The following is a 59836-nucleotide window of genomic DNA, read 5'->3' on the forward strand; positions in this document are numbered from 1 at the left end:
GTTGGGGTAGCTTAATCTACACACTGAATCATATTAGATAGATAGATAGATAGATAGATATTATTGCTAACTGCTAGTGGAGGAAAAGTACAATATTTCCTTCCATAATGTAGAACTATAGTATATCAGTATAAAATGGAAACACTAAGTATACATCAACACTGTAGTGTGGTAGCCATATGATTAAATATACCTGATTATGTTCCACCTCTGTCCATTTCATACACTTTATAATAATTTGAATAATCTTAAATGATTTCATTTAGGGTCTAGGTCATTGTCCTTATTCCAGTTTTTTAAATAGAAAATGAATTGATTTTTTTCAGATTAAGATATAGTGACAAGTCTCAGTACAATGGTGTTTGTGAAATCGAACCTTTTTTTTCTGGTTTCACTGTTCCTGCGTGGAGTCTATTTATTTGTATGTGATTTTCTTATTAACACAGCAAAATTAAAGGTTTATATTCTTACGGTTTCTGCCCACTCACTTGGACTGATACTACCTGCAGCCACCGTGTGGGAATTTTATTTTGAAAGGTCTTACCGGAAATGTTATAAAAAGTTATCCAGCTCGACCACAGTTTGTTAAGGCGCTGCCAACCGGTGTTTGGGGAGAAAGGGGTTAACGAGTAAGTATAAATCCTCCCTTACACAAACAGAGCGGCGGCCTGTGCTCGGACTGCACCGGCCTGATCCACTTCCTCTACACCAGCCCTCAGGGCCGGCACTGTACCGGAGACACGAGTCTGCAGCCCGGCTGCTCTCATTCCGTCCTTTCCCCTCCTCCCTGCGGAGACTTTCCAGGCTGGACATGCAAGGATGTACAGAAAAATAAGCAGCAGCAAAGGTCAGCGAGCCGGATCGATGCTCTTATCGGTGATAAAGTAAAACACCGACGCCAGAACAAAAAACCGCCTCTTCTTTGCATGAGCCCTGGCAGGAGTCGGTTCGGCTCCTTGGTCGTTCCCAGAGTCTCAGGATGAGGAAACCCAAAGTCATTCGGATGGTTTTCGCCTTGTTTCTGGGCTGTTTCATTATGGTCATCTTCTACTTTAACAGCAGTCTGAAGCCAGGTAAGCACAATTTATTTGTTGTTATTATTTATTTCATTTTTAACCTGCCTCCACCCCTTTTGCCTGGGTGGACAAATATTGTTACATTTAATTGCATTTATAGTTTTAAAAAATCAAATGTTCTCCTTTTTATATAGTATAACTAACTAAAAATAGAAATATTATATTATTATAAATGAATAAGAGCAAGTCTTCATTAAACTACATTAAATTAAGTCAAATATTACAATTCATTCCATTAATTATACCCCCCCCCTGCCAAAAAGTAGGCTATAAGCTTTAAGTCTTTCCCATTTATTAACAACAAAATACATTTTTAGCTCCAGCAGAGCTTGTAAATTGTGAAAACACAATTAAAGTTTCATAGAATTTAAATATTAAAGAGCCATAAGGAATAATTCTTCTTTAACAGTTCATATGTTTTTGTACACAGAATCCGTTCATTTAAAACATATTTTAGGCTATTACAAACAATTGTATATATGGTACCAAAAGGATTTCTACCGTGTTGTGTGGCTTGTTGGCTTGAGCTCAGGAGTTTACACTGCAGCAGATCAGCTGGTCTCATGTTTAAGTTTGCTTATGTTATGTCCACTTGTCTGAATAATCAAACCCACTCATGTCGTTTACTGTCACTATTGTTAGGGCATAGTGATGAGCCAGCACAGTTATCACTTGAATTGAAAAAAAAAAAAAGATGTATAAGTGATTAAGGGATTGGTGTCTGTCTTATTGAATATTTTCAGTCAGTCATCACAGTATGTCCTCCCTCTGTACCATCATGTCCGGTCCTCTCTCTCTCCACTCCCACCCTGTGTCTGTATTTCCCAGAGAGCCGCAGATCTTGTTCGAGGAACAGTTTCATTACCAAACTGATTAGCCGAGTGTTTCCTCTGCTACGTGGAGGAAGGCTGGGAGAAGTTGCAGCTGGCTGGTAGCGGGGTTGGCCCTCACTGAGATCTGTTTCCACCTCTTCCAGGGCCCTCTCTGCCACACACAATGGCCTCATTCAGACATGCCCAGTCGTATCATGGGCCAAAAAAGCATATATAGCCCATGCTGTGAGGAGGATTTTTAAGAGAGAGGTCAGTCAGTGCTGGATGTGTGTGATGCTGTCCACAGTTATTGGGACCAGCTGGAGGATTCCATATTATCATAACTCCGAGAAGTACTTGCTTGAAACGTGCTGCTACACTACTAAAGTACAATTTTTGGGGTCTATTGGAAGCATTCAGGGTTAAAGAGAAAACCTTGAGTCCCTTGAATGGTGGTACACTGTTCAGTCTGCCATGTTTGATGCATTCCAGGAGTGTTTGGTGGTGATGTTTCATTTACAGTAGCTGGCTGTGTGTGTGTGTGTGTGTGTGTGTGTGTGTGTGTGTGTGTGTGTGTGTGTGTGTGTGTGTGTGTCCCTTCCCTGTTCTAAAGAGTCCTTTCACACATCACTTTCGCTGGGATTTTGTTGGAGAAACTCTGACTTTATTTAGAAAAGCTGACTTTAAATGTGATATAATTTAAAGTCTGTTGTATCTGCACTGGAAATATCGCAACTTGTTAAACATTTGGCCATTGACAGTAGCTCATAAGGAGAGGGCTTCTTCACAGCAGACATTTAGACATAAGGAAAAACTGGAGTACGACATTAACAATGGCTGCATTGCATCCAGGCATGTCAGTGTCGATGTGATGTTGTACATGCTGGCTCACTGGGATTGCGGCTTAAATGGAAACTTGAATAGACACTTCAACAGAGCCATCATTGATGTTATTAGTTAAACCTGTGCTTTTACTGCTATGAAACTGTTTGTTGTGGAAACAGAGCAGTTCTGACAGAAAGTAGTGCAGCACTCGGCTAGAGGAACTTCATGACTCAGAACCCGGAGCTTCCCTTAATCCAAATGTTTTGAGAACTTGTAGACCAGAGGTGAGCAGGGATGCCCTGCTTTTCCACTCTATTTTACAAACTTGGAAGGATCGGATGTACATCATTGAGAAGGCGACGGCGGGATAGACATTGTCATTTTTTTATGTGCACTCTCTTGTTGGTCTTCATTCTAAAAAGTTGAAAAACTCCTTGTCCATATACACACAGAAGTCAAATGGTGGTTACTGCCATGTTGCTGTGTGTGTTGTCGTTGAAATATAATACCACATCTGTTTGACCAATCATAAGTGACGGCTGCTTGACCAGTCAGAGTCTTCCAAGCACCCCCACCCCCACCCCCAACCCCACCCCCACCCCCCAGAAAATACCTTGATCTTGATTTAGTACCACTTCTTGAAAGCTTCAGGATCTTGGCTCCACAGTGGGTGGAGGACAGTGGAAACAAAAGCAGAACCCAGGACAGCAGGTACAAGTTTAGTTGCAGGTGTGTATGTTCCTGTAGTGGAAAAGATCTAATAGTCACTACTTGTGGTTTGTGCTATGGCTACCATAGGTTGCTAACTATCAGTTAGCAAGATGGCACGTTCACTCACTTACCAGACATACAGTCAATGTTTTCCAACAGATTCTCATGTTAAAGCTCACTTAGGTTGAATTCTGTGTAAAAGCATCAGGTGGATTTATTTTGTCTCTGCAAGAAAATCTACTGATAAAGATGATTCCAAAGAAAATGACTGATATGTTTTCATGTTGATTTTAGTATTTTACTCGCTGTTTACATCAAGGCTGCAGTCGAAAAGTCTTTTTTTGCTTAGGAAGGTTCCTAACTGAGTGAAACGACCCAATGCTCAATGCTTCCATATATATCTCCTTTTGCATTGGAAACACTGGACATTGCTTTACAAAAGGAAAGGAGATAATGCCTTCCCATAATTCCTTGCTCCAACATTGGATTCTGTCAGCCCTTAGTGCCTATGAATTCTCCTTCACATCTTTCCTTGGCCTGATGACGTTGAAGAAAAGTGGCCAGGAAAGGAGATTATTTAGACTTTTCGGCCGCAGCCCAAGATAAGTGGCTGTGCTGTGAGTAGCATTGTTCATAGACTTAACTGTTTACTACACTTTATGTGTTCCTGGAGGATTCAAATGGAAAATTAGGACCAAATCATCCCTGGCCAACAACGGGTGGTTAACTTGAGAACCTCTGATTACCCACAAAGCAAACATAACAAACATGGCAACACGGGAGGAGGTTGTTATTAACCCTAAGATCAACAAAAATGGCAGTGGCAGCAACCTCTGTTGGTCTTTAAAACTCACAGCAGTCAGTGTTGCGGTTTATTTTTCTCCTGACTTCAAATCGTCATAGTCACTATGGTCACCTAGGCACTGTTGATGTGCTTGATTGTATCTTGTAGACTGGGTTAATTCATGATAATCAAGGGTTAATTTATGAGGAGGTCCTCCACAAAGATGCCCAGGATACGTAGGGTGAGATCATGCGTAAATAAAAGCAGGTATATATATATTTTTTCTTTACGTCTGAGAGGTAACCACTGTGTTTTGATGTCGCGTAGCTTGAATGCTCATTGAAGGCATCTCACGTTTCAGGCATTAAACCAGCCTGTCAGCTTTAAAGGATTTTTAAATTGCTTTCGGATAAACCTACACCGTCTCTCTCCTGCTCCATCTGGGGTAAAGGTCATATTGTTGGTTCAAATACTACATAAAGCTGCAAGAGAGCAGCCACATAACAAAGGAATGCACTGCCAAGTCAGAGCTACACAATGTAAAGCTGTCTTGTTTTTCAATTGTAGTCCTCTGCACGCAGGATACAGAGCGCTATTTTAAATTTAGGATAATTACATAGAGACAGTGGGTTCCCAGTACATGTCGTGTATGCTGCACTGTCATAGACTCAGAAGATGGAAATAGTGGTTTTACAGAAAATGAGACGCCTCCATCTACATTATTACAAGAAGCTTGGGTTTCAAAAAGCTGTTTCCAAAAAAAGATTTTTGTCACTTTTTTTGAAAATGACAGGAATCTTTAACTCTGTCTCAGAAGAAGTGACTTAGTAAGATAAGTGTTTCTTGCACTGTGTGGTGTCTTTACTACAAAAGCAGCTGCGGTTTCTCCATAAAGTTTACAAAGACGAGGAGGAGGAAGGCTGTGTGTTGCAGCACGGTCTGGAATGTGGTGTGTTAAAGCATTGTCAGGATCTTCTCCCATACGTCCCCCCTGGAAATAAGAGTATAGATTATGTTGTCAGGAACATTTACAGATACAGATGTGAGTTGATGGTTATCAGGTAGCAAGTTCTTGCTATTGAATTACAAGCAGAACCTGCGACCGCCTGGGCCTTGGGGTGGATGTGATTATCCCTGTACAGCAGAGGTATCCCCACCTCATACCTGCTGTGTCTGGGCTTGACTGGAGGCCATGAGAGCCATAAAAATGTAACTATTCAGCCCTCCATCTTCACTGGAACACCTGCGGTGCACTATACAAATTTGCTCCGAGGCGTCTTTGGATATAACTTGGACATCATGGCAGTGGAAGGCTTTAGGACGGAAAGAGTCATCTCATCTGATTAGTGCTTGTACCTTCATGAAGACTTGTGAATGTGACATTATCCAATTAAAAAAAACAGAATAAAACTCCCACAAAGGAACAGTGTGCGACCTTATCATATGATACCCGGCACAGTTGCCAGTTGAAATCAGTTCTGCCTCACAACGTCTGTCAGATCCTCGGCCGTCTGAGGGTATCTGGTGTCAGGCCGGGGGGGGGGGGGGGGGGGGGGGCTGCTGTTCCAGCCAGCTGCATATTCATGACACAGAGCTGCATGAGCTGATTATTCAGCAAATACTCTGGAACATGCTTTTTTTTTCTTTTTCTTTCATTTCATTAAGACCATCTGCCCTCAGAACTGATATCCTCAAGTGATTCAACTTGCTGGATTGCTCTTTTACTGGTGATATTGCTCAATAAGACCTCCCCTCTACAGAAATCTTTAGTTTTACTTGGTGTCTATGTGCTGCCACGTGGTAGCAAAAATAGTTTTTAGCCACACTAATCGCACTTGAATTGCCATTGGATGTGGTACAAAATATCTTTCATCTAGAGTCAAAAGTATCTATGCCCTGGCACAAAATGTGATACAGATATTCATGGTGCCCAGTTTTATCCCAGTGACTTAAGTGATCCTCTAACTTAAATTCCAGTGTCATTCCAGTGTTTTTTTCCAACTTCATTTCATGATTCATGAAAAATATCTGCAAGATTAGTGACATCCCCATTAGCCTCAGCTGTATTCTAAGTTTTGTGTCAGTTTGTATATGTTAGCATGGTACAGTGCCTAAGATGGTGAACATGGCAAACATTACATGCTAAACATCAGCCGGTTTAGCTTTGCCTTTGTCTGACATTGTCTTACATTAGCATTTATGACCAAATACCCACAAAAATAATATCAGCCTCTGCTGCACATTGTCTTTAGCAGTTGCTATCATATCGTATGATACAATATCTCGCATTTGGTGAAAAGAACTGTAGAAGTGTCAACTGACTGCTGGTAAAATGGCTGCAGAACCCCTACAGTTACATCATAATGAAATTCAGTATCAACAATAATAAAATCAGTTTAGCTAATTTCAAAGGAGCTATACACGGTTTGTTTCTGTCTGGTTTCACACTACCAATGCATAACACAACAAATATCGGTAAATCGAGCAATGGTGACCATGGTAACCATCTGGGAATAATCTGTGGAATTATGGGCCTGTCCTGTTCCTCCCCACTTGACAGAATAGGTCATCATGACAAACTTCATGTTAACCTTGTCATTATGAGCATGTTTGCTGACGTTAGCATTTACTTAAAGCACAACTGTGCTTACAGCCTCACAGAGCTGCCAGCCAGGCTGCAGACTCTGTCTCAGTCAGTGTTTTCTTATTCAGATTATGCAAAATCCTGGTTTTACATGAACGAAAATAGAGCATTCCAAAAACTGACCAGTATGCCCTGGTTGAAACGCATGAAAAGGCACGTGACAGAGCGCAGATTTAAAGCACTTGCAGTGGAGGGTGGCAGGCAATCAGCTCTCCAGTTAATGATTTTAACATTGGAGAGGATCCAGAGAAGCAGAGGACACAACTTTGGACATCTGCTCACCCAACAGCTGCATATTATGTCAGTGCACAACCTTTGATTTCCTGAAGTATTTTTATTTGTCACCCTTTGCAGAGAAATATTTGCAGTTACAAATATTTAAATGCAGGTGTGCTGGAAGATGCAACTGGATACCAAAGTGATCCAACTGCCGAGTGAGCCAACTAATGTGTCATCCCACAAATGCACATCAGACCCTCATAGCCCTATGTCTTTGAACAGGATCAGAAAGGCTCATCTCACATCTGCATACATTCTTCTTAAGACTCAATAAACAGACGCTACACCACACACATTCATCTGCTTTTGCACTAACACCCTTTAGACACACATTTGTGGCCTAAAAGGATTAGGCTTTCCCTTGTACAGTGTGTCTCTCAGTAAAGCTGCTCTTTGGCAGGAGAGGCCAAGGAGGCGGGGGCCCCAGTTTCCCCAGTGGGACCTAAACACAGAGCTCCGTTTATGGCCTGGACGGGAGGAACACACATCAGCCTTTCTATATTTTGCATTTCCTTAAGCCTCGGTTCTGTAAGAGCATGGAGGAATGCTGCAGAGTTTTGGGTCTAGACAGTGTTAAATCAACAGGACTACTCCTTCCTTTGAACAGTCCTTAGGTGGGGTTGGTGAATCTCCTCAGTGGAGGAATTTGAGCTAACAGCTGAGACAGTGTTTGCTTAGAATAGCACATGGTTTGAGTCCGTAGCTTTAGAGGCTGTGTGTATCTTTGTTGCAGTTTCTTTAACTTTTGGGGACGCTGCATTTCTTCTCCAAGTGGCAAAAATATAGGCCTACCTTTTTTGTCTTCACAGTGTACACTATCCCATTTTCTGCTTCCATTGATATCCAGCTGTTCAGCTTTAACGATTTAAAAGTATATTTTAATAATGTATTAAATATTTTCATCTGGTTTTTCTCATGAAAAATGTAGATTGTAAATTTCCTCACCTGCTGAGTGATACCATATTAGCAGAGGAGTGATGACACACAATGCACCCTTTCAGTGTGTGATCTCAGCTTGTTGCTGAAACCCTCACAGTCTGCCAGGTATTTGTCAGTTCCTAAATTATTTCAGACGTTACCTCTCCTGACTGGCGTTCCATTTTAAGAGGGGGGAAAAAAGATGGCTTTGGGAGTGGTCCGGTTGGAAATGTGTTCCTGACTCGCTGGTAGTTTCCATAAGGAAGTGGTAATGTGTTTAGAAAACAGGTCAAATAAATCAGTGTACTGTTGCTCTCCTCACCTTGGTAACTCAAGGCAAAGGAGAAAACCTCTCTTTGGCAGCCGCATCCAGCAGCATCTCCGACTCTGCTCATTGCAATAATGAGGCATAATTTAGCCTCTTGAGAAACAAGAGGATTATTCACGTGCAATGAAAATTAGCTAAAATTACAGTTTCCTCTATTATCATAATAAACATGACATCTTGCCAGCTTCCACATATTTTATGAATTATGTTCTCCAAAATTCATTATAACCAAAATCCACTTGTCTGTGACATAAGACCTTTGATTGAGCAGTAATACCAAGTTTTAGCTCATTAGCCGCACACTGTGAATGATTAACATTAAGACCCAGTCCACCAGCATTTAAAACAACAACTTAATCATAGCTGCAATTAGTGGATTTGCTTGCAAGGGCAAAGTAAATCCATGCAAAGTTTCCCTGCTGAATTCAACTTGTTCACCTTTTGGGGGGATGGAGAGCCCGAGTCCATAATGGAGGAAGCTATTGTAGCTTATTATATTGTAGCTGTGTTTCACCATTCACTTTATTTAACCTCCTCTGTTAAAGTAAAAACTTCCACAAGAGAGGAATGGTTTGAAGACCCCTATAACACAGGAGTCGTCGGTAGAAATATCTTTTCAATAAATTGTGATTATTGCGACCTTTTCAAATCAAATATTCTGATAAGATGTGTGGATGAATTTCACCATTTTCTGGTTTGACCAGTCCTTCATCCTTTTATATCACATACTCTAGAAAGTCATTCCTTGCTTTCTAGAATTAGTTCACGTACACTTAGTCCTCTTGCTTCTCGTTGGTTCAGTCTTCAAAAAGCCAAGTGTAAATGCATCCAAGAAACCTCTGCGACAGACTGAAATCACATTCTAGCCAGATATTGAGAAGGTGTTTCCAAGAGGGAGCAGCCAGAATCAGCCTGTAAAGACGATAAAACTTTGCTGGTTTCAGGAAACTGTCAAAATTTGAGAGATGACTGAATTCGGCAGTGGTGTCAAAACTAAAACTTGAATAAAAGCAGTTGGCAGATATGAATAGAATGTGATTTGTGTTGTGTCATACATAAAGCCAATGTCCTTTCAGGAACCAACTCTTGAACCTGTTATCCGTTTCCTTTAACATCAGTTACCCGCAGTATACAGTACGTGATCTGTGGTTGGTGGGTAATTTCAGCAAATCACAGCTACAGTCTTTGATAACTCAGACATTTCACTTGTAAGATCTACATTGTATCTTTCATATACTCAACTATATTTAGTGGTCATAACTACACATTCACTACTGTGCATGTCTCGTTGGCTGTCCCCATCGTGAGTGTGTCACTGGGTTTACAGCTCGTAAGCTGCTTGGCACCCATGACTGGGCTGATCACACCACAGTGAGGAAAAAGGCACACACACACAGAAACATGGTCACTTATGTGAGTCTTCCTCTCTTCTGAAGATTGCAGCTAATATGCTGCCAGTCTGTTGGTCCTCCATAACTTCTGCTTGTGTGTCACTGCATCATTTTTATGACATAATTTGGCTCTTGATTTAATGCTGAATTAATCCCATGCTTGAATTAAGGATTTAATGCCAAAGTCAATTAGCAGTGAATCCTTTGTATTTGTAATTGCAGTTGTAGACAGATGTTATTACTGCAATTGTGGATGTTAAAGACTGCATCAAAGCAGATTGGGATTTGGATTTAACAAATATGTTGAAGTTAATAGGATTTTTACATTAGTTTGAATGAACATGCATTGCTGAGACACACCTTGACCTTACTCCAGCAGTAACTAGCCTTTTCTCTCAGAGAGGAAACAGGTGTTCATTTTTATTGTTTATGTATTGACAAAGCTTGTCTCAGGAAAGTGTGTGTTCTAAGCGTTTTATAAATCTTGCCTCAAGCTAATGATTTTATTGTAAATCAAATAATGAAGTGGATATTATGACAGCCATTTCTACCTGTCTGTCAAGAGTCACATGTTGATCTATGAGCTATGCACACACCTGCTGAGACTGGCAGGATACTGTGAAGTGTTATTGACTCGAGGTGCACTGCCACTGTCCAGTAATACAGAGAGACAAGAAAAAGAGATGTTCAGATTTCAGGAATATGAGTCACATTTGATTAGTGTGGCAGAAATAGACCTGGAGGAGAGTCAGGCAATTTCCTGAAGTGTCTTGTTTTCATGGGGTTATCTCTTCATTACTTCATCATTTTGAAAAGAATTACTGTAATGAAGAGAAATAAAGATTATAAAACAGACAATCTTTATGACTGCAGACAAGCTCAAAGTGTGTTCAGAATGATTAATAACTACAGTGGTTAGTTTCTTATATCTTTGTCACATCAACAGTTTGTCAGTGTCATCGGTCTCAGTTACAATAAGCAAGCCACTGAGAGAAGGAGCATCTTTTCACTAGTAATGTAATTAGCCTGTCTCTGTCTGTTCATTATGAAGGTAGGGTACATGCAGCAGCTGACTGGAAACTGAAACATTAATGGTATTCATACGAATTAAACAAACAAGATATAACATGTTAGTGAGCTTCAGAGATGCTGGTGGGCAGATTTCTTCTCAAGCGTGCTGTTTTCCCCCGTTTCCAGTCCTTAGGCTACATCCACAAACTTAGCTAAAAGCTGTCGGCTCGTAGAATTTTTATTGTCTTCCTATATTTTTATATAGGACCATGTACCATGTTAAAAACAGTTATAACCATGCGGTGTACTTCCAGACAGCATAATAAATCTGGCCCATACTTAGGCCACGTGCATGTTGTTGTCTGGCGCGGTATACGCCAGATCCACGGCATGATTGTAAGATGCTACCTCCACATCTGGACCAACTCTGGCGCACGCACAGAAATCGTCTGGCTGTCAGTGAATACTTGAGGATAACAGCCAGACTCTGCCCAGATGTGGATGTATATGGGCCAGACTTGGGTTGAAGACCCAGCCATGTGTTCCTTTTTGCTATGGGGTTACCTAAAGCCTGTTTTCATCTCGAGGGGGGGGGGGCACAATATTGGGGCATAAAATAGAAAAAAACAAATAGACACTGGAATGTACATATTTTGCATATGTAGTACTGTAAAGATTTGAGTGTTATCCAAATGGAAGTCACTGCTCCTTGCCAAGACATTGTCTGTCACATTAACTCCCTCTAAATCACAAATTGTTGTTCTTACACTTTGGTCGTTGTACAGATTATACAAGTAAGGTATAAAACTTGCTGAGTGATAATTAGTGAGCTTTAGAGGTGCTGGCAGGTGGATTTAGTTTCAGGTCTTTATGTTAATCTAAGCTAAGCGTCTCCTGGCTTTAGCTCCGTATGTAGGATATGAGGGTAGTGTCGATCCTCTCATTTAACTTGAGAAACACTGTTAAATATTTTCTTCCTTACCTGTTTTGCATAATACTGTTAGATAGTTGTAGACGTCACATTTTGTTTCCAACTATTTAAGCTGAAGGTTGATTTCAGTAGGTTAAGGTTGACACCTCATTTCTGCCAATTGCCATCTCACTCGATTACAAAGCTGCAGCACCACATCGCCTCAAAGATCCTACAGACTCACTGTGGTTGAAATTGTAGGTTGAGGCAGTGAAACTGACCCTGTGCAGCCGGTGCAATCTGATGCTGGAGTGAAGACAAACAATAGCTCAAGCTTCCCAGCAATGCTCCTCAATATACCCAGACCTTTTCTAGGCTTCTCCTCCTGCTGCTCTTCAACCCACAGAGTTTTTCAAAAGTAACTTTTTAAATATAGAAAATTGTATGTTCTGAATTGCCAAAACCTTTTTTTATCTGCCATTACAAGAGCACTGGAGCAGATAAAGTTGTGGCAATAACAAACCAATAAAATTCACATTATGCCTGCAACATTTTTATTCTTGGTGTCACTGCAGTTTAATCTCTATGTTTCAACTTTTTTACATCTAGTATTAAAAGTGGTATTATACAGCACCCTCGTCTAGGCTTGGACACGGTTCTAAGCAAGATCTCCCTAAAACTTAAGACCAGAATTTCATAATAATAAGACACAATAAATGTATATATAAAAAAGGAAATACATATAACAATGTGTATCGTATTTCATGTTCTCTCTTTGTTGCATTTGTTTTTATTTATATTTATTTATTTTAAATCTTCCATACATGACCTGTAAAAAAGTAGCACAACACAGACCTCTGCTGTTCATCCACATGCTCGCTACGTTCCAGTCATACCTTTTGCATGCAACATGGCTAAATTAGCAACTTCAATCTTCACATATGACGCTGTCACAACTTACTCTGTAGCCATATTTCAAACCTACAGCTAGATACCTAAAAAAAAGATATGAACAATTGTGTCTTTTCTATCCAAAAACGGTACTTACTGTATTTTATGTGATGGCCAATGGATCCAGTTTGTGCTTGTGGATTTGGTGTATAAATATTAACATTTGTTAACCTTCAGTTGTTATTGTTTGTGTCTTTCCTCAGCCTCGGAGCCGGTCGGTGAAAGAAGCAGTGGGCAGAAGTCGAGGAGAAGTCCTCTACAGACACTTTATGGTGATGGTGACCAGGTCAGTCCTTTGTAACTACGACTCTCTAACTTTACTACAGACAATCTGTAATGCCACTCCTTATTAAGGCCAAGCCTGGACTCTTTCTGCACGAGTTACACATTTATTTGCAAGTATTTATTCAGGCTTAAATTTTTGGGCAAAATATCTGCATGTATTTGATTGCAAACTCAATTTGAGCTCAGATTGATACATTCAGACAAGCAGTCTTGGCAAAGGTAATGATGGATGGACAGTTTATGATCCTGATTTCTGGCACTGAAGCCTGGTACATTAGGACAGGGCAGGGAAAGGCCAAAACAATAACTGGCAGACAGTATTAACCACAAGCAAGCTTGGCCAGATGTTTAATGAAATGAAAATGAAATACAGTAGGGGTCTTAGTTTAAGATTTTATTGGAAAAGATATATCAGAAAAGTGTATTGAAGAGTGGCATGAGATTTGTTTGTGAGGGAGTTTGTGAACCATAATAAAAAGCCAAGCTAATTCAGGAAACCACGGTGTGTAGACGTAACATGCTGTTGCTGAAGAAAGCTGGAGCAATATGAATAAACTTAGAAACTTAAACTATAGCTAAACCAAACTGTCTCAACTCTAGACAAGTTTCCTGTTACAAACAATCCAGGATGCACGCGCAGAATAATGGTTTAAAAAAACGTCATGATTGTTTAAATAGGGTAAGGGTTAAAAGGAAAATTTATGTGCAGTCTTGTGCTTGCATTTTCAAAACGCACACCTGTTGTTGGCTGAAGCTAGCTAGCTTCCTAACTAAGATGGCATGTAGAATTCCAGTGAGAAAGGGCAGCTAGTAGCAACAATGACGCTAACAAAGGCTACATAAAGTTAGGTCTAAAGGAAGACATCGGCTGGCAGCACAGGTTGAACCACAGAAGCACAACAATAACTTTTAATGTTGATCTATAAATACGCTCTTTGTGCTCAGTAATCCGTCTACATTAATGTCACCTGACTCTTTTACAGTCACAGTTGTTGTCTACAAAGCGATTTTAGCTTAAATCAGTGAGAATGATTAAAAACAGCGGGTTGCGCTACGCAGCAGCTGAATAGTTATAGTCATAGATATTTTCCTGAACTTGTTACTGCTCCGTTAATATGTAGTGTAGTGTACTGGATGTGGTGTTGAGCTGCCTGGCTCACAAATGTCATCATCTGTACATGTCAAATTGAAACGTACTTGTTTTTTCTTATTTTTGTGGCAAACAGTGAACGGATACAATGACTTTATGATGTCAGACCAATAGATGCTTTAAACCCTGTTTTTCAGATCATATTTCATATATATGTAGCCCTGTCTAAAATCATTTATAGTACATAAATAGTTGTATAAAAGGGCCACATGTTCATAATACTAAAACTGGTTAAAAAAGTCTATGTATTGGATAAAATGTATAAATATCATATGTACAGTTAAAAAAGTTAAGCTATTTACAGTTTAAAAGGTAAAATGCATATAAAAAGGTCTGTTAGTCAAAATAAAAGGAAAGTTTGTTTGATATGAGAGTAAACAAGTGTAATCAGCCGTGCAACCTAACCTATCACCCATTTTATGTCAGTCATGTCATTTCTGTATTGTCATTGGATCTAAGCAAACTAGCAGCCAATCCAAGCCCTTCTTTTGGTTAGGAGCGGGATCAAGTAGTGCTGAGTAGAGTTGGGAACACTAGATGAGAGACAGAGGTATTGGTGTCCGGAGAACGTGGAGAAAGGCTTCGCGTGTGGAGAGCATTTAAGTTTTATCATCCGGGTCGACTAATCGTGGTCCTGATAATAACTTGTGTGTTATTTACTAAAGGTAAATAAGAGTGTGCCTTGCTTTCCGTGCTGTAACTAACTGTTGTAGTGTAAAAAGACATGATGTGTAACGCTATTTAGCGGCCTGCTGGTTAGCCTAGCCTATCATGTTAATGTGCCTTGATACCGTACTGTTTAGCGTAGCATTGTACTGCACAGGTTAACATTAATTCGCCTAGAAGTATTGTTTGGTATCGTGGCTCAACTGAGTAAATATGTTATTTACTAAAGGAGATGGATGCTGTGGAGAGAGAGAGGTTGGAGCGGTTTTCCCGGTCTTCCCAGTGGACGGTCCCTGCTGTTTTCTTCATGTGATTCTTCGTGTCTGTCTACTAACTGCTCAAACAAAGACTGCCATTGCCCCCTGTGACTGCCATCACCCCGTTTCCCCTGCTATCCCTCACTAACAACTCCTGTTGGATTCGTGAGTAATAACTGAACTGGTATGCACGTGCTTTTTTCTTTTGTTTCTGCTCATTTCTGAGTGAAGTGGCCATATAAGTTTTCGGTCTCACCGCACCCCAGCTTCAAGAAACAGGCCTGCAACAGGGTTAACTCTCATATTTGCTGGTGTATGGTTAAAGAGTGACTGTGTGTGTGTGTGTGTGGGGCCTACAGGTATGTTAATTGTGATTCTGTTAATTATAATTCATGCAACCTTTATTGAACGGGTATTTAAAATGTGAATAATTTCCTGTTATAAGGTATTTGAAAGGTTACCAAAAATTCATTTAATCTTATTTCTGTTATAAATAAATACCTGTTAGGGAATTTTGTATTTAAAGCAACAGTTGTGTGGTGTCCTTATTAATTTGGCAGAACAGAATTCTTATACATATTAGTTCAATAACGAACTCAGGCCCTGTCCCTTTGTACTCCACAATTCCTGATAAATTTGCATAGATACATGGGACTAGGGTTACATAAATGGAGGCACCGCTGGGATTGTTAATAATACAAATTGAATAGTTGATAATAAACAGTCACTGGACCCCACAACTTTAATAATACAGTTATACCGTGCTACAATAGTTATAATCATAGGAATAATGGCAAACCAAACGAGCAGTCCCTCACAACTGGAGCTAGTTAACTGGTGCAAAGGAGAGGTAGTAGATGTAAGACATGCCCTCCTAATATATGGAGTGCCTGAAGGGGTTTCAAAAGAGGAGATAGCGGAAACAGCAGAGACAATCAAAGCCCTGGGGAGAGTGGTAGTTAGGGGCAAAATGTTTCACCCCCAACAACAATCACTCATGGTGTTGTGTGAGTGTCGTGAAGTGATAGACCCCACCAAAATTCCCCCAGAGATAATGCCAATAAGTGGCGGAAGTGGCTGGAGAACAGTGTACTACACTGAGCCCCAGAATGATAAGTTTGAAGAGAAACTGCTCAGATTTCTGCAGGATGAGGGGAGAACCTTAGAGGATATCCAGGGTTTGTGTTCCCCCAGAGAAGTGAACAGCAACCCTGAAGCCATTATCCGTGCAGTTGGTGATATAATGGATAGAACAACTAAACAGCCTGATAGCCACTCTTACAGACGTTTAAGGACATTTTCAGGGGTCAGTCCCACCCCAGCTGGAGAGGAATCCTTGGACATCTGGCTGGAGCAGGCAACACACCTAGTGGATGAAGGTGAGTGCTCCGACAAAGAGAAACGACGGCGGATACTGGAAAGTCTTAAAGGGCCCGCTTTGGAGATCATTCAAGCGGTGCGTATGACTCAATCTGATGCTAGCCCCCAGGATTATATAGAGGCTATAGAGAGTATCTTTGGTACAGTAGAGTCAGGAGAAGAACTCTATATGTCGTTCAGAGCCCTTCACCAACAGCCTGGTGAGTGTCTGTCTGCGTTCCTGCGAAGAGTAGAGAGGTCACTTGTCAAAGTTGTGCAGAGAGGTGGTTTAGCTGTTAGCAATGCTAACAAAGCTCGAGTAGAGCAACTTATCAAAGGATCCACCTCTGATCTCATGTTGCTTCAGTTGAAACTTAGGGAGCGGAGAGATAACCCCCCTACATTCCTACGCCTGCTACGAGAAGTGATTGAAGAGGAAAGCTGCCAGTCAGCTAGACAAAGTCAAGTAGCACCCCTGCGTCATCAGCGTGTACGCAACATTCAGGCAGAAAAAGAGAAAGAACCTGAATCAGCCTCTCGGAGTGAACTACAAGCTCAGATTCAAGGGTTGAGAGCCCAGTTAGAGGAAAGAAACAACCCACAGCCTAAATTGTCATCTGATTGTCCTTGCAAGGGTCCAAAAGAAAGGAAGAAACAGGATACTGAAACACAGAGTGAACTACAGTCACTGAAGAAACAAGTGAAAGCACTAGAAAGCAAAATGAGTGTAATGGCAGTGAAATACACATCAGACTCTCAGCGAGAAAACATGACACAGCCCCATCAATACAAAACAACTCCCAGTCACAAGCCTGCTCCTTTCAAAGGGTCCTCTCCCAATGACCCTGATGGATATTTCTGTTACAAGTGTGGAGAAAATGGTCACATAGCTACCAGATGTACTGCGCCAGAGAATCCACAGAAGGTCATAAGAAAACTCATACGTCTTGTGCGAGGAGTGCCTGACCCCACCAAAGAGAACCCAAAGCCCACCGCAGAAGAGCAGTGTGTGGCTAGAATCAACAAGGTTGAAGTTCCAGAAAACGACACTGACCTACCTGAGGGTCTTGTGGGTCCTTCATTTATTCACACTATTAAAGTCAATGATGTGTCCTGCGACGCTCTCATCGACAGTGGGTCTAATGTGACGATCATTTTCGAAAGTTGGTATAACGAGCACTTGTCGGAGGTCCCCATAACTTCAATCTCTAATCTGGGACTCTGGGGCCTTGCTGATACAGCATTTCCCTACAAAGGTTATGTTGTGGTAGAGATGGAGTTTACCGAGGAGATCACTGGTGTGTCAGGGCATATAGAAGTACTCGCCTTGATTTGTCGTGAGCCAAAATACCAACAGCAAGCCCCTGTGCTAGTCGGCACTAACACATCTCTGTTCCGCCGCTTATGGGAGCTGGTGAAGATAAAGGGCGACAAGAACACTGTCCATTCCATGAGAATTCAGTCTGTGTATGCCCCAGTCAGAGCACATGAGGAGCTAGTAAAAGATGAGCTTGCAAAGGATGAAGTATTGGGACAGATAAAGTGGAAAGGACCCGGTCCGCTCTCTATCGCTCCAGGTACAAAGTATTATGCAACCTGTAAAGTAGACAGACAGAATGTCCCCTCCAAAGGTCTTGTGTTGATTGATACACCAACTGCACAGTCACTCCCAGCCGGCGTGCTGGTACAGCCAGGTGTGCTTCCAGGTGCTGATATTGACAGCAACAGTTTTACTGTCCTCCTGCAGAATGAGTCCAAAAAGGCAACCTCCATACCAGTGGGAACTGTCATTGCCGAGATGTATGCTGTGGACACAGTTACCTCAATCCAACCATCTGACCTCAAAGCTGAGACTATAGACCCGAACCTTTTCGATTTTGGAGATTCCCCTATCTCCGAGGAATGGGAGAGCCGGCTTCGGCAGAAGTTGGCTGAAAGGCGGAACGTCTTCTCACTGCAGGAATGGGATGTTGGTTTGGCAAAAGGGGTCAAACACCACATACGTTTGCATGATACCAGACCCTTCAGGGAAAGGTCAAGGAGAATAGCCCCTGCAGACATTGACGACGTGAGGCGGCACATACAACAGCTGTTGGCCGCTGGAATTATAACAGAGTCCCGTAGCCCCTATGCTTCCCCAATCGTCGTAGTCCGAAAAAAAAATGGGACCATAAGAATCTGTATTGACTACAGAACACTGAACAGTCGAACCACACCGGACCAGTACACAATGCCACGCATTGATGATGCCCTGGACTCCTTGTCAGGCAGCCATTGGTTCTCTGTATTAGATCTGCGTAGTGGCTACTACCAGATTGAGATGGTTGAGGAGGACAAAGAAAAGACTGCGTTCATCTGTCCTCTCGGGTTCTATCAGTTTGAACGTATGCCACAGGGAATCACTGGAGCTCCTGCAACGTTTCAACGCTTGATGGAGAAAGCTGTCGGTGACATGCATCTCCTAGAGGTCGTCGTGTACTTGGATGATATTATTGTCTTTGGCAAAACGCTTGAAGAGCATGAGCAACGTCTACTTAAGGTGCTGGATAGACTAGAGGAGATCGGTTTGAAGGTGTCCATAGACAAATGTCAGTTCTGTCAGCCTAAAGTGAAGTATGTGGGACATATTGTTTCTGCAAACGGCATATCCACTGATCCGGAGAAGGTGGAAGTGGTGAAGCACTGGAAAGCGCCCACTCACCTGAAACCTCTCAAGTCATTCCTCGGATTCTGCAGTTATTATCGGAGGTTTATTGCAAACTATTCCGCCATCGTCCGTCCCCTCTCCGAGCTCACCAAGGGTTACGCACCCACGTGGCAGGATCCGAAGACCAAAAGGAGTGTGGATCCTTGCAAAGTCTACTTTAAACCATCAGAGCCTTTTGGAGAGCGGTGGACTCAAGCCTGCCAGGATGCTGTTGAGAGAATTCGTGACTGCCTGATAAATGCCCCAGTGTTGGCATTCGCTGACCCCACTAAAACTTACATCTTGCATGTGGACGCCAGTATGAATGGCCTTGGTGCTGTTCTGAACCAGGAATATCCTGAGGGTCTCAGACCAGTAGCTTTTGCGAGTCGCAAGCTGAAAGATTCAGAGCACAACTATCCAGTCCACCAATTGGAATTCCTGGCACTAAAGTGGGCTGTCGTGGATAAATATCATGATTACTTGTATGGTGCAAAGTTCATTGTAAGAACGGACAATAACCCATTAACGTATGTGCTGACCTCAGCCAAGCTCAGTGCAGTAGGACACCGCTGGCTCGCTGCTCTTGCCACATATGACTTCACCATCCAGTATCGTCCTGGGCGACACAATATTGACGCTGACTTGCTTTCTCGACAGTATGCACCAGAGGAGGTTAAAGAGTGGGCTAGTGTCCCACCTGCGGGCATTAAAGCCCTATGCAAACGAGCCTGCATCCGAGAAGACACGGTTGTACCGGACAGATTTGTGGATCAGCTTGGAGCTCCTGACACAGCAGTACCAGAAGCTTATGTATTCCCCGTAAACCTTAGTATAACAAATCTTGATCAACTGACCCCAAAAGATATCCAGACATCACAGGATATGGACCCAACCATTGGACCATTAAAGAGAGCAATCGAGAACAGTAAAGGATTTACTCGCTCGAAAAGTGACTCGCCAGAGACTGTTTTGCTCCTCCGTGAAAGCAGTAAACTGGAGTCAAGGGATGGATTGCTCTACCGAGTAAAGGAAAAAACCTGTGGAAAACAGATCAGGCAGCTTGTCTTGCCATCCAGATACCGACCTATGGTGCTAAGATCTTTACATGATGAGTGTGGACACATGGGAGTGGATAGAACCACTGAAATGATTCGAGACAGATTCTACTGGCCGCGCATGACAGCTGAGGTGGAGCAGTACATTCGAACCTGTGGAAGATGTATCTCCAGAAAGACTCTCCCTCAGCGTGCCGCGCCCTTGAATCAAATAACCAGCAATGGCCCCTTAGATCTAGTCTGTATTGACTTCTTACAGATAGAGCCTGATTCCAAAGGTGTTGCTAACGTGTTGGTGGTGACGGATCACTACACACGTTATGCACAGGCGTTTCCTACCAAGGATCAAAAGGCCAGCACCGTTGCAAAAGTACTTTGGGAGAAGTATTTTGTACACTATGGTCTACCTGCACGGATACACTCTGATCAGGGCAGAGACTTTGAGAGTCGACTGATCAAGGAGCTTTTGTCCATGCTGGGAGTTCGAAAGTCAAGAACATCCCCCTACCATCCACAAGGCGATGCGCAACCAGAAAGATTCAATAGAACTCTCCTGGCGATGCTCGGCACCATGGACACTGTAAAAAAACAATGCTGGAGCCAGCATATCGCCTACCTTGTACACGCGTATAATTGTACAAAAAATGATGCCACAGGCTATTCACCATATTGTCTCATGTTTGGAAGAGAAGCAAGGTTGCCCATCGACATCTGCTTTGGAATCTCACCAAATGGTGAAAGTGAATCCTCCTACCAGCAATACGTTGCCAGGATGAGGAAAGAGTTGCAGAGAGCATACCAACTGGCATCTGACGCCGCTACAAAAAGTCACCTGAAAAACAAAGCACACTATGACTATCGTGTGAGGGATTTGCCCTTGGAAACAGGAGATAGGGTCCTCATTCGGAATGTTGGGATAAAAGGCAAACATAAACTACAGGACCGATGGAAATCAACACCCTATGTTGTTGTGGAGAAGTTGCATAATCTACCAGTGTACAGGGTCAAACCAGAGCGGGACCCGGGTATAGTCAAAACCTTGCATCGCGACCACCTATTGCCCATTGGTTACATGGTCAGGATGACTGACCCTCCAAATGATACAAGATCCGTTCAGAGACCCGTTACCAGATCACAACATACTCGACAGAGTCTACACACAACTAAGCCTACTGACCTAATTGAAGAAAGTGACACAGCATCATCAGACGCAGAGTTTGAGACTGTCCGTAATCCTCAGGATTTGGATGTGGATGAGGTCAGGAGACAACTGGCATTGCTAAATCAAAACTCAGGAGAGAATGAAAGCAGTGAGAGCTCTGAAGAGGAAGAAAGTTTTGAAACGGGGAAAATCAACAAGTTACAGACACTGAGAGTGAGGGATCCTCCAGAGGAGCTACCCCTCCTATCATGGACTCTGACGCCCAAGAGACAAATAATGAAGTTGTGGACGAACAGGATTTAGAAGGGGGAGCAAGCTCGCCCTCTTCAAACAGAGCCAGAAGTGAAAACTCTTTTAACAGTTCGAGGAGGGAGAGTGACAATTCTTCCACCCTCCGAAAATCTCGAAGAGAACCAAAACCTGTCATGAAATTGACATATGACAAACCTGGTTACCAAGTCAGTGAGCCAGTTACCATTATGCATCATGGTATGGTCATTCAACTCAAGCTAAACCCTACAGACCAGGACAACAATGAAACAAGAAAAAAATACAAAGCATCCACCAGGCTCTCAGAAAATGAGAAAAAGAGTCGCACATCCAAGTTAAAGAAAGACAAAAGGTGTGATGAGGACATACACACATTTAGAAAGGGGAGGGTGTAGCCCTGTCTAAAATCATTTATAGTACATAAATAGTTGTATAAAAGGGCCACATGTTCATAATACTAAAACTGGTTAAAAAAGTCTATGTATTGGATAAAATGTATAAATATCATATGTACAGTTAAAAAAGTTAAGCTATTTACAGTTTAAAAGGTAAAATGCATATAAAAAGGTCTGTTAGTCAAAATAAAAGGAAAGTTTGTTTGATATGAGAGTAAACAAGTGTAATCAGCCGTGCAACCTAACCTATCACCCATTTTATGTCAGTCATGTCATTTCTGTATTGTCATTGGATCTAAGCAAACTAGCAGCCAATCCAAGCCCTTCTTTTGGTTAGGAGCGGGATCAAGTAGTGCTGAGTAGAGTTGGGAACACTAGATGAGAGACAGAGGTATTGGTGTCCGGAGAACGTGGAGAAAGGCTTCGCGTGTGGAGAGCATTTAAGTTTTATCATCCGGGTCGACTAATCGTGGTCCTGATAATAACTTGTGTGTTATTTACTAAAGGTAAATAAGAGTGTGCCTTGCTTTCCGTGCTGTAACTAACTGTTGTAGTGTAAAAAGACATGATGTGTAACGCTATTTAGCGGCCTGCTGGTTAGCCTAGCCTATCATGTTAATGTGCCTTGATACCGTACTGTTTAGCGTAGCATTGTACTGCACAGGTTAACATTAATTCGCCTAGAAGTATTGTTTGGTATCGTGGCTCAACTGAGTAAATATGTTATTTACTAAAGGAGATGGATGCTGTGGAGAGAGAGAGGTTGGAGCGGTTTTCCCGGTCTTCCCAGTGGACGGTCCCTGCTGTTTTCTTCATGTGATTCTTCGTGTCTGTCTACTAACTGCTCAAACAAAGACTGCCATTGCCCCCTGTGACTGCCATCACCCCGTTTCCCCTGCTATCCCTCACTAACAACTCCTGTTGGATTCGTGAGTAATAACTGAACTGGTATGCACGTGCTTTTTTCTTTTGTTTCTGCTCATTTCTGAGTGAAGTGGCCATATAAGTTTTCGGTCTCACCGCACCCCAGCTTCAAGAAACAGGCCTGCAACAGGGTTAACTCTCATATTTGCTGGTGTATGGTTAAAGAGTGACTGTGTGTGTGTGTGTGTGGGGCCTACAGGTATGTTAATTGTGATTCTGTTAATTATAATTCATGCAACCTTTATTGAACGGGTATTTAAAATGTGAATAATTTCCTGTTATAAGGTATTTGAAAGGTTACCAAAAATTCATTTAATCTTATTTCTGTTATAAATAAATACCTGTTAGGGAATTTTGTATTTAAAGCAACAGTTGTGTGGTGTCCTTATTAATTTGGCAGAACAGAATTCTTATACATATTAGTTCAATAACGAACTCAGGCCCTGTCCCTTTGTACTCCACAATTCCTGATAAATTTGCATAGATACATGGGACTAGGGTTACATATAGAATACCATTTCACCTTTAATCAGATGTTTCCTGTGTTGACAGAAATTGGGAAATTGCTATTGGATTGTTGTTGAAGTTTTTGAAAATGAAAGAGACCAACTGATTTCAGTATACAGCCATGAAACCTAATGTAACCTTCCTTTTGTAACAATGTTTTCAGAAGTGAGATAGCTATTTTTAATTGAATGAAGTTTACCACCTTTTTCACGAGTTTGACATTATTATTGTTTACCCCCCCTTGCTGCGTTCTAGCTCAACTGGGTCATTGTTTCCCAGCTGACCTGCTGGACACCATGTCTGTATCTTATGACTTGTCAGTTTGCACATCAGAATAATTACATACAGTAAATAATCAAGCTCCATAACGTCCCACTGTCTGTTGGAGGCCTCACGTTTCTACAATGTGATCAACTCTTAAGACTCGTGGTTTCAAGGCTGTCAGCTGGGAACACATCGGAACAAATGGAAACAATTTCTTCACTGTCAGCCGATGGGCACATTACACAGCTACTAGCTTACTGTCACCAGTGAGCACATGTCTAGCTACAGTGTTGACTTTATTTGTTTTACTGTACACCCTGATGAGAATATCCTTGTTTTACAGCAGGAGTGTTCTGGCCTTTAATCTGGATCCTGGTCTTTTCTGTGATGAGTTCTCATGGTCTGTGTCTCTTCTGGGTGCTCTGGTTTCCTACAGATGCAGCTCAGCCTGGTTTGAGACAGAAATTATGAGCGTCTAGTGCACATCCAGTGCTGGCTGAAGTGGCCCTCTGGAGCAAATGAATACATAATTAAAGTAATGAATACTTGTATTATTGGTGCTGCTGTTAGTCTGGTAGTTCTTAATGTGCGAAAGCCCGCCATCCTGATGACATCATTGTCTGAGCAGTTTTTATAGGGTCTATAGAAAAGCCATTCACAGTAAGGTCTGTGGATTATCCCGAGTAACCAGAACAACATTTCATAACCCATTACCCATAATGCCATTACACTGTCTATTTCATTTAGGGGAGGCAGTAGTGTCAGCGACAGGTATCTCATGAGCTCCTGCCTGGTTTAGAAACCACTAGGTGGAGTTTGGGTGAAGAGGACCTTGAAGATTTGGAGGAATCCTCAGTTATTATATAGTTCAGTATCCAAACTCTGCACCATGGAAACAATTATTTTCTTGTTTCATCACATTGCATCAGATGTCTTGCACTTTACGGTTGTTTAACCATGTGACAAGTTAATTGTTGAATCTAGTTAGCGAAAATTAATGTGGCTGTAATGGAGCTTGATTTATTGTGCTGTGCAGCATTTACAGTCATGCTGCTCTCTAAGGACGGGAGACGAAGCAGCAGCCAAACCGTGCAGCTGATTCAATAAGGCTGAAATGCCCCTCAAACAGTTCAGTTTAACCAGTTAGTCACAGTTTCACTCTGAGAAGCTCAACGTAACTGATGTTTGTGTGAATGTAAAAGTTGGATTGGGTTATATTAGTAGCATTATTTGTAAAATATGTGCATTTTTAACAGGGGGGTGGTGGCAGGGTTGATCTGCTTTGGTCTGGACTGAAACCTCTCAGCAACTGAACTGCAGTGAAATTTTACTCTTGTATTCATGCCACCGTGAGGCTGACATTTTCAGTTTGAGTGAAATACCTTGACAACTATCAGATCGACTGCCAAGGACTGGCATCTGTCCTGCAGATGTACTGCGCCAGTGAAGGAGAGCTCATAAGGACAGTTCAGAGGTGGGATTTATATGAGATCACTAAGCTGATGATAAAATAGTGCACCATTGGGAATTATCTGTATTTACATATAAATTTGTCTTGAAATATGGTCAGATCTTCATCTCAGTTACATGGAAGTAAATCTATCACAAACTCAAACAAAGAAAATCCACCTGTTGGAGCGGCTCAGTCAGAGCCGAGACCTTAATCCAGTAGAGATGCTATGACTTCAGAGAGCCGCTCACACCAGGTTTGAGGTTATTGGAGGTTCAACCAGCTATAAAATCCAAGGGTTCACTTACTTTTTCCACCAGCTCTGTGAATGTTTAATGGCTGTGTTCAATAAAGACACGAAATATTAAATCAAGCACATTGTGTTTGTGACTTAGATGAAGATCAGATCACATTTTGTGACCAATTAATGTAAAAAAAACAGGTTACACCAAAGGGTTCACGTAGATTTTCTTGACACTGTACTTTGGCCACCTTCACCTGAGAAAAGCTGTTACTATATAAACAGAAGTGGAGATGGTGTTGAAGTGTTAATACTGAGGTAAATGCAATCAGACACATTTTTACATCATGTACGTTCAAGTTCCAATTCAAGTTTGGTGAACACAAACCACAACACTATTCCTTATAATAACCACATATTGTGTTCAATAATAATAACTCAATATCTTCAGATTTGTATCTAATAGTCAGCTGTTTGCTACAGGATATAGAAGCCTATATTTAATGCACAGCTCTTTTCTTACTACAGTCGTCCGTGTGACTCCTGTAAATCTGCACTATGGTTATGGCTTCGTTTTAGAGGCAGAGAATTTTCTCTGCAGAACTGACAGCCGCCTGTAGCATGACCTCAGTAAATCCACCAGAATACGTAATCATCCTCCGTTAACGCCGTTATCTCTTCTTAGTATTCACACAATCCTTCTTTTAATGCATATGCAATGAGGAGAAAGACACACAAATGACATTCAAACTGCAGCTCCAGTCTCCTGCGTCTGCTTGATAAATACAACACGTGTGTTTGGGGCAAAATGTCACATCAGTTTTTCCGGCACAAAAACCTCAGTAAATCTGTCCCGAAGTCTAGTTTTTTTTTTTTTATTATTGAGCCACTGGCCCCTAAAATGTGTGAGTATGATATATTCAAGCTCCTGCGTCTGAACCTGTGTAGGAGTAAGGAAGACGAATAAATGCATGAAGTTCAGCTCTGAGCATCTTAAATTCCAATACAATTAAATCCATCTGTACTGCACCAGCCCTCATTAACTTGAACCTTATATTAGGGAAAGTAACTCCTGCTCTGAGTAACTAAGTGGCTGATACACAAAACACTGCTGATCTTTGTGATGTCTTGACTGTTGTGATATTTTTCATGGCTGCTTTGATGTTGTTTTATCCAGCAGAAGAAGAAAAAAAAAACAGCCATCTTTGTTCCACCACTTTTGTCCAGACTGAAATATTTCTACAACTGTTGGTTGCATTGTCATAAAGGTTTTTTACAGAGGTTCATGGTCACCAGACGATTTATGTTTTTGGAGATGATCCCCTGACTTTTACTCTAGCACCACCTTGGGGATGGCATTTATATTTATAGTTTTGTGTAAAAGGTCTCAACAACCACTGGATGTGTTGCCATACAATTTGGTACATGCATTCATGTCCCCCTCAGGGTTAACTGTATTAACACCTGACTACTCATCTACTGCCATTATCAGCTCTACATTTGTCCACTACGCTGCTTTGTGACCAAAGTACCTGCATATGTAATGACAGTCACTGCAGCCTAAAGCTGTATGCTAACATTATTAGGGATGGGTATTGTTAAGAATTTAACAGTACTACTACTACTTCTGTTATCATAACATTTCTTCGTCCGTGTGTGACAGACTTTCACTAGATGTTTCCAGAGAGAGAGAGAGAGAGAGAGTTCATAGACGAATGTCTTAATCAGAAATGGAGGTGGTGAGATAGAATGCGCAAGATAACTTTTATGTTGCAATGATAAACAGGAAATCTATTTTCTTAATTTCTCAAGGACTTGATATTTCTCAAGAGCTTATCGATACTCTGGTCTTTAAAGATGTGGTACTGTTTAGTACCGGGTTTCAGTACGCAGCCCTAAACCTTATTGAACACAGTCAAACCCTGGGTTTGTCCCAGTTCTGAGCATTTAAGTGTTCGTTCACACACTGCTGGGTAGTAAGCAAGTGTGTCAACACACAGTGCACTTAATCTGCACTTGATGCACTTTTCCTAGCACTACTTCAAAGTAGTATTCAGAGCTCAGTGTATCCCAGAATTCACTGCAGTCCACTCTGCAGCAGCAGTGCTGTTGTTGGCAGTAGTCTTAGGAAGTTTATGACATGCTGGATTCAGGATGAAAATGTGTTCATGTCCATTCACTACAAATATGACAGAGCGTCCACTCGTACCAATCTGTCTGTGTAAGGAGACTGATAATATAGATATTGCTTATCTTTAGTCTCTTACTTTGGTTTAAGATGCTTTTCAGAAATTCTCTTGTGGCAACTGTCAACAACAGTAAAGACATTACAGTTTAAAGACCTGCCTGACACTGTCATTAACATAAATACTAGATAAAGACTGAGAAACAGGTTCCATACTTTAAAATCTTATCAGACACAAACCATCACTGTCTCTTTCATGAACAGCAGACCTTCGTACCTCAAAGTAACTGCTTTATTGATTGTATTCCTGCTCTCAGCCTCTGAAAGTCCTGCTTGTAACGTGACAAAACGTCGAAAAGTGACAAAAATAGTAATGGAACAAATGAAAGAAAAGCTTGAGAGAAGCTGAAACTCCAGCTCTCCTTTCTCACCTCTGCACAGCAGGTCGCTCTCTGTGTGAAGTAAGTGTGAATGTTGGATCATCTCTTTCATAAAATCACAGAAATGGTCAGACACAGATGACACCCCACCCCCCCACCCCCCAACAGTGGAAAGTGGAAAGGTGTGGGCATGAGGGGGTTTCCAGAGCTATTCAACTGTCCAACAAGAACCTCTGAGAGATTGTTTTACTTTTACAGGGAAAGGTAGTCATGTTTTCTTCTGGTGTCCGAGGCTCAAACACAATGTTGAAACAGGTCTTTGAATTTATCTTTTTTTTTTGGCATTTCTGCTTTATTAGATAGTGTCAGTAGAGACAGGAAAGGCAGGGGACAGAGGGGGGGGGTGAGCGAGCTGCAACAAAGTACCTGGGATGGATTCGAACCCGGGTCACTATGCCGATATGTGGTACGCTTTCTACCAGGTGAGCTGCCCGAGCACCCCTGAAAATAGTTTATCTTAAAGGTTGATAGTGCTGTTTATCAAAAAAGAAAAATGTTGGAGTATAATGTGTTGACTGATTGCTTAATAGTGTAAACTACCAGGCTGTCTATGAAGAACAAAAAATGACATAAGTAAATGAATAAATAAATGTAGAAATACAGAAATAGCATTTGTCAGTACCTAAATCTATTTATTTTTGCATTTATTTATGTATTAAATGCAGAAATTATTTATTTATTTATACATATTTCATTTTTCGTCCTTCACAGCTGTCAGGGAGCAAAGTAACAGAGGCCTGGAAATGATCCATTTTTAAAATTCAGCACAAAGTGACCATTACAGACCTTCCTGTGACAGGAAGTGGAATTGCTGATTCACTGTGACTGTTTGATTATCTTCATCTTATCTCTTTAATTACGATATCAAACCAGTAAATGTTGCGTGTATAGATGAAACAGCTGTCCTCCATGGAGCTAAACATTACTCTTACCTGTAATGAAATGCAGTAAATGATGTGAGTATTCATGGACAGCATTCACTCAATTCACCCTTTCACCCTGTTCCTGCCAGTGGATGTACTTAAAGAGCACTGAGTATTAGATGTGTGTGGAGCTTCAGTGTAGACATGAGTTTCTCTACCCTGAATGTATCCTTCCGTTTCACTGGGTTTATGTGCATCTTGCATTTCTTACTTTAACAAGGACAACAATAGCGTCACTGCATCACTGGGTGCTGACATATTTGGATTTAAAATGGTACTTTTCAGCCTCCTCTGTGCTTTGGAACAAAATCACATTAGATACTGAAAACACAGATAACTCCATCTGCCTTTTAAAGAGCAGCCTGTCTGCACTGCTGTGACTGCTGCGGTTAAGTTTATTACAGCTTTTCTAGGCGGATTTTGCCAATTAAAGGGGATTTTCTCTGATAAACACCCCGGGGCGGGGCTTTCTACAGTCACTTCATCTCTCTATAAATCCATAAAGCTTTTCTAATATTCATCCATGTGAATGATGGAGCTGGAGGCAGAGTAATGTTGAAGTGGGTCTGTAACAGCTTTTTCCAGTTAAATCTCCTTGTGAGGAGATGGAAGGTGAACATGCCAGAAAACAAACCAGCTCCAGCAGACATCATTTATTGGGACTAATGCAAAATTGATATATTTATTTATATTTGTAAACACAGCATATGAATGCCTTTGTGTTCCTTTGCTCATGCATATTGCAATTTTCTGTTGTGCAGCTGCTTAAAGGCAAAGTGACAAAATGAATCCAGCTCAGTCAACTGTTTAAGATGTTTATTATTGATTTCATCTTTTGACCAGAAAACACTGGTTTTGATTTGACTGGTAAACCACGTTATGAATAGCACATTGAAGAAACCTGGAAAGAAACTGGCACAGCCCAGCTAATGTTCCTGGAAGCCCAAGATATTTTTTAAATAAAACACATATTTTAATCTGTCACTCTATATCAGTGGCTCTGGGGACCCCGAGGGGTCTTTGAGGAGGTTCCTGAGTGTCCCCAGCAAAATGGGAATAAAACATGTAAAAGGAAAAATGTTATCATATGGGGGTTTGTGGCCTAATTTGTCAGTTTAGGGTCAGTTTAGCCACTGCTCTATAGTCCTATACACTCCTCAGTTGTTAAACTAATATTAAATGTAAATGAACACTGATATATCATTCGCATTATAACATTTTTGTTTATGTTGGCAAACAATTGCCTCGTTCCACATGCAGTTGCCAGGAAACAATATCAGCATTTATGTCATGTTGTGTTTTTAGCCACTTGATCAACTTGATATTAATACCTAATATTCTCGACGTTTAGCTTGGTTGTAATTTACAACTCCTGAGGGAAACATCCAGCTCATAGCTAAACCTACCTGAAGGTCACCAGCGAGCTGCGAACTTAGCCTCTCTATTGTTTAGTCTTGAGCAGGTAATGGAGAGTGGGTTTATTGAAGCTGCCTGCTGCTGGAAACGGTGGATTTTGCAGAGTTGAGTGGAAATCTCCTGCTGTTTTTGGTCACTGCAACTGACCCCTTTCACATTTCACATAATCATTTTATTCTTTGTGATTCTAAAAATATTGACTAGTGCAGCTTTAAACACTTCAAGCGAGGCAGCATAGGGCCCTAAAAAGTCAAAACCAGGATGTAATCTTGGCTTAAATATATAGGCTCAGCTTTTTGAAACATTCGACATGTGCATATTTACCCCAACACATTAAGAAGACTTTGGCATTCTCTTTGACTGACATGTTTGTGGTGCATCCTGGTTGCTATTTTAAGAAAACTGTAGGAAATCATGCACACGGCTCACATGAAGAGATTAAAGTCGGAGGTGGAAAGATGTTATAGTAAACACGCTGCACAAATTTCTGCTGAGAGAGGGGCGAGCGTTGGCTCTACAGTCTTTGACCGGTCTGGTGTGTCCTTCGTGGTCCACTGTCTGCCAGTCGACACAGAGCCACACATAGCGTCAGGCACAGAGTTAAAACTGAGAGGCTCGGGGCTCCGACCACTGCAGAGGAGGGCCGGCCTGATGAAGTGAAAGAAGTAAATAAGGCATTTGTGCCATGAGGAGGCCAAGCTGAACCGGCTGACCCAGGATTTTATTAAGGCTGTATGGAGATGGCAGGAGATGGGCTGTGATTAAGACCTCCAGGGGAGAAGTATCTGAGAATGTATTTGCTCACACTCAGAACTTACAGCAGGGGATCTTGGCTATCTGCAGAGTACACAGGGTCTCTTCTCCTGTTTGCTAACTTTAATGTTATGCACTCTGCTAACAATCATCAATGTATTATTTTCAGATGATATAAGACGATTATTTTGTATTAAATGCCAGAAAATGGTGAAAAATGCCCATTGCAGTTTCCCAGTGATCTAATGTCTTTCTTTGTCAAACCAAATCATTTACAAGCAAAGCTTCTCATTTGAGATGCTGGATTTAGCAAATGTTTGTCATTTCTGTTGATAGATGAATCGATTAACTGACTACCCTAATCGTTTAAAAATCGCTTTTTTTAATGTAAAAATAAAAAATGTCAGAAAGAGACCTCCACAGGAAAACAGCATACAAACACAATAGATTTGGTTAATGTGGGGGTTTGTTACAACATGTCAGACTGCTGGTGTTTTTGCCCCATCCAACTTTCTGAGATGTCAGATCTCAGCATAGAACACAACACTACTATAACCAATCTAAATAATGGGCAAAACTAACCCAGAATATCATTTTAAGTGGGTCAGTGCTTCAGGTTTTATTACAGACAAATAGTCCTTCCTGTTTAAGTCTTCTTTTCCTTCTCCCTACAGATTGAATCAGCAGTACAGGCGATCCATCAGGGCCGACGGGAGCTGTTAGAGGAAGCCTGCCACTCCTACACCCGCAAACGCAGAGTCCTCATCCCTGAGGACCTGAAGCACGTCATCGTGGACGACCAGCACGGCCTGCTGTACTGCTACGTGCCCAAAGTGGCCTGCACCAACTGGAAGCGGGTGCTCATGGTTCTGACAGGCGCTGCCGGGTCCCTCAGAGATCCACTGGCTATCCCCGCCAATGAGGCCCACATCCCAGGAAACCTCCGTACCTTGTCGGAGTACTCCACCACCCAGATTAACCAGCGCCTGCGCTCCTACCTGAAGTTCGTCTTCGTACGTGAGCCCTTCGAGCGGCTGGTGTCCGCGTATCGCAACAAATTCACACGGAGCTACAACACAGCTTTTCATAAACGATACGGCACAAAGATAGTGCGGCGGCACAGGCCGGACCCACAGCCGGAGGCTCTGGAGAGAGGAAATGACGTCTCCTTCGAGGAGTTTGTGTATTACCTCGTGGACCCGGCCACCCAGCGAGAGGAGCCCTTCAATGAGCACTGGGAGCGGGTGCACTCACTGTGCCACCCCTGCCTCATCCACTACGACGTGGTGGGGAAATACGAGACGCTGGAGCAGGACTCCCGCTATGTGCTGCAGCTGGCCGGCGTGGAGGACCAGGTCAGCTTCCCTGCCTCGTCCAAGAGCACCAGGACTACAGGAGACATGGCAGCCCAGTTCTTCCAAAACATCAGCCCGTTTTACCAGAAGAAACTCTACAACCTCTATCGTATGGACTTCCTGCTCTTCAACTATTCCATACCAGCCTACCTCAAGTTTAGATGAGGCTGGGACGTCTCTCATCCACGGACTCCAATTGAACTTATGGAGCCTGGAAAAGTACAGTTTGTTTTTGAGATGCTTCCTTCTCTGTAGGCCTTATTACAGACACTGCAAATACTGTTTTAAAAGAAAGAAGCACCATCAAAGCAATGAAAATATCCTGATGAGAGCTTATTTTTACGGATAAAACATCAAGCTGAAGAACCTCTGTGCACACAGGCGAAACAAATAGGAGAGGACCTTCCATCACAAGATGAACGCTTCTGCCTAATGAGGGCAAATTTATATTTTACTGTAAAGAGTGAATGTGTGAAATGCCATTCAAATTTGGTTTCATTTAATTTCACTTCGTCTGCTGTTTCAAATGTGTAATTTGCACAAAGGTGATCTCTACAAGGTGCAGTACCATGATGAAAGTATTAAAATCACATTTGGACAGTGAATGTCTCCCAATATATGTGCCTTTAATAGTGGGCCTTAATTTGACCCCAGCAGACAACGACGACTTTTGTAACTGTGACTGTTTTGTTTTTGTTTTTTTTGTACTGTAGGAAGAGATTTTTGTGTAACTGTGATACTGTCTTTATTTATTGTTATTTCTGACTCTACCAAGTCATACAAACCAAAATAGATATATAGTTGTCTCACAATTTTCAAATAAATGCATTTCAGCAAGAATTTGTTTATTGCTTTGAATATTAGTTATTGATGTTTAGATGTTTTGAAGTAACCTATCCTAATCCTTGACATACTCCTGTACAGATATCCCTCAGAAAGTCATGATTTACATATAAGTATTTTATTTAAATGACAAATCATAGCTGCAGAGATGTCATCTAGAGGTTTTTACAAATGTGATGGCACTACAAAGTCCAGTCAAGCTCACTGTCACTGTGAAAATAAGATTATTACCATCTTTGGATGCTATTTTCAGATCACTAAAGACAAACATCTTTCTAAAAGTGCATATCAAACAATTGATAAGGCCCCATACAGAGAGACGCTTACTAAATCATTTTTAGACAAAAATAGCACAAAGAAATATCTGTACTGTCTATATCTGGAAAACATAGTAACGCAGGGACAGTTAAATAGTACAGGGTATATTCGGTGGCACTGTGCTGCACAAAAAATAAAATATCCCGTAGAAATTTTGCAACACCAAACTCATCAGAGAACTGAAGGCTTATCACGGTTTAAAGGCACAAATCTACTTAAAATAAACACAATAAAACCTAACATTCCTCCAGAAAGTGCAGCATCTGATTTATGTTAATATACATTTACACTCAGTTATATATTATTATCGTCATAATACAATCAAATGCCATCTAACATTTAATAGCTGACAATGGGTGTACAGAATGTGTCAACAGTTAACAATACAGTGGTTCTACAGTATTCCCACTATCCATTTTAGATGCTTCTACAGAGCCAAGCTTGGTGGTGTTGATATCGAGGTCAGTGAAACTCCAGGGAACATTGTACAACTGCTGACCAAAGTGAGCTGGCAAATATGGAGAGCAAAGTGCAAAGTAAGTCCACACAGTCCTCAGCTTCTCTTTCTATAGTCAAGCCAGGTTGTTTTTTCTTTTTGCAGCTTATTATCAATGGTCTCATATCTGTGCCTCAATCCCGAGGGTGAAGGAATATTTTGAGCCCGGAAAACAATTTATATGTGGGTGAACTATTACCACGGAAGATTCATTTAATTTGTGCAAACAAAAATCTGTTCTGTTCAACTAATGTATTTGTTATTATAGATAAAGTGCACAGCAATAACCTCACTCAGTTTTGTTCATTTCCTCTCTAATTCCCTGCTCTGTGTGCCCTGGAACTATGTTTATCTTGATCTCTCAACATCTCTCCTCATATCTGTCTTGCTCAACCCGACACAGTGTTACAGCCACAATTTAAGCAATCAAAACAATTGGAATAGGTCATTTCTGATTGGCTGTTTTGTCTCCAATTTGCTAGTAGGATTATCAGTTACTAGGGAAGGAGTAAAAAAAAAAGGTAGGGTCACCGCACCCACACAAAAGTAGTGAATACAGTCTTGGTTACATAGCTAGTTTTATCAACCACTTTTAAGTTAGTCTCCACCCAGGTAGACCGTAGCTGACTTAGCGGTTGCTAACTAAGCTAACTGGCTAACTTGATTATTGCCAACTACTCAGACAAGGCATAATACTCAGTACCTTTGAAAAAAGTACCACTAAATGATTCACCTCAGTAAAATTTATGTAGCTAGTGAACTAACTACTACTAATGACCTAATATCATGCTTTTAAAATAAAATGTAGCAACAAAATAATATATTAGATAAAGATCTTTAACCACTCACTGAGCTGCCTCTGTAATTATGTGCTCTGCTAAACAGCATCTAACTAAGCTAGCTTATGTAGTTCCTTTAAAAAAAACTGAAACTGTGCCTTTAAACTACAAAAAATTCTAAATCTAAGATACAATTTTGTTGGACAGTTTGCTACATCTCAGTGCATTCATCTGGTTGCTATTAGGAATTTGTAAATTAGCTTGCAATATAAATATTACACTCACGTCAAGGTTGCATGTTTGCATTTTTTACAAGCACTTAATTGTGCTACTGAATTAAAACATTTATCGAAACTTTTTTCAAAGGTACTGAATGATTATCATGCCTTGGCTGAGCTAGTAATAATCAAGTTAGCCAGCTAGGTTAGTTAGCTATTGCTCACCTAGCAACCATATGTCAGCTACAGCACCTACCATACCGAAAAAGCTTAGTAGAGACTAAATGAGAAAATTTCATAAGCAACCAAAAATACATTCAGTACTTTCATGTATGTGTGTCCCTACTTAGCATTTCCCCAGTGCTTCCCTGCTCCCCTCTTTCAGATTAGCTGTAATCAATAACCACTGGAGACAAAAAACACCTTACCAAAAATGACTCCAGTTTTTAGACAGGCTAAAATTGTGACATGACTGTAAAGGTGTGTTGAGAGAGAAATCCAAGTGTCATTCACATGAATTTTACCTCTGAACATTTATTCACCCTAAACCAACCAATGTGCCATCTGTATGTAAGCTGTAAACTGAATAGCAGCAGACTGTGTCTGTCGGGGTGAAACTCCAGTCTCTCCTGTTTTCCCTCTCATCTCTGTACGGTTATGAGGCAGTTTCATAAAGTGCTGGCTTAATATGTGCAAATTGGGGGGAATTAGAGAGTAAATTAGTAAATTCAGAGGTTATTACTGTTCACTTGGATAACTGAACATGCAAATAATTCTATTGAACATTCAAATACATCTATTGAGCTAAGTAAATTATTCTCTGCATGATCATTTGTCTACAAAGTAGAATTGATGTGCTTGCAAAAAATATTTTTCTGTGCTCAAAATGTCCCATAGTGCATCTGTATTGATGCCATACTTGCCTCCTATATTCTTTTTTCCTCACCTTCTCTCTTGAAGGAAGCCCAGTGGGCTTTGCAGTGTGCTTCAGCCACTTGCATTTAAGGGAACATTACATTCAGGGTGTACAGGAACACTTGTCTGTGTCAGACTCCAGTCCCAGTTGAACCGAACATCAGAATCAGTCTGAAGCTCAGAGCCAAAAAGCCAGTCCCCAGCAGGTCACCCAGAGCTGTGAGGTAGGGGATGGAGAAATTGTCTGGATCCAGTCCCCTTTGCCACAACCAGCGCACCACCAGCCTGGCCACGTAAAGCAAAATCACCACCTGGATAATGTTGGAGTCAAAGTTTCAAATGAGAATATCTCAGATTGAAGGAAATCAAAGACACTTACAAGTCAATTTTAATTAAATCTTGAAGGAGTAGACAGATTTTTTTCTGGCAGTATGAATGGCAAAAGGTTTATCTGGTTATTTGACCTGAAGCAGAGCTGCAGACAGGTAGCAGATGACGAAGGTGGGTGTCATGGCAATATGGCCTCCCTGCAGGAGGTGGATGGTGTAAAGGAAGAGGAGGTGACCCGGGACCACGAAGATGACCAGGACTCTGGCAGATTTGGAGTTCACATCTGGGTAAATACAGAACGAGTAGTAACAAGATATGTGAGCTTCTATGTTCAGTGTCTTTTAACTTTTAAAAATGTGTTTCTAAGAAGCACTAGAGCTTTTTGCTGTGTGCTGGTTTGAACAATGGAAACTGTGGTAGAACTGACTGATGCATCTATCTTGAACCAGTGGCATTATTAAATTTACTTAATTTCCCATAAACTTATTTTCAGGTACAAACAAACTTGTAATAAAGGAATAGTTGATAACTTGGGAAATATGCTTAAGTTATTTTCTTTCTTAAAAGAGAGTCATTCCAGGCCTGTATGTAGCTGAACCCAGGTAAATAAATGTTTATCAGTACCTCTAACCCTCACAAATGAACACATCTTCACATATTGTTTTTACACTTCACGTTTTGCATCACTAAAACTGTTACCTTTGGACAGAGCCAAACTAACTATTCTTCAAACTCAAACTCAGAACAACTTTATTAATCCCACTAGGGGCAATTAGTTACGAGCAACTTGTACACAGAGGAACACAAAAACATAAAGACAAATATGCCAGGGAAGTAAAATGTGAAATAAAATCTATGAAGTAGACCTGGATGGTAGCCCTGGATGGCAACTGAGAAGTTCACTTGCAAAAAAATGCACGGTAATAAGTAAGTAAGACCCTGAGCTTTACAGAGGATTTGTTGTGTAGCGTACATACTGGCCTGGCATCAGTCACAAGCCCTTAAGGAAGTTCATTATAAGGACATGCAGAGTTACGGACCCACAATTGACACTTTGCGACTCTTCCCACCATCAAACTATCAGATTGATAGGAAACAGAGACAAAGGACCCCTCTTCCACAAACAGACCATGCTGTTAGCATGTCCGAACGACATGGAACCAGACCAAAGGTCAAAGGGTCAGCTCCAGAGGATCAACCAATGGTCACCAGACAACTGGAGAATATAGGCAAAATCTCCAGTTTGTAACCATAAGACTTTGTCTGTTGATATTTGATTGTTTCTTGTATAGGACAAGTAACAACAAAAGGACTAATTAACACTAAGGTGTGAATCCTGGCCTCTCTGTGCCATGCATGAATACACACACACACACACACACACACACACCCCAACCTCCCTTCCTCTGCCCCTCTCTAGATAAGAGTCATAAACTACAACCCACATTCCAATCCTGGGTAGTGACCAGCAGAACTCTCTTCACAGACACAGATCTGAGGAAGAAAGTAAAATTAAATATCTAGCTGTTCTGTAACTCATGAGATGTTCCTATGCAATAGTTTAACCCCAAACTTCTATCCCATAGAATGTTTTAAATGTAACATGTAGATTTTAAGACAATGTCCTTCATGTGACCGTACTGTCAGCATCCTTCACACAAGGTAACATACTACATGACATCCAGCATGTCCATATTATTATTATTACAGTCAAAGAACTGCTGTGTAATCCACATGTATAGACCATTAGCTTTGGGAAATGTTTATATTTTTGTTTCATCAATTAACCACTTGTATCATGATTAATTCCAGGTTTGAAGGATGTAATATGAAATCAACACTCCTATTACTCCTTTCTGCCATTATTAGTGCAAGTAGTTTATATGTTATTTCACTTAATGTCACTGCGAATTTATAAGTAAACTCTAGATTTAAATTATTCCAAAGTTCAGTGGAAAATTACTCTCTTCTCCAAGTGGAAACACAGGAGATTGGGGAAGCCCCTGAAACATGCACACACACACACACACACACACACACACACACACACACACACACACACACCCGGGGGATAAAACAGTCATGAACAATTCACATAGTTCAGAACAGGCCAGAAGAGAACTAGAAGAGGAAGAAAATCAGAGAAACCCAGAGGACAAGAAGATGCGAGAAGCGAGAAACGATGCAGAAACTAGAAGCTGAGATCTTTGCTCAAAGCTCAGAGTCCCGGCTCAAAGCCCGGCTCTGTAGCCATGGAAACTCTTAGCTCTAAGCTGCTCGCCACAAACTCATGACTCTTAGTCATTTTTGCTCTTTTCGCGTCTTTTATTTTTCTTTGCCACAAGTAACATAATTTTAGTCGACATGCGCAATCTGGGGTTAGGGTTAGGGTTGGTAAGACCAACTGAACCAAAACAACAGAAGTGCCTCAGAGTAATTTTGTAACTTTTAAATCATCATCAAGTTTTCCTTTTTGAAGATTTTGACAACTTTAGAGTCATCTGGTCAACGCCAGTCTCCTCTAAAGTTATCCAGCCAAAGTGAAGAGCATTAGAGTTTATTTCGCATCAACCCGCAAGAGACACCAGCAGATAACATCTGCACGACCGCCTGCAGAGAAGCCGAGCAGAAATCAAGAGTTCCCGAGACAGAAAGTCTCCCGGCAAACTCCACCAGAGCTGAACCGCTGAGACACCGGCAGAATCCGTCATCGTGATAACGGGACACGGCCTTCAGGAGAATCCACCTAGATCCCGCGTCTCCAGGGTTACCATGGCATATATAGCAATATAGCAATATTTAATCATCAAATCTCATTTGTAGACGTAGCATCATTAGCTGTATAGCCATAGTGTATAGCCATAACATATTCTCTCCCACCATTGCCAACTCATCACACTGCTCATTTCATTATTATTTTCATCTTTATGATTATTACACCTTGCATTTACTCTGTAGATAGTAGTTTAGTTAATAAACTCCTTTATTTACACCCAGTTGTGGTCCTGTTGTATTCTTTTGACGTAGAGACTGGAGATCCATTGAATCTAGAAGTCATGGCTTCCGATATGAGATTGATAAATCTGGCAATGAAGTAATTCATTGTTGTCCTCCTAGAGGACTGGTGCCTCATTTCAACGAGAGTAAATTCTAAAATATGGCTTAACGCTACAGTTGGTTGCAGAAAGAATTCAGGTCTCCTTGTTTGACTCTGGTAAAAAAAAGCGCAAAATCCCTTAATAAAAGAGGATGACAGGCCTGACAATAAAAGAATTTAGTTTGTGGAGAAGTTGAATTCTTCATGTCAGATTTAAGATGGTCACCGAAAACAGTACCCAGATATTTGTATGTTGTGACAATTTCTACACTTTCATTGTGTATTATGCACTCTGTGGCTGCTTCAGTTGCATGTAAAACATTAGTTCTTTGTTTTTAATTGCATTTAAGTATAAGAAGTCATTATCACACCAAGAAATAAATTGAGGAAGAGCGTTGCCATGGTCTGATTCTGAACCTTGGAGAAGGTACAGTAACACAGCGTCGTCAGAAAATTTGACCAAATAACCACCCTTCTGACAGCCTGGTGTACATAATAAAGAGTAAGGGCAAAAGGACGCACCCTTGTAGCGAGCCTGTGGACGTAACTACAAATTCTGTATAGTATAGTAAGAGGTTATAATACATCCTCTGAGCAGCGCTATGTCTTCAGGGCAGATTGGAAAGTGATGAGATGGGCCAGGGCTAGCTGGTTAGCATGCTAACTTCAGTAAAAGAAAAGATATGATAGAGACAAGAGTTAACACTGACATTGCTTTCCACCTCTGGAGACAGCTCTTGGTGAGTAAAGGAATGAAGTTTGATGCTGAATTCACAACGTTTCTTCTAGACTGGTAAGAAGCTGTTAATGCTAACACTGGCTATGTAGCAATAGCAAAACTTAGAAACAGCTCCTTTAAGTATATAAAAGGTTTGCATCCTCCACACCCTTCCTTCCCTGATAAGCTAATTGCAGTGGATCAAGTTTTCCATCCACAGTCGACAAATCAAGGTTTTTAACAATTAACAATTATTAATGGATTCGAGGCAACTGATCTAAAATCAGTTAGTATCTTAGCATTGATGTTCTTTGTGACCAGCTGCTGGCTGCAGCTTCGTACTTTCTGCACAGAAGTCAGATTACTATTGATCTTCTCATCTAACTCTTGTCAAAAAAGTAAATAAGAGTATTTCCCAAAACTCTCTAAATCTCTCTCAAAGTTGGAAACACTGCAGGCTGTAAACAACCCCCTAATAGAAACTGTTGCAGACATTTAATTTTGAAAGAGCAAGGGCTAATTGGGAAACTCAAACTCAAACTGAACGTACTTATGCACTCAAAATAGCAAGAGACACAGTATATCAGTCAGTCAGTCACAGATTTGTGTTTATAGGGTTGGCCCCATCTTTGCAGTCCAGTCAAAATAAAACTTGAATACTCAAGTTAAATTATTTGGAATAAAAACATAATTTCTGATGCTACAGTTGTACACAGCACCTTGTAGTCATGTATTTGTCTCTTACCTGAGGAGCAGAAGGTAGCACAAGGTCCAGGACAGTTCCCACTCATTTTAAATGGAAGAGCTCCAGGGACACTCCAGTAGTGGAGGTAGGTGGACATCCTGCTGGCCTGGATGGCCACCAGGTTTCCCCCTACACCTGCATGGAGATAGAGAAGAACTGATGTAAGTATTACCAAAGTCTAGAAATGATCAGTTTTCAAAACAAACATTTAATCAAACTTGGAATAAGACGATAAAACATAGAACTGCATTTCAAGATCCAACCAAAAACAAGTGTGTTTTAATACTGATATGGTTTTACTTAGGTATTTGCCAATGTTCAGCTCTCATCGTACAATCATACTGGACAAACTGCATCACCATCTTCAGTTGCCATTGTTCTCTTTTCCATACAAAAGGCTGAGAAGTCACTGCACAATATAACATGGAAAAATGATTCGCCGTCCAAACAGTAATTCTGCTTAAAATCTATTCAGCAGTTATCCCTAACTCACAGGCTCCCATGAGACTTATTTCTCTAAATGTCTGGAAAAGTCAGTTTGGATGTTGTGCCATATTCATCGTAGTATTACTCTCCCCTCAGGCTGATTTCATTAGGAGCAGAACAGAACCTCTTGGCTTGCAGAGCTTTAAAGCACATGGATCATTTGGGCCAAACAGGAGGAGTGTTTCTGGTCAACAGGGCAGGAGGGAAGAGCGCTGAATTGGAATGCAAATGCACTTCCTGTCCTGGGATGGCAATACATGCAGGAGTCTTTGGTGGCACTGAAGCTGGCAGAGATGCTGCGGAAACAGGAGCCAGTGAACGCATAGTTGGCATTCTGATCAGGCCTGTGGTTTATGTAAAGACCATTGTTATTGCTCTCTACTTAGTATGCTGCTTTGTGAGCGACGAACTTCAGTCGGTTAAGATCTGGCCTCTCTGAGGTTCCTTTGACAGGGAGGACAGACTGCTTATATGCAGCAGCACTTCAATACCTCATGACTGATTAATACTTCATATCCGAAGCCTTTTAAAAGTTGAGCTTTGCCTTTAGCACTGTTAGTTCTTCACTGTCAGGGTGACAGTGATAGCTGCAGGGCACCTGCATGCTTCAGCAATTTCCACATGACATCAGTTGGCACAAGGCTTTTTTTATTGATAATAATGAAGCTAGTTATGAAGTTTAATTATCATTCTTCAAAGATTAGGACTGTTTAAACACCATAAGCCCAAATCCCAGCTCTGCTTTCTCCTTCAGGGAAAACATGTCAGTATTCATTTCTTTGCTTAGAGGATGTGGCATAAATTGTTTCATCTTCAATTAAAGGGATTATATCCACAATGATATCTATCTTAGATAGAAGTGATGAAAGTTATTATCCTAACTTCATCTCTTGAGCCCTCAAAAGTGGAAGTTTTTAGATGCTTTACTTAAGTAAAAGTATACCACCAATACCACTGTCTAAAATTACTGTGGTACAAGTTAAAAGTGCTTTCAGAAAAATGTACTTAAGTATTCATTACACAAAGTGAACCCTGTCAGTACATTATTATATATTATTGAATTGTTACTTCTGATACATTTCATTATTAGAGCATAGGGTACATCTCATTTCCCTGATTCAACTGTTCCCTTGCTCCTTGATCCTCGCTTCACCTGGAAATCGTCCTCCATCTTGAAAGAAGTCTCAAAGCTCTTATTTCTGCTGTGAGGAGCGAGGAGCAAAGAGCAAGGAGGGATCCCTGAGGAGCCATGAGCAAGGATGCATGAGACCATCCTCTGTGGAAGACATTCAGCTGAACAACATGATGTATAAACACTCTGCTGTGCTGATGTCAAAAAAAAAAGGAGACGTCACCTGAGATGATTCAGAGGAAAGGACATCTAAATTTCATTTCAATTTCACGTATTTCCTTGTTTTCTCTCTCCTTGCAACATTTCCAGTAGGAGGTAAGGAAAAGACACAAGTGAGGAAGAGATGGATGCCATTAAAGGAAGTGAGATGTACCCATAGAGTTTGGTTCTATGCCTGCACAGCTCCTCACACCTTACACCGGACTAAAGGTCTAATCAGCCAGTTCAGCTGAAAATACTGTGTGTGTGTGTGTGTGTGTGTGTGTGTGTGTGTGTGTGTATGTGTGTATGTGTGTGTGTGTGTGTATGTGTGTATGTGTGTGTGTGTGTGTGTGTGTGTGTGTGTGTAAAGCCTTCAATATGTAAAGTACCCAGCAACTACAGCTGTCAGATAAATGTACTAAAGTGACCCCCTGACTTGTCCTTTAGTGCCACCTGCATGTTGATGTGTTCACTTGTGCTGTGAAATCTTTACAAACATCGCCCTCTTTGAAATGTTAGTTGTCAATTTGATGTTGCAATTTCATAAATTAGGGTTCAAGTTAAAACGCAGTTTTTCAATATTGGGCACTTAAATATAAACACTTAAATTGAATATTTAACACTGTTCAGTTCTAAAAATTCAAGTCCACAGATGAAAATTTCTCGTGTATGATTTGTGTGTATAAAGAGAAAATAAATACTTTGTAAACTACTGTAAAGGTGTATTTATTTTATACTTCAGTACCTGTTTATTCAAAATACATGAATGAAAACGCCCTTACATCTGCTTAAAATATCATTATAGTGTACAACAATTTAAGTTTTTATATATTGTTTTTATATATTGCTTATAAATGCTAAATAGTGGGAGTTAAAGGTAAGTAGAGTTCATTTTCTACTCACCATTGATGACTGGGGTGAGCACTGCCATACCTTCAAAGTCTGGATTACTCACTGTCTTATCCAGAATCAGACCACCAATACTGGGAAGAAGACAACACACAGTGCGTGAGTCTCAGCGGGACACCTTTGTGAAAATGCTGTGGCTATGAGATTCCCGCCGGCTGTCGGCTCACCTGCTGATGGACATGGCCAAAATGACCGGCTGCCAGCCTGACCTGAGGACCTCTCTGACTGGTGGAGAGTGACAGGCAATAATGACCCACGCCGGGATGAGGAGCAGCAAGAGGCCACACACCACGGGAGGCAGGTACCACATGTCTGCAGGACAACATAGCACAGAATAAATCAGTCAATGTCTTTTTGCTTTTTTTTTTTTTTTTTTTAAAGAAGAAAACAAACAGATTCACGGATACTGTCTCTTTGTCAGTTGTTGACTTTGCTGCCCTCTTCTGGCTGAAATACTCCATCACAACAATAATGCTGACTTGCAATTGTGTGAATCTTCTGCTCCTCATCTTTTGCAAAGACCCTTTTCTATCAAAGTAACTGATTTGAAACAGGTTCCAACCTCTTTCACAAACAAACTGGTATCACAGGGGCAACAAACAATGCACTGAGAGTCACCGTGTTTGTGACCTCTGACCTCGGTAACAGAAGAAGAAGCTGCTGACACCAGCGAGCAAAGACAGAGTGATGAGATCTCCGAGGCTGGCGGCGATGGGTGTGGCCACGTTATCCGGGTTGATGCCCACTTTCCTGGAGCCAATGATCACTGCCACCATCACCAGACCTGACAAAGCATACGACAAAGACTTGAGGTAGAAGACAAAGAACAACACACTAAGTTCATAGACTCTACTGTATTCTGTGTATCTACTCTGTATCATCAGCCATTAGCTAAGTGGTTCTCAAAGTGGGCTTGTGCCTTTGTCTGACCTAGAGACAGGGCAGCAATGAAAGCAGTGGTGACGCTGCTGGCACACAGGATGGCAGCCTGGATAACATCCACTCTCCCCCTGGTCAGACCCCCGAGAACCACTGCTGCAACCGCTGCCAGGAAGCCCACAACTGTGGCCTGCACCTGGAGGTGGAGGACAGCGCAGAGGTGAATTTATTTAGCAATCTATAGATCTCTCTTGTCTGCAGTATGTACCTATATATCTATTTACCTAAATCTATCTGTCAGTCTTCAGTCAGGAAAAGACAGAAGACAGCATTAAGATGTAAATGATAAAGAGAGGCATGGAAAATGTGTGAAAAAAACAGAATTGGAAATCATCATCCTGCAGGTCGATATTATATCTGTATTTTGATATATATCATCTGCACCTGAAAAATACACGTTAACACAGAGAGTCTAAACAGGAGAAGAGGAGGATACTGTGTCTCATCTAATCTAAACCTTTCTTTTCTATTTGAAACTGAAAACTATTTACAAGACTGCATCTGCTATACTTAATCTTCATCAAGACAAATAAGACGGTGACACAACCTATTAACTTCTTTATCTGAAAATCCAATTCATTCATCACTCCATAAATTCATATATCCATTTGTGCATACTAGTAGGTAAATAGCACTGGCAACTGAAACTGTTCCGGTTCATTGCAACATACGCGAGGTAGGTGGCTAAGCTCAGCATTGTGTATTAATGTTGTATTTCCCCTTTAAAAGTATGTTTGCAACATGACTTACTCATGTGCTAATGAGTTTCACGCACTTTTTCAGTACTTAATTGGTCAAATAAATAATTATATTGTGCACTTAACAAACTAGCCATTCTTTGAGCAGACTCAGATAAACTATCACTGCTTAATACATATTTCCATGTTATTGTATTTGTCATATCAGTTTCAATTAGACGTGCCTGAGTGTCTGTGTTTGAGTATTATTCATCGCATGATCCAACAAAATGAGTCAAGGGGTTACTTAGCTAAGTGGTTCTCAAAGTGGGTTCCAGGGACCCCCAGGGGCCCTTGAGGGGGTTTCCAGGAAAAAGTAATTAATTCAGTTAAATAATTCATTTTCTCTATAATTCCATCCAAGTAACACAATGACAGAATGTATGACTAGTTTGGTTCATGGGACTCAAACACTTTCTATAATCAAACATCTCAAAGCAAAAAATGTTATCAGATGTGAGTCTGTGGTCTACTTTGTGTCAGTTTAGGGTCCTTGATGTGAAGCGCTGGCTTAACTGACCAGGTACAGGGGCTTTACGTATAAGCAGACAATGGAAGAATGAGCCCAATTCTTAGATTTTATGCTCCAGAGTCTTATCATAACAACCATTTTATCTGCCACCATCATCTGGTCTGTATAAGTGAAGTGCTCTGTCAGACGGGGAGGATCAGGGCAGCAAAGCTCCTTGAGTTAAACTCAAGTGTCTTGAAGCCAGAAGAGTAAAGTGTGCAGTGTGTTATTAACAGGATTAATGAGTGTGTCACCTGAATGAGAGCCAGATTACAGAACACCATCCTCCACTGTTGCTGAGCCTCATCCATCTGCCCTGTGTTGGCCTGTGGACACATATGGTTTTACTTAACACATCACATGTTTTCCAAGTGTTACAGTGGAAAGTTAATTATCACTTGTCACCATAAAGCTTTACAGGTCCAGTCTAATTGCTGGTATGAGTGATGTCAGAATCACCCTGATGAATTATCTGATTTGTCTACATGTGCATAGATAATAATAAGAAACAAAACAGACCAAATAAAAAATGATTGTTTCTATTTCTTTCAGAGTGAGTGAGTGAGTGAGTGAGTGAGTGAGTGAGTGTGTTTCCACTCACTGCTGTTGACAGTCTGGATGCCAATGTCATCTCCAGATTCCCCTTCAGCCCCACCAGGGCTGGCACCAAGATAAACACCTCTGAGATCTCAGTGAACACCTCCCAGTGCTGAAAAACACCACAGTGGTCTTTCAGTGCACGGTCTGTTCCCAACCAGCCCCCTGTTCAAATACACACAGTGAATCGCATAGCAAGAGCATTTAGACTCGTACTGTAATTCTTAAAAAACCCACCAATGGAGGTTAATGTTTCTTATTCTCACTACGCTGCAAATATCAGAAACACACAACAATGAGCTTTTGAATCACTTGCCAACAGTAAATGAAGCCTTCTTAAAGGACTTGAAAACCTATTTTCTCAGACATGGTCGCATATGAACACGTGACTTTCTGCCAATTTAAAGCAGCCTCGGTCATTTCATATGAGCTATTTCCTTCTGTGCAGTTCTTGTTTTATTTTTCTCACCAATTTGAAGTGGACGAGTCTCCACTTTAAGAAAGTGGTATCACATACTTTCCTGCACCGATATGGATTTAGCAACTTTTTGAATACGCAATGACAGTCCTGAATAGGTTTTTGAGTGTTCAACTATTGATACATTTTCAAACTTTGTCAAATCTTTGTTGCTCATCTATTCATGAATATTAAGGGTTTTTTTGAGAAAAACAGGGGCTTTGAAAGAGTTCTCCTCCGGTTCAGCATTGCACTCCTATAACACTGTTGGCCTACGATGGACAGCTATCAGAATCAACACAGCAGAACCAGAGACATCACCTTTCTTAAATCACACGTTCTTCTTTGTCAAAACCTGGCACCTACATTACCCACGAGGCAACAAAAAGCAGCGAACGTAGCCTCTAGCCGATAGGAGGAGCAGGTTACAGACAAATTGTACATTTTCAAACTTATAGTCTTTAGTCTGAAATTATGCTGACTCAAGTGACATCATTTGAGTCAGGCTTTATATATTTTTCAAATACATAGTAGTGGAGAACTGTAAACAGACTTGTTGAGTCCCCCTTTAAAGGCACGTACTCAACAACATATATACAGTACAGTAAGTGCCTGTTGTATATTTAAATATGCTAATAGGCTAATCATGCTTCTCTCAACCTCTCACCACGACCGTTTGACCTGTGAGTGTGGATGGATTTGATAAATTGTAACTGAAACCTGATCTGTCGGCTCTTTATGCTTCAACCAGCGGCTGGCTGACCTGCTGCATAATTCAGTCATGTCATGCTCTTACAAGAGGTTAAACAGGGTGAGAGCTATCAGGTGGCTCTGTCTCGGTTTCTGACTCTGCTGTTTGTCCTCCTGTATGTTCTGTCATTTGTATGTAAATATATAATAATTACGGAGCCAAATCCTGCTGGAGGAGATTTTTGTGATGTTTTTTTTTTTTTTTTCTTTTGCACTCAGCACAGAAATGATTATTTTTCTAAAGTGTTTTTTGTCTGCAAGGATTGCCCATAAATGACAGATTTAACAACATAAACATTCATCCTTTGTCTGACTCCCTCTGCCTTTCAGCAACTCACCTCCCCTTTACCTGATAATGATACAGGAAAAAATGAAACCATGGGAAACAGTGGTGATCATGAAAAAGCCTGTCTAGTATCTGTTGCTAGTGTTTCCACATGACTCATCATAGGAAACCAGTATCAGTGGAAACATGTAACCTCACACGCACAAGCACTTTTTCCATACTTGCACTATATCCATGAGTATCCCGGCTGCCACCATGCCCAGGCCAGACACCAGGTACGGCAGCAGGACCTGGGCTGCGATGACCCACGAGCTCTCTGGCAGGAAGCCGTGGGCTGAGCGGGTCAGTTTACACGTGAAGCCCCTCAGCTTCTTCCCCTGGAAACGCAGCTCCAGAGCCAGATGGGTCACCACCATGGCTGATCCGCTGTTAACCCATCGCTGCCCGGAAAGCCCTGCTGCGATGTGCTGGTGGGGAGGGACAGTTCCTCTGTGCCACAAAAAACTGCTCCCGAAACTTTGTGTTGGATTAGTCAGTTTGATTTGAGGAGGATGTGACGATCCATCTCGATTGAGGGAGAAGTGGTGAGGAAGAGAGGAATATTTCTTTCTGTCTGTGTGTTCCCAAGTTCTCGCACCGGCCTCTTTCGAATGTCACAGCTGATGGTTCTTTGGTGAAAACAGTTCTTCTTTAAGTTTTTTTTTCCTGCGAGAAAGAAAGACTCAACAAGCTTGTTTTGCCCTTCACCTGTCACTCCCGCTCTGGCAGGGCAGCAACACAAAGTACTTTTGCAAATGGTGGACTAGTCGGAGGAAGTTGCTTTCATCCACTTGAATGGATTACACACACACACACACACACACACACACACACACACACAGGTCCACTTGACAGCAGGTCTGTGAGGCCTCTTCTGACACTCTGCTACTGACAGACCTCCACACACACACACACACATACACACACACATACACACACATGCATGCACTCACTACAGCTACACACACACACTTTCTCTTCTCATGCCTCACTCTTCAGCAGGCGGGCCGCCGAGGCAGAGCGCTGGAAGCCGGGTCTGTCGCGGGGCCTGAAGAAGGTCCAGGTCCTGTGGGACAGGGACATCCAGAAGGCCAGCAGTTTCTTCTCAGCCCTCCTGTGCTGCCGCTCCTTCTCCTCCTTCTCCCTCCACACTTCCTTCTCTTGCTCCTCGCCGCTGTGCTGGTGCCCCGTGTGAGCTTCGCCACTCTGTAGCCCTTTCCCCATTTTGATAAGGGGAACACCGGGATGTCCGTCCAGGCTGCGAGCTGTGTGAAGAGGACGCTGATGGACGGTGGGACGCCTGAGGCTTGACTGAAGAGCTACGGCGAATGTGGTGTCGTTGCCGGGGGCTTTCCTCTGATTCCAGACGGACAGATGAGACGTGACGGCGCTCTGTGGTGGAGGGAGGGACAAGAAGGACTGTGTGTGTGTGTGTGTGGGGGGGGGGGGGGGTGTGTGAGAGGGTTTGATGCTGCAGATGTCTGAGAATGAGCAAGGTGACCAGACTGTATCAGGACTCTGCTCTTCTTCAGCCTTCCTCCTGTTTTCCTTTCAGATCAGTTGAGAGGATACTGCAGTTGTGCTCTGCCCCTCTTTGATAGCTCCTCCTCACCCTGCTCCTCGATGTCCTCACTACGAGTGGGTGACGCACTCTGAGCAGCAGCAGGTTCTGTACCTGTCACCAGCACGTGCTGCTGCTGCTGCTGCTGCTGCTGCTGCCTGTAAAGGACACAGTTTCTCCTACTTGATGGGGGGAAACACAGGCTGCCACCAACTGTCATCCCCATGGACTTTTTCATGACGTCACTTATTTGTCTGTTTTCATCTTTCTGTTTTTTGTTACATCATCTGCTATCCTATATTGCATGAAGATTTACCTGGCACAGTATGTAACCTACAGCCTCTACATACAGGCTGTAGGTTACATACACTCCTAAACTGCTGCTTGAAGATAGAAATAAGACGAGTTCAGACACTTTGTTCTAGTGTTTGGCTTCTGTTCATACTGTACCATGCAAATACACAGGAGGAACATAAGCTTGTACACTTTAACACTTTGTTACAGAAACACAATCACAGTCACACTAATGCGCACGCACACACACACACACACGCATATACACACACACACACGGACAGTGACTCAGCTGCAAAGTGTCCTTGAGACATGGCTTAGAGTGGGTGCTCTGTTCTCTGCAGCTCCCCCCTCTGACTACCGGCTGTAATTTTGGATTATGAAACAACAGCTTCTGAAGAATGAGGCGTACCTGCAGGTTTATGGAGCTTGCACACATAAATTGGGAGGTCAAATGGCTCGTTGGGATGAGAAGAGTTTCCTTTCCTTTTCACCTTCTGTCATATTTTGGGTACAGCAGTAAAGTAAAAGAGAGGACATGCCTTGGAGTTTTTAGGCTGAACTCTTTGACCACAGTCTGAAAACAGTCAGTGTGCAGCAGTGAGGCATTCTTTTTGAATTCCTGAACCTGTCGTTACTTTTCACATAATGCTCGCATTGGCCTCTGTCCAACAGTTGTAGCTACAGCATCTGTCAACATGTCTCAGTGTCACTGATGATTCATTGCCGCTCTGTTGTCTAAGTAAGTCGTCAATTAGATACACGACAAGACTAGATCAAAACCTGGACCGCATTGTAGGCTACTTACAATCTGCCAAGTGTCTGTTTGCCTCTGTCCTCCTCTCTGTGCTCAGTGTACAGTTTTCTAACACAGCTGAATTCAAGATGAAGCTGTTCTCATTTCCATGTTTTTCTGTTTCTGTTGCTGGACAACAGAACAAGTATGAAGTAGTGACTGAAACACGACCCATGAAGACTACACGTTAACTTCCAAGCCATTTCCAAGCTGCTGCTAAAATCCTGATTTTATAGCCACGACGTCATCCGACAAAATCACCAAACACATAAATTAAAGACAAAGACTGTGCTGTGATTTTGTCTATGTTTACTCCTAAAATTGTCCTTCAGAAAGTTAGAAGCTCATTCCCGTCAGCTGCCGTGTGGTCGGCACAGAGAGGTGTGCCTGTGGAGGGAAGGCACAACCTCGCACTTGCGTGGCAATACTAGCAACTCTCTTCTACAGAAAAGTTTTTCCAACACTAAATGTCTGTCACTGAATTCGTCGCTAGCTGCTTTTTTGAAAAAAAAAACTTGCTGTTTGCACCAGATCGTTTTGAAAGAGCAACGACCAATGAGGAAACTCTAACACTCAGTCGGCCCACCAATGGTTTAACCTTATGACTCAGTCATGCAGCATTCAGCTGACCAATGGTGTCACTCAGTCAGTCAGTCAGACAGTGACATTCACACTTACAGGGCTGTTGCAGTTGTCTTTTGATTGCTGTCATTCTGAATTTTTAACAATTTTTCATTTGATTTAATTGAAAAAAGTTCAATATTGAATAGATAAGTAATTATAAAATGAACAGTCAGATGAATAAAATGCAGTAAATATACAAATAAAACAATAAATTCTGAAATAATTTAAGTCACTGTTAAAAACTCAACTGTATTTCAAAATGCCCTTTCTCAAAAGTCTTATTTTATTAGAAGTTGGCTGAAAGGCTGAGAGGTGACGACATATCCAGCTCACAACATATCCACACTTAGAAGCTGAAGAGGATTATTGTTAGCTACTCTGTCTGTTTGCTTTGTTTATCTACAACAGCTGCCTCTAGTTGGTTGATTCAGAATAAGTTAAATCCCTAAAAAGGGAATTATTAAATGCAAATATCTAAAAAGAAATAAAATGATATCCAATAAAAGACTACTGTAGGGTTTAATCAGAAACTAGGGTTTAAACAGAACTTTGTATTTGGATAACAAGTGAACTACCTGTTATATTCACAATGTACTTAAATTCACAATAACATTCTGTCCATGTGTCTCCTTATTCTTATATTTGTCATGTGTGCTTGTTTCCTAGTTTATACATAGTTGTGTACCACAGTTGAATTCATGTGCAGCCAAGATGTGTTTATTTGTTCCCATGGGGCAAGGTCACTTTACAGACCGTACTGGGTCACTGTGACCTCCTCACCCGCACCACCACAGTCCAGCCCCTCCACCTCAGACAGATGGAGTGACACTGTTGGACAGATGTGGTTACCTCGTCAGACAGGAAATGATCTAACAAGAAGTCATTCTTATTAAATGAGATCAATGTAGTAAAACGGTTCAATCCAAGATGTCTACATTTTGCCTTTGCATGTTCATTTTGGTGCAGATTACTTTCTACTGCATTTCTAACCAAATATCATCTGTTCTGGTGTTACAGAGCCGCCTGACTCAACACCTGCCGGTGCGTCACTGACCTGCACCTGGTCCAGCAGCGTGCCGGCCGTCACCATGCCCAGCCCGGCCAGCAGGTATGAAGGCAGCACCTGTAGGCAGATCACCCCGGATGACTCCCTGGAGGAAATGTGGAGCTTCTCCTCCTCCATCTTGTCAGGTCAGTTACTGCTGCTGAGATTCATGTCTGTCTCTGCCTCGCTGCCAATGTCTGTGATCATACCAACCAAACTGCTGCCAACCAGAAGAGCCCAACACTGTTTGTCTTTCAATCTGTCACCCTGCCCTCAGGCGCTCACGTGTGATGCAGTATGCCTGTGATAAATCCTGTTTTCTCTGTCATACAGATGATTACTGATGATAGTTGGGGATTCATTTGTATAATTCTGGGTAAGGCCAGTCGCATAATCTGCCACTACTGTTAACACTGGCAACACTGGTTATAACTGTCCAGAGAAGTCAGTTATTGCATGTAGAGTCGACCTCAACATTTAAGGTTTATATCAGAGACAGACAAAATATAATAATATTATACAGTATTTAGTTGTTTCACTAATGGCCTGGTATGTTCTTATACAAAGAAATGGACATTAAAAAAACCCACCATGATGTCCAGCTGGAATCACAGCAGGCTCTTGTCCATCCTTTACCTCCTCAGCTCTCTCTCTTTCACTCACACTCATTTCTTCTTTTCCTACACATTATTCTCTCTGTCATTTAGTTTCTGACTTCCATCGTCTCTCAGAGGGTCTTACATCTCTGCTCCATTTCTCCTGACAGGTCTCAGCAGGACCATCTGACTGGTTTAAAAGAATATTCAGGTTAAACTACAAATTTGTGAGTGCAAAGTGCAAATGTGAGTAATGAGCTACAATCAAACAAAAATAAAAGTGATTAAGCAATCAATGCCTATGTTGTAATAATCCCAGTCTGCACTCTCAAAAAACAATGGTAGGACAGGGAAATTGAATCTACAGAGCTGTGTGGCACCGCTTACTGTTGTGATGGTGTGTCTGAAACCCACTTTCAAATTTGTGAAACCTTTATTCTATTTGTGATTCTGCAAACAAGACTTCATTCTTTCTTGCACCTAGACCACATTGGACCAGGTCCACATCAAAAAACCACTTGACCATACAGATTATTCCAGAGAAGCCAGAGACTCTTTGAAACAGTTTCAGATTTGGGAAACCTTTCTCACTCATGGTAGCCTTGTCATTTGTCACACTGTGTATCATGTCTCCAAGTCGTAGCCTTGCAGCCCTCTTGTTTCTCCTGAATCTGCCTGCCTTAGCCCTTTGCCTGTTTAACCTGTTGATGTCTGACTAAGTAAACCCTGATTTTAATGTTGCTGTTCTTTGAGTCTGCGTATTTACGACCTGTGTGTGCGTATATATCTGGAAGTTTCTCCCATCTCCACACAGGCTCAGAGTGACCAGTGGGGTCTTGGTCACCTCTTTTACCAAGGCCCTTCTACCCTGATTGCTCAGTTTGGCAGTCAGCTGTAGGAAGAGTCCTGGTTGTTCCAAACTTCTTCCATTTAAGAATGATGGAGGCCACTGTGCTCTTGAGGAACTTTCAATGCAGCAGAACTTTTGATTTGTGTGTCCTTTCCCAGATCTGTGCCTCGACACAATCCTGTCTCTGAGCTCAGCAGGCAGTTCCTTCCTCCTCGTGTCCTCTTTGTTATATCCATATGTCCAATCAGCTGATTTTACCACATAGGTGAACTCCAATCAAGATGTAGAAACATCTCAAAGACGATCAAGAGAAACAGGAGGAACAGGAGCTGAAATTCAAGAGTCAAGCAAAGGGTCTGAATACTTATGTCAACGTGATATGTCAGTTTTTGCTTTTTAATAAATTTGCAAAACCTTTGTGAACTTCTGTTTTCATTTTGTCATTATAGGAAATTGAGTGAATTGATGAGGGGGAAATTATTTTTATTTTATTTTATCTGCAACAGAAAATGTAAAAAATTGAAGCGGTCTGAATACTTTCTGAATGCACTGTCTGCTGGAGGTGACAGCAGGTTGTGATGTCTTCTTTCAGTTTGGCCTCATGATGGTGCTGTTTTCTCCCTGTTACAGACACAGTGATGAAGGAGCAGGTTTTCATCAGCTTTTTGCCACAGTGATGTGGTGGTGAAGCACCTGGGTTACAGGTGTAGTGCAGAGCAGCATTTTCTTTGATACTGGAGGATTTTTAATAACAGCAGCTCTGCAAATGGAGATGTACTGTACTGATGTACTGAGGCTAATGATCATGAAGAATGAGCTGTGTGCCATTCATGAATCTGATCATTTAAAGGTCACATATTTTACACTTTTCCTGTGTTTTATTTGAAGGGTTGATACATAAGGAGATATATTTGTGGTTTTAAGAACCAAAAACCATCTCAGTGTAGTTTTACATCTCCTCTCTTTTCTCGCTTCTCTCTGGAGCTCTAGTAACAACAAGTTGGTCAGGCTCAGAGCGTCTCTTCTGATTGGCTGACTGTTCTCTTAGTGACACACGGCAGGCCAACCACAGCTAACAGTTTGTAGCCTACTATTGTAGCTTGGTAAAAGTCACCTGTAATAACGATGGTCAGTCAGCGCTGCAATGAGCCAAATTGAGGTGAGAAATCAGGTCATGAAAAATATGCTCCAGCTGGATTTAGGACAGTTACTTAACTGGTTACTTAACCTGCACGCGCTGCCCTCATGATTCTCTGTCTCTCTTGGACAGATTCATGTGATGTTTATTACAATATAAAAAAAAAAAACAAATCATCATAGACTGTAGATAAAGATGGACGTAGCCTCCATGACGTCACAATTAAAATATACAAAGTACATAAATGTACATAAAAGATGCATAAAATTTGCCGTCTTGTAGGATAACGTTTATTCTAATGTATTTTGTCTCACACGTGATGCAGATGTTCTGGTGTTTGTTTATGTGGAAGAGATAATTATTGTGAATATCCGGCGCATAATTATGCAGCAAATTAACATCCAAGTATTGTCTGAAATGTATCAGCTGTTGCGTTGCTTGCACAAAGGCAGATGCACTTCCGGTGTGCTGTAAATCGAGTCTGGATTTGATACTTGTTTCAGGTTTGATAAAATACTATTGGACCCCGACACTAACCAAAGAGTTTGGTTTCTGTGGCCGGCTCTAAAGGACTGCTTCTTCATGTGTGCATGATTCAATCTCTGGCACATTTTACTTATTTGTTCAAATTGCATCCGTCAGGCGCCAGGGGCTCGTATGCACACAGTCAACTGATGACATAAAAATAAGAGCCACTTAAACTATCAGTTTACATTTAGACCAGTTAGTAACAGGACCCATCACGCACACACGCACGCACACACATCATGTTGACAGTCAGTCTGTTGAAGATGGCTCCTGTGAGAGGTCAGGTGATGTATGGATGTAGAACTGTAAAAGCTGCCCTGATGGGACAGAGGTTACACTGTTCCTCAAGTATTGACGCTTTGTCCAGGTCGACATCAAGCTGTTAATGTTCTGATTGTGTCACAGAGGTCCAACTTAACAGATTAAAATCTTTTTTTATCATTTGAACACAATATTTTTTCATCCAGATGGCTAAATATTCTTTAGTTCCTTCAGAACGTCAGTAAGTGTTTTTAAATGACCTCTTTGATTCAATACATGCAGATACATGAGAAGAACAAGCAGGGGTTAGTTTATTAAAAAACATAAAAAAGCCTTTGGTCCGACTACTTTTTTTAACTTATGTGAAGCGATTAATCAACATATTCGAGGTCTGCACATGCAATACCATAACACACCCACGGACAGTGCAGATACTATCTATGTGTAATGGTGCAGATACTGTGACTTAAGCTGTGAGTCTGGTCATGTGCTCATTACAGTGAAGTGAGTGAAGAGAAACTAAAACATCGGCAGCTACTTTGCAAAGATGGCTAGGCCCACCCTGCAGTCTGAGCATTGCTGCTGTGTATGGCGCTCGTAACATCCTGCACCTACCCATCAGTGGCCTTGTTGAAGAGTTCATGGTGTCACGCACCAGTGCAGTGAATCCAGTGATCCAAAGTGACATCAAATCTCTGGAAGTGCCAGAGTCACTGCTGAGTCAGAGGGCACTGGTGGCGCCCGTGGCGATACAGTGCACAGGCATAGGCATGGGCCATTATTCGGCTGCTGGCAAAAACCTCCTGATGTCTGGTTCATAATTTATTAAAGAATCAAAGGTAAGCAGTCTCAGTTTCCAGCTACTACTAGACATCGTGTGTCCGCCGACAATCTTCGGAGAATCACCGATTTTTAAAAAGTTATTTTTAGGCCTTTGTTCAGATTGCTACAGAGAGAGAGAGACACACAGGAAAGTCAGGGAGAGAGAGAGAGGGCATGACATGCAGGCAATCAGGTCAGAATGAACCCCGGCTGTTGTGGGTAGGACTAAGGCTTTGTGTTATGCGCTCTACCAGGTGAGCAGCTGAGCCGCGCCCAAATACTGATTTGTGATGCCGCCCTGGGCCCAGCATCACAGTGAGGAACGTTTTTCAGCGACGTTAAGAAGCACGATGCAGGCGAGAATGTGGGGCTACACGCGTAGGTAGTTCAGGCACGCAAAGCGCCTCATCAGCACCCAATTTAGCCGTTAAATTAAGCTCCTCGATCCTCTATGAGCACCATTAAATCTGTCCTCTGCATCGTTGCTGGGAGATGGGAAAGGGTGTCATCAGCCATGGTAAGAGTAGATATGCGCTGCCATCTGGGGGATTCTGTTGGAGGTGTCTAATAATAATAATGATCTAAAAATATGTCTCTCCCTCAAGATGCTTGCATCATGGACCGTTTCATGGACTCCCCATTTCAAAGAACTTGCACTTGATCTGCCTTCTGGATCCCTTGGAAACTTGACAAACTGGTTGACAAGGCTGGCTAATGCAGAAGACACTCTGTACCACACACACACACACACACACACACCACACACACACACACACACACACACACACACACACACCATCTCCAATGACTTCATAGAAGGATCCACATGCACAGAAGCGCAAAGCCATCAGTACTTGTTCTTCCACAGTCAATGCATAGCTTCTTGTAAGTGGTGTGTTCCAGTTGTGGCTGTAGTAAATTGACAATGAAACCAATGTCAGCCTGACCAAAGCTGAATCTTTCATACAGTTCGTCATCTGTATAGTCCTGCGGTTGGTTTGGGCGTGCAACCTGCACCCTTTGGCTGTATCTCCTCCTTTGTCTCTGTAGACGATGAACAACACCTGCCATTGTGTTTGTATGGTCCCTCGTTGGAACAACTGCTTTCAAGACTCCTTGATTGGCCTCCCAGTTTACACCTGGGTCCATTTGGGCATGTGCCTTTAGTTGAGCTTTGCAGAAGACACAGACAGAGAGAGGGAATGGAAATAGAAGTAGGTAATTCAAAGGGGAGCAATTTCACCCAAGCCGAAAAACACACACCTTCCTGGACGGTGTCAGGGCACATTATGTCTCTCTGATTGCTAAACTTGACAAAACAGTAACATCCAAGATGAAAACTAACATTTGGAAGAACGTCACCAACAGTGTCAATGCCACAGCGAGTGGGGAATTAAGAACTCTGGAACAGGGGAAACTGCGCTGGAAAAATCTAAAACAGAAGTCCACTAAGGACAATACTGAGTCTCACAGCCCTAAAACAGGAAGCAAGGGGGGGGGGGGAGGCTTTTTATCCTGAACCTTGAGGCACAGCATGCCAATCCCCAACAGCAGGGTGACGCTCACAGTTCAGGCGACCCCCAACGTCCACAGGTGGGCCCCCACCCTTCAGGTGTCCCCCCGACACCAGCAAGAGGACCCCCATTCTTCAGGGGTGGAACCGCTCCATAAGAGGAAACGTCTTGCAAAGGACCCAAAGGATCAAGATGGCTCTGGGGATGTAGTGAGGAAGGAGACGGAGAGAGCAGAGACACAGATCTCTCTAGCTGAGGAGCAGATCAAACTGATGTTGCTTCAACAGAGGGAGGTGAAACTTTGTATTCACCTATTGGAAGGGAGGCCGACAGATGATGGTACTCCACTGCCAGAGGAGGTAGGACCATTTTTATTTTATGTTACATGTTACACGCATACACACGTACATAGATTATTTAGGAGTTTATAAAAATAAACAGTCCATAGTCATTTTTCTGAAAGCTTTGAGTTTTGTGTGTTCTGATTGATAATGTTATTTCGATTAATTGTGATTTCTCAGCGGCCACATTTTGTCTTTACTTTCAGTCAGACTCAAGACAAGTGTTTGAAATGATTCATGTTTGTTTGGAAAGCTGTGGGAGGCTTGTACGGTGGCCCTGAGAGCTCAACGAACTGCAACTTCAGAAAACACATGCAAAGACACAAATGCTGCAAATTCAGAAAACATCTTCATCAATTTGTCAACACATGCCCTGCGAAAACACAGCGCATGCAAATACACAGACGCTCTCAGGGCCACCGTAGGCTCGTCTGTGTCCCAGACTCTCTACCGCAGAGGTGGTAAAAAACAAACCAGTTGCAAAAATACCAGAAAGGTGTGTAACTTAAAGAGTGAGGTGGAGAATGGGCAGCAGAAACAAAAAAAAATGAATACGGCTCATAATGTGTCCATTTCATTTTTCCCCTAGAAGACAAAACTGTCAGGTTTTGCAGTGTTGGACCCAGATTGAAGACAATCCAAAAAGGGGGTAGATGAACGAAAGGTCTTTTTAATAACAAAAGGAAACCCACAAAACCAGTGGAAAATGTTGAGAACTCAAAATCCAAGATGTAGGAAAACAAGATACAACAGGGGAACACAAAAACAAAACAGGTGTACAACCAAAAATCCAAATACTGAAAGAACAGGAGCAGAGACACAAGGGAAAACAAGAAAAAAACAGGATGAACTGACAAAGACGAAGGGGAGCACAGAGACTTAAGACACACAAGGACGGCAAGGGTAATTGGACACAGGTGAAACACATTAGGGCGGGGCAGACAATCTACAAGGAGGGAAACGGGACAAACACAGGAAGTGAATTACCACACAACACACAAGGGAAGTAATACAAAATAAAACAGGAAATGAAACAAATATCCAAATATAAAAGCCTCAAAGCTCAAACATAAACTGTCTATCAGGGCAAACCATGACAAAAACATGTCTCACAATATCTTGCAATCAATGCAAAACAATACAAAACATTAAAAAAAATACTAAACAGTGGCACACTGTCAACAATAATAAATGATACATTTCACAGAGGTAGTTTTTAAGTTTTTATTTAGCTTTTTTTGTTGAATTGTTAGTTTTTCTGTGACTACATCCACACTTATCACTTTTGCTAATTTCACATCTGCCGTCCACACTACTGTGGAGTTTTCAAGCCTCTAGAGCAAAGACTTTTGGAAATGCTGCTGGTCCCGTTTTAGTGCGGAAACTCTTTTAGTGTGGACCGGCCTTTGGAAACTATCCGTGGTGAATGAAGCATGGAAAAAGATTTTCAAGCATTACTGACCTTGTTGTCATTGCTAGCAGCTGTTGAGAAGTTAAATTCAGCATTTTAATGCTACAACTGTTGTTGCTGTTTCCTCTTCGTGGTATTTTCTGCAACTAACTGCAGAGTACACAAT

The 59836-nt window shown here is 41.7% G+C and overlaps 2 protein-coding genes across 3 annotated transcripts; one reads left to right on the plus strand and one right to left on the minus strand.

The window, feature by feature from the left end:
- Nucleotides 1-551: 551 nt before the first annotated feature.
- On the plus strand, nt 552-33226 carry LOC130182165 (carbohydrate sulfotransferase 11-like). Its single transcript, XM_056396834.1, has 3 exons — nt 552-1073; nt 12844-12926; nt 31706-33226. The coding sequence occupies exons 1-3, from the start codon at nt 980-982 to the stop codon at nt 32549-32551; spliced, it is 1023 nt and encodes a 340-aa protein (XP_056252809.1). The 5' UTR covers nt 552-979; the 3' UTR covers nt 32552-33226.
- A 137-nt stretch (nt 33227-33363) lies between these two features.
- LOC130182155 (solute carrier family 41 member 3-like) lies at nt 33364-49299 on the minus strand. 2 transcript variants are annotated; one of them, XR_008829687.1, is made up of 11 exons: nt 48072-49299; nt 46362-46469; nt 46015-46086; nt 44504-44648; nt 44211-44357; nt 43741-43885; nt 43568-43647; nt 40846-40980; nt 36420-36568; nt 35987-36266; nt 33364-34055 (listed from the first exon to the last, which is right to left on the minus strand). XR_008829687.1 is itself a non-coding variant. In XM_056396819.1 (10 exons), exons 1-10 carry the CDS (start codon nt 48264-48266, stop codon nt 36087-36089), a joined length of 1356 nt encoding a protein of 451 aa, XP_056252794.1. In that variant the 5' UTR covers nt 48267-49298; the 3' UTR covers nt 33364-36086. The 2 variants fall into 2 exon arrangements, 1 of the variants encoding a protein (XP_056252794.1); XM_056396819.1 differs by having other exon boundaries at nt 33364-36266; nt 48072-49298.
- Between the last annotated feature and the right edge of the window lie 10537 nt (nt 49300-59836).

Source organism: Seriola aureovittata, chromosome 2, assembly GCF_021018895.1.
Source record: "Seriola aureovittata isolate HTS-2021-v1 ecotype China chromosome 2, ASM2101889v1, whole genome shotgun sequence".
Classification (NCBI taxonomy): Eukaryota; Metazoa; Chordata; class Actinopteri; order Carangiformes; family Carangidae; genus Seriola; species Seriola aureovittata.

Excerpts from the sequence above, each read along its gene's own strand:
- LOC130182165 (XM_056396834.1), top strand. The coding sequence starts at position 980 with ATGAGGAAACCCAAAGTCATTCGGATGGTTTTCGCCTTGTTTCTGGGC. Across the intron at positions 1,074-12,843 it reads TAACAGCAGTCTGAAGCCAG|CCTCGGAGCCGGTCGGTGAA; the intron begins GTAAGCACAATT and ends GTCTTTCCTCAG. Across the intron at positions 12,927-31,705 it reads TTTATGGTGATGGTGACCAG|ATTGAATCAGCAGTACAGGC; the intron begins GTCAGTCCTTTG and ends TTCTCCCTACAG.
- LOC130182155 (XM_056396819.1), bottom strand. The coding sequence starts at position 48,266 with ATGGTGGTGACCCATCTGGCTCTGGAGCTGCGTTTCCAGGGGAAGAAG. Across the intron at positions 44,649-46,014 it reads GTAATCTGGCTCTCATTCAG|GTGCAGGCCACAGTTGTGGG; the intron begins GTGACACACTCA and ends CTCCACCTCCAG. Across the intron at positions 44,358-44,503 it reads CATTGCTGCCCTGTCTCTAG|GTCTGGTGATGGTGGCAGTG; the intron begins GTCAGACAAAGG and ends ATGCTTTGTCAG.